General features: G+C 39.9%; 2 protein-coding genes across 2 annotated transcripts; one reads left to right on the top strand and one right to left on the bottom strand.

The window, feature by feature from the left end:
- Positions 1-27891: 27891 nt before the first annotated feature.
- Positions 27892-40132, top strand: LOC141015519 (zinc finger protein 518A). The gene is made up of 3 exons (XM_073489630.1): positions 27892-28038; positions 33483-33561; positions 35925-40132. Exon 3 carries the CDS (start codon positions 35945-35947, stop codon positions 40040-40042), a length of 4098 nt encoding a protein of 1365 aa, XP_073345731.1. The 5' UTR covers positions 27892-28038; positions 33483-33561; positions 35925-35944; the 3' UTR covers positions 40043-40132.
- Positions 40133-64451: 24319 nt separating this feature from the next.
- adgra1a (adhesion G protein-coupled receptor A1a) lies at positions 64452-71684 on the bottom strand. The gene is made up of 5 exons (XM_073490387.1): positions 71551-71684; positions 68472-68595; positions 67956-68107; positions 66039-66134; positions 64452-65949 (listed from the first exon to the last, which is right to left on the bottom strand). Exons 1-5 carry the CDS (start codon positions 71598-71600, stop codon positions 64452-64454), a joined length of 1920 nt encoding a protein of 639 aa, XP_073346488.1. The 5' UTR covers positions 71601-71684.
- Between the last annotated feature and the right edge of the window lie 405 nt (positions 71685-72089).

Below are 72089 nucleotides of genomic sequence, written 5' to 3'. Positions count from 1 at the left end.
CAGGAAATACTGGACAAACTAGTGAAACAGCTAACAAATCCACCCATCATGGCATATCCGGACTTGGAAAAACCCTTCATACTGCATGTGGATGCCTCAGAGGAAGGCCTGGGTGCGGTTTTGTATCAACGACTAGATGGTGCCCTTAGAGTTATAGCATATGGGTCCAGGACACTAACAGCGGCAGAGAGGAACTACAAGCTGCACTCTGGTAAACTGGAGTTCCTGTCACTGAAATGGGCTATAACAGAGCGATTCCGCGACTACCTGTGTTATGCACCTCATTTTACTGTTTACAGTGACAATAATCCCTTAACATATGTCACCAAGACAGCAAAACTCAACGCCACCGGACATCGCTGGGTGGCAGAATTGGCGGATTATAGATTCACTCTCAAGTACAGACCTGGATCAGCAAATAGGGATGCAGATTTCCTTTCACGGAGACAAAAGCCCATTGAAGAAATAATACAGGAATGCACAGAGGAGTGCCAGCAGGAAGTGTGGGAATCCATCAGCGAAACTTTACAGATAGCAAAAAAAGGAGAGATTAACTGGATCTCGGCTGTTACCTGTAACACAGACGCACTGCCTGAAGAGAGCAATATCTCTGAACCAATCCAACCTCTTGCAGCAGAAAACATCAGATCTGCCCAAAACGCAGACCCAGCTGTGAGCAGAGTCTTGGTCCTGAAAAGAACTCATGCCCACCTACGGCATAAGCACAAGCTAGGAGAAACTGAAGCCGTCAGACAGCTACTTAGAGAGTGGCCCCGTTTACAAATAGATGGGGATGGGATCCTCAGAAGAGAGACAGTGTCCAGAAATCAACTGGTTGTTCCTGAGTTAATGAAGCCCCTCATCTACAAACACCTGCATGAGGAGATGGGACACTTGGGGGCAGATCGGATGGTTGTCCTTGCTAGAGAACGCTTTTTCTGGCCTAAGATGAGACAAGAAATAGAGCACTATGTGACTAGAGTGTGTTGTTGTGTGAAAAGGAAAAAACCTAACAGAGTAACTAGAACACCCATTCAGAGTATTGAGACCTCTGCACCATTTGAGATGATCTCAATTGACTATGTACACTTAGAGAAAAGCAGGGGAGGGGAAGAATATAAACTTGTGATAGTGGACCACTTCACCAAATATGCTCAGGCATACGCAACCAAAGACAAATCTGGGAAGACTGCAGCCAGAAAACTCTTTGATGACTTCATCATGCGCTTTGGATGTCCGTCAAAGATACACCATGACCAAGGGAGAGAGTTTGAAAATAACCTCTTTCACAAGCTCCAGAGCTACTGTGGGATCCACCATTCACGCACTTCCCCATATCATCCTCAAGCTAATCCTGCAGAACGTTTTAATAGGACTCTGCTGGGTATGCTGCGCACACTTGAAGAGACTCAGAAGTCACACTGGAAAGAGCATCTCAACAAGGTGGTCCATGCATACAACTCGACTGCACACGAATCAACAGGTTTTTCCCCTTTTTTTCTTCTCTTCGGTCGTGAGCCAACCCTGCCAGTTGACTTAATGTTTCCAAAAAAAGAGCAAAGGGGAAGCCAATCACATACCATCTATGCAGAGAAGTGGAGAGAAGCTATGCAGGAGGCCTACTCAATCGCAATGAAAAACATGAAGAATGCGGCAAAGAGAGGACAGGTGAACTACAACAAGCGCACTTGGAGCTCCACACTTGAGCCCGGTGACAATGTCCTGGTAAGGAACCTGACGCCCAGAGGAGGGCCCGGAAAGCTGCGTAGTTACTGGGAGGATATGATTTATGTCGTCAGAGGAAGAAGAGGCCCTGACAGTCCAGTATATGTGGTTGAACCATCACAGGGAGAAGGGAGAAAACGTGTGCTACACCGTAACCTACTCCTACCGTGCCCATATCTGGTTGAAAGGTCAAAGGTCACAACTCCCAATCTGAAAGAGAGAGACAACAGGACTAAAGCAAAGAGAACGGTTAGAACAAGTCAAGAACCTAAATGTGATACTGACCCGACAGACACAGACAGTTCAAGTGAAGATGAGTATCATGTGTGGACAAGAGCAAAACAAGCAGGTCCTCCCCTCAATGCAGACGCAGAGGAATTTCATCCCAGGACTGAGGCACAGGTAGAGGAACTTGAGGAAGCACTCATGCCTGACCCTGAGGAGGAACAAGCTGGAGATCCGGCTGCTGAGTCAGAATTTGGTGATGATCACAGGGACGCTGCAACAGGAAGGGAGAGACCTTCAAGACTCCGACAGCCCAGGCGTGTCTACACATACGACCATCTAGGTCAGCCGACCTACCAACTGCTAAAGACCTGCAGTATCAGTGAGGGAAGGTCCCCAGCCATCAGCCATGACTCTTCCACCAGATCATCATTCATGTATCCTTTTCATGTTAATGGATAGTGTAACAGAGAGAAGAAAAAAAAATGACTGAAAAGGTTAAGTTTAAAGAAGGCTAGTTGATATTATGGCCTATGTTTGATATAATTCATAGACTCCAAAACCATCCACTCATAGTCTTTAAATTTACAGACCAAATTGCACTTTATATGTATATATATATATATATATATATATATATATATATATATATACATATATATATATATATATATATATATATATATATATATAATTAGGGTTGTACCGATCCGATCACGTGACTCGGAAATCGGGGCCGATCACGCCACTGAAGACTCGATCGGGACTCGGACGTTACGACCCGATCAGAGATCGGTTTTATATATATTTATTTAGTCATTATTTGTATTAGATTGTTGATATATGGGCTATTGGTGATTCAAAATAAAAAAAATAAAATGAGTATTTACTACCACCGTTTACGACATGCGCATGCGCAGAAGACCAGCACGCCAGTTTGTTTTGAAGCGGAGTGGCGAGTTGTGGCGCACCATGTCCGCTCCATGATCTTTTTAATTTTTTAAATGTATTATAAGAGTATCGGATCGGGACTCGGTATCGGCAGATACTCAAAAATCAAAGGACTCGGACTCGTATCGGGGGCAAAAAACCCTGATCGGAGCATCCCTATATATAATATATATATATATACATATATATATATATATATATATATTTCTACCTGTACATAATTGAACAACATATATCCACACTGTAAATAATACAATATAAATATACTTAAATATATATTTATATATTTATAATAGTCCGGACTTCTGAACACCTTTTAACTTACTGTTCTTTGTTGTTCTTGTTCCTTCTAGTTGAATGTTGTTATGTTTGTTTATGTTCATGTTTATGTCTATGTACATTGTGTGCGAAGAAAAAACCAAGTCAAATTCCTTGTTTGTGTTTCACATACTTGGCCAATAAAGCTGATTCTGATTCTGATTCTGATGTTGATATAGTAGGGTTAACACAAATACAAGAAACAGATTAGCTGAGCATTTATTTTAAAATAAATACGCACAGAGGTAGGCTACTGACCGAGCATAGTGAATGTTTGAGTGATAAGAGAATGCACATAGTATCAAGTAAAAGTGTGTGTATCCGTGACAGACAGACTGGATGCATGGCATGGAAAAAATGTTGAAACATGATGTGGGTGTATGAGGTAATTTCCTTGTCACTTCTTGAAGATTGGGGGGCCCACCAATACTTCTATGGACTATTCACCCTTCAATACTAATGGACTGTGGACACTTAGTCATGTATTATTGCCATGGAATGAAGATGGATAACAAGGACACTTAAGAGAAAATCATAACCTAATCTTGTAAAATGTAATCTGTGTGTAACCCACCTGTTAACTGACATTATGCAAAATGTTCAATTTTGTACAGTATGTTGGTAGTTATTTTCACAAACAGAAAATGTTGAGGCAACATTTTATTTTAGTGGGGGAGGGTGTTGCGACCTAGAAATATGTGTACTTGGAAAAAAAGAATAGATCAGACCTTTTATTGAATAACATAATATTATTTCTAATTTGTACATTATTTAGCAATTATCTTGGGTCAACACAGTTGTTTATTTATAGTAGTGCTTATACAAAAGCATGTATTTCTGTTTTGAGCAACATAATACGTCATCAGCGTGCGTGCGTCTATGACGTCATTGTTTTACGGCCGAGACTGTATCGTTGTTGTTGTGCATGTGTGAGCACCGGTGAGAGTCTAAAAAGAACAAACATTAAAAAAAACGCAGCGCCGGGGAGAATAAAGTTGCCAAACTGAAGACGGAGTCCTGTCTGTTTTAAGGGTGCAACACACCTATTAAGAAGAAAAGGGCAAAACATAATGCCCTCCCCTGGCTAACTGAACATACCAAGGGATTTAAAAAGGCAATGAAGAAGAGCTGAGCCAAAATGGAAGAAAGACAAACTAAATATGTCTCTTGATATCTTATAAAACTTAATGCTGGCCTATCAGCGTGCAGTTCAAGAAGCAAGGTATTCCTACTTCTCAAATTTGATTGCTAGTAGCTGCCACAACCAGGGTTCTATTTCAAACAATAAACTTTGTGGTTAACCCTGTTCCTAGCCAGCATATAGAAGCATCCACTGACATATGTGAGCAGTTTCTCCACCATTTCTTAAATAAAATAAATGACATCAGGCTCCATATCACACCTGTGAAATCTCCTTATCTGTACTAAACCCTCTGCCAGTATTTCTTGTTTTAAGCGAATTTCAATGATAGAAGTAGAGGAGTTTATTTCCCTCTTAAATTCCTCCACCTGTCAATTAGACATTATACCCACTAGATTTCTGAAAGAGGTATTTCAGACTGTTGGTCCACAAATTATCTCGATTATCAATTGCTCATTGTCTACTGGCTCAGTCCCATCAAGTTTTTAAGATGCAATAGTTTGTCCTCTCCTCAAGAAACCTATGCTTGACTGTCTTGCTTTAAACAATTTTGGACCAATCTCAAACTTGCCTTTTTTATCTACAATTTTAGAAAAACTGTTGCCTCTCAAGTAATATCACACATGAATAATTCATATTTTTGAGCAAAATCAATCTGGATTCCGTACTCAGCATAGCACAGAAACAGCTCTTATTAAGACTACCAACGATTAAATTGTCACCGCTAATTCTGGGTCTTGTTCAATTTTAATTTTGCTCAACCTGAGTTCCACATTTGATACGGTCAACCACAATATCCTAATAATTCGCCTTGAAAATTGTGTTGATAATGAGGACACTGCTCTTGCCTGGTTTCGCTCCTACCTCTCTGACAGATCTTTCTCTGTTGTAATGGGAGAATTCTCCTCATCCCCAGCCCCCCTCTCATGTGGTGTTCCCCAGGGGTAAATTCTTGGCTACTACAGCCAGTGGCCATGGAAATTATTACAGCAGCAAAGGAGAAAGTCCGGCGACATAGTATGAAGAGCGACAAAATCCACACAGGGTGGAGAACCGGGTGGATGAATGATACATATGTTACCGGCGCCAGAGCTAGGGGTCTCTGGTCCGGCAGCATGAGCCACTCAGGCGGCGGGCACTGAGCGGCTGAGCTACTTTGTAACTGTGGATCTGTGGATCCAAACACACGACACGAGAGTTGTTAGCTCATGCTACTGCTGCGCAGCATGTTTTATTCTCTGCACATGCGCTTGAATGTTCACATTCATATACACAACATGGCAAATACCATACCAATTACTTTCAGAATAGTATTAACAAACAATAACTAGTAGCCAGCAACTTTTATGGTCGGAACTACTCACACACACACATATACACTCATTCTTGTTTAACTAACTTTTTGCTGACGGGAATGCCCGCTAATAAACCACGACGATAAAGTACATATTTCAACATCTTACACTGCTTAGCTCCCCTTCCTGGCTTCGCTTATATGTTGTTACATAGTTTAACTGAACAGAACTGTACAAATAGTACATTTTACATACCTGTGGATCCAAACACACGACATGAGAGTTATTAGCTCATGCTACTGCTGCGCAGCGTGTTTTATTCTCTGCACATGCACAGAGCAAAGCAGAGAATAGACTGTTTGCTTGGACCCACTGGTGTTAGAGCACCCTCTACTGGTGCAAAGTGGCAATGCTTTCTGCAAACTGTTTATAAAGGTTCAAATATTAAAATGAAAAAAGAGGGAGTGTCTGTTAACATAATAACTATATGTGGCTATTTCAGACCCACTACACATACATACGTACATCATGTACATAAAGTGCCTACAGTATGTACAAAAGTTAAGTTATATAAGTTACATACTTATTTTAATTGAGGAAAGTTAGTTGACATATTTAATCTTGTCTAGATACGTTTTGTGTCAATTGTTGTGAAACCATTGAAGCTAAGTAGCTATCAGTGAGTTTTTGCCAAGTCAGGTGTGTTGAATAGACTTGATTGCAGGGCAGAGCTAAGTCTGCATGAAGGGGCAGCCAGCACTCTCTTGTTCAGATACATTTTGTCCAGGTGAAGGAAGCTGAACTGCTGCTGGTGAGTAAGGAGAAATTGTAGATTCAGTGTTTAGGCATTCTGTGAGGAAAGTTAGTTGAAATATTTAATCTTGTCTAGATACTTTTTGTGTCAATTGTTTTGAAACCATTAAAGCTAAGTAGCTATCAGTGAGTTTCTGCCAAGTCAGGTGTGTTGAATAGGCTTGATTGCAGGGCGAAGCTAAGTCTGCGTGAGGTAAATCTAGCACATATGGGCTAGTCACTGCAGCGTCAGGACAGCCGAACAAAGACTTAGGGAGTCTCTCTGCGGGAGTCTATCGAGGAAGTCCAAGTAACTCACTGTCCACCACCCATCGCAGCCATGAGTCCTACCCAATCCCAGTCAGGACATCAAACTGGAGAAGATTTCACCGGAGACCCATTGCTCGAGGCTGTAACCCAATCGCTGTTACCCAACATTCTCCACCGTTACTGAACTTGAAGTATTAGGGGGGCTATGGAACTGCCAGTCTGCAGTCAAGAAGGCAGACACCATTTCAGCCTATGCCTCCCTGCAGACTCTCCACTTCCTGGCCCTTACGGAGACCTGGATCACTCCAGAAAACACTGGCACTCCAGCTGCCCTCTCAACTGCCGACTCATTCTCACACTCCCCGAGACAAACAGGTCACGGAGGAGGAACTGGACTCCTCATCTCACCCACGTGGTCCTACCAGGTCCTTACCCTCGACCACCTACCCAGATCTGCATTTGAATTCCACGCTGTCTCTGTCACCCTTCCTTTCAAGCTCAACATTGTGGTGTTCTATCGCTGTCCCAGCCCTCTCTGCAACTTCTATGATGAGATGGACGCCCTCCTAAGCTGCTCCCCTGACGATGGCACACCGCTCACCGTCTTGGGTGACTTCAACATCCCCCCAGAGAAGCTGCGCTCATCTGAATTCATCAGCTTCTTCTCCACATTTGACCTCACACTCTCCCCCTCTCCACCCACCCACCGGGCCAGGAACCAACTTGACCTTGTCTTCACATGGTCCTGTAGTACCTCGGCACTCTCTGTTACCCCGCTCACCGTGTCCGACCATCCACAGAACAATTCTCTCTACTGTCCACCGAGGAAGCCTCCTCCACTCTGTTATCCTCCCTCTCCTCCTCTTTAAACGCTCTCTGTCCCCATACTTCCCGACCGGCACGATCACTGAGACAGCCCTCCTCACAGTGACTGAGTCGCTCTGTGCCACCAGAGCCTCGTCCCACTCGTCAGTCCTCATCCTCCTCGACTTAACCTCTGTGTTTGACACAGTCAACCACCAAATCCTCCTCTCCACTCTGGCTGAACTTGGCATCGCTGACTCTGCTCTAACCTGGTTTGCATCATACCTGACAAATCACACCTTTCAGGTCATGTGGAATGGCTCCTTGTCCAAACCCTGCTCCCTGGAAACTGGTGTCCCTCAAGGCTCAGTACCAGGACCGCTTCTGTTTTCACTATACACTAGATCACTAGGCTCTGCAATCACATCACATGGATTCTCTTACCACTGTTATGCTGACGACACCCAACTGTTCCTCTCCTTTCCCCCATCCTCCAACACCCACGTTGCCACGCGCATCTCGGAATGTCTGGCAGACATCTCCGCTTGGACAACTGCGCATCATCTCAAGCTCAACCTTAGTAAAACTGAACTCCTCTTCATCCTGGGGAAAGACTGCCCTCACATGGACCTGTCAGTCACTGTCGAGGATGTCACGGTATCGCCTTCATCGACTGCGAGGAACCTGGGTGTAATCCTCGACGACGGACTATCCTGCACCCCCAACATCACCACGGTGGCCCGATCCTGCAGATTTGCCCTCTACAACATCTGCAGGATCCGGTCTTTCCTCACAAAGGACGCGACGCAACTTCTGGTCCAATTGCTGGTCATCTCCTGCCTGGACTACTGCAACTCGCTCTTGGCTGGACTCCCAGCCTCTGTGACTAAACCGTTGCAACGTATCCAGAACGCTGCAGCACGCCTCGTTTGCCCCAGTGGTGGAACGAACTCCCGACCAATGTCAGGACAGCAGAGTCACTCGCCATCTTCCGCAAAAGACTCAAGACTCACTTGTTCAGACTTCACCTCGACCCCGCATAGCATGACTCCCCCCCCCCCCAAAAAAAAAAAATTATATGCACTTGTAGGAACCTCTGTCCATCGCCTCTGCTTTATATTGAGGCCTGTTTTTCTTGTTAACCCTTTTCATCTGGATGAAGAAGATTTACAGGAAGGAGGCGTCTTCCAGGCTGACCATCTTATCTCCTGGCAGAGAGGATAGTGTTCTCCTGGACCATAAAGACTTCAAATGAGGACAGTTGTAATTAATTTACAACCCAAAGCCTTTGGATGAACTTACTCTCCCATTTCTGAACTCTCTCTCCCCTTTTGAACAGATAAAACTCTTCCCACAGGTCATGTTGAGTCCTGTGACAGTTCACCAGGAGGGACGAACGAATGTCATCAGAATGTGTTAATACAATGTCTTTACATTTGCAGATTAAGTAACACGCCTGATCACTTTCTACCTATTTCTCTCTCTGTCTCTATGACTTCTGATCCACAAACATTCACAGAGTGGACATCGGACACCTTCTGACGTGTTTTTCTATGCTGTTACTCTGTCTTCTTTAATTTATGACACATCTGGATGCTATCTGGTCACATTCCATTCAAATGGCCTCTGTATTCTTCCAGATTTCAGACCATTTCTAATTAACCATTAAGTCAGTATCTCACAATCTTATTTCTAACATATTAAGAAACAGTAAGAGAAGCTCATAAAACTGATCTTTCTCCCGTTTCTCTACGATTAAGATTGACTGAGATCAAATTTTAATGTTTAATCTGTACTGTGTTCGGTGGAACCACAGCACCTCCTGATGGTGAGTCCTGATGCAGTTGGACGAGAAATATTCTGTTTAATATGTTCATGGTTATAACCAGTAAATGACTCTGATATGTCTTTGTTTTAACAAGTATTAAGCTGAATATGTATAATTAATGTTTAATCACGTCATAATCATTTTCATGATAGACAACGTATATCTATTAAGCCATGGTGAGAATCTGTGAGAAGGTGAAGCACTGTTTTGTAACGTTTAAATCTTGGAGACAAAAGCCGGTAAGCCCCGCCTAGACACGCCTCGATTTGCAAATAATAAAACGGAGAGATCACGTCTCTCAGTTCAGTTTTTGTTGTTTTTCAGTTTTACAGTTTTTGTTTTTAGTTCAGTTTTAATTTTGTGTAAGTTTTCTTTTGTAACTTATTTTGAAGCTCTTTACTTTACTTTGAAACACGCTCCAAGACAGCGATCTCATCAGAAGTGCTCATGCGTTGATTTTTCTCATTTTATATTTTTCGCAGTATTGATTAGCTTCTTTTATTAAGTTTGTACCAGAACGAAGTTCTGTTTTAATTTGTTTTATACCGTTAAGTATCGTAACCTGCTTTTGAAGAAGTGAACTTAATTTAGATTACCTTGCATTAACTAACAACGGAAGATCCGCCTGATCAACGTATCATCCTCAGTTATTTTATTCAAGAAGTTAAATCTAGTTTACAAAGTCAGAGCCTGAGAACCACTCGAAGAAACGAAGAAGAACATCTTTATCACAATCATCATCACGACTACAGCAACTTGCTGTGTCCGAGACCGTGCAAGCTGTTTCCAACGAAAGACAGACTCTGTGACAAGCCCCCAGCGCTCGCTAGCGGTATCATCCCGCTGGGCATTGAGCCAAGATCTGCACCGGATCGATACGGGACCAGCGGCCCTCTTCCTAAGACAACGGACCGAGGTGCCCAACCGACTGATACAGGACGAGCTGACCCCCGGCCATTGGACCGGGACTGCCAGCTAGAGCTGCAAATCACCCGAGGGAATCCGCCGCCGCGGACCCTGCAACTCTGCTAAGAAAGTAGGCTCTCCATCACTCACAACAGCTGGATTCACACATGATACATGAGATGGTCTATGGCTCTGATTCATATCTTTTAGCTTAAGAGAAATTCGGTTAGGGTCTCGCTAGTATTAAAATTACTACCGTAATATTTAAATGCTTCAACCTAACTCATGATCTCACCATCAGCCTATTCCACTAATAACCCATTACTTAGTTATTTCACTTTTCCTGTTACCTGTTGTTATTCATTTAAATTGCCATTTCATTTATTTAACCTGAATTATTTAGTCAATAAACATATTTAACCGTATGTCGTTGTCTGTGCAGGTTTGTTTTAATGTGGAGAACCGATGGATATGTGTAGAATTCACTGCTTCATATATATGAGATTGAATAAATTGATCTGAAATTGATTAGAATTGATACAAGTTAAACTTGTCCAGTCGAATTTGATTAATTACCTCCGGATTATTCAAATAGACAAAATAACGGAGGTGGTGCCCCATTAACGAGTGTTTATTATTAGTGTATCTCCTACACACTTGTATGTTCTTACCCTTAGCACTTACATCATAGCACTTTTGTACTTAAGGTATCCTCGATAAATAGCAGCTACTTTGCTGAGGATGAGGGCTTGAATTGTTTCTATCTTTTCTTTTCTACTTTATCGACGGTGATATGTTGTGGTTTCTTTCTTGTGACAAATGTACTTATTGTAAGTCGCTTTAGACAAAAGCGTCTGCTAAATGCCCTAAATGTAAATGTAATCCAGAGCACAATATTTTCTGTCACACATAAAAGGAGCATTTTATAATTCCCAGCCACCTGCCCTAAATGAATAGGGGGCATTATTTCACCCCTTCTCAATGATTAGTTCAAACTATATATTTCATTTGTATCTAAGCAAATTCATTGTTGCAAGTTGTTAAAATTGTAAAGGCCAAAATAATTACTAAAATGTATGTATTTATTTACCCATATGTTCACCATTCCTCAGTTGCATTGCTGCGTTCTTCTGTTACAAAACAAGTGCTAAATAAAACTTTTGGAGCAATATATTGATACTAAATACTGAGAAGAGCTCATTCTGTTGGTGTAACAAACACATGTCTGTTTAAGCAGGCATACTGAACAACCATTGTGACCCACATTTGAGTAAAGCTGGCACAAAAGCCTTTCCAGCAGGTTGGAATGTTTCATTTTAGTTACTGTGAACACAAAAAGCCTTTCATGTTTGGCCATTTATTACAAATGAACAAGAAACCAGTGATAGATACAAATGCTGTGGTGCCAAAACAAAATACCAGGCAATAGTGGACACTAAAATGCCTCTCCTTTTTAGAGGAAGGAATTTGCCTTGGTGTCTGGTGCATACAAAATGAGAAAAAATTACTGCAACAGTCAAGACAATAAATATAGAACACAAAAATGACAAAATATATATGGGAATATTATAATACTATAGCAAGTATGTACTGTATGTTTTAGACTCACAGAGCTGTACAGTTTTGTGCAAACCTCTTCATAATGGGATGTGCAAAAGTTCACAGTATACAGATGCTGATGTAATGTATAGAGACAGAGACGTTGTGGGGACTTGTTGATGAGACCAGCTGCAGATGAGAATAAAGGGCAGGGTGGTAATTCATCCAGTTTCAGGACCCAAGTTTTTCACCCCCTACCATGGAGGAGGCTGCGCTTTCCGGACTGCAGTTTCAGGACGACAGTTTCAGAACCCTAGTTTAGTACTTTTGGTTTAGGTTTATTCCACCCAAATACTACTTTGTGACTCATTGTGTATAGTGTAAAGCAGGGGTCTCAAACTCGCGGCCTGCGGGCCAGATGCGGCCCCCCAAACCATTTCATACGGCCCGCCACTTGATATCAATTTATAGTGAAATCTGGCCCACTGCATTCAAGGCCCGGCTCGCTGACCAGACACGGGAAAAAATATCTGAGCTCTGAGTTGAGCCTTGAATGCAGCATAATCTGCGTGAAACCAAGTGGTGTGCTAACATTGTCAAAGTTGTTTAGTCAAGATGTCTCTTTCAAAGGCCAAAAGAAAAGTTGCTGACGAGCACAGACAGTTTCAGGAGAAGCAGGAAAATGATTATTTCTTTGTGGAGTTCAAGGGGAATGCCACCTGCCTCATCTGCAAAGAGAAAATTGCCGTGCTGAAGGAATATAACGTCAAGCGACATTTTTCAACTAAACATGCAGAGCAGTATGCAGAGTACCAGGGAGATGAGAGGACAGAAAGAGCTGCACAGCTAAAGAAAGCACTATCAATGCAACAAAATCTTTCCAGAGAGGAATAAAGGAGGCCAATGCGGCAGTTGAAGCGAGTTATGTGGTGAGTGAGATGATAGCCAAAGCGGGAAAGCCATTCACTGAAGGTCAGTTTCTAAAAGACTGCATGCTGCAAGCTGCAAATATTGTCTGTCCAGAAAAAAAGAGTCAATTCAGCAACATCAGTCTGTCAGCCAACACAGTGGCAGAGCGGATCACTGAGCTGTCAAACGACATTTATGAAGTTATGTGACAAAGGCAAAAGTTTCAGCGCATATTCTGTGGCTCTGGACGAGAGCACTGACATTAATGATATGGCTCAGCTTGCCATTTATGTCCGCGGTATTAATGACCAGTTCGAAGTAACAGAAGAGTTACTCAGTGTGAACCCGATGCAAGGCCGTACCACAGCCAAGGATGTATTTCAGCAGCTGTGTGACACAATTGAGCAGGCTGGTCTCTCCTGGAAGTTGCTGGTAGGAATAACAACATACGGCGCACCATCAATGATAGGGAGGAGAAATGGACTGGTAGCGCTTGTTCAAAACAAATTGGAGGAGGAAGGTGCAGATTCTGCAATTGCTCTGCACTGCATTATCCATCAGCAGGCACTGTGCAGCAAGTGCTTGAAGTCGTAGTGAAATGCATCAATTTCATCAGATCCAGGGGCTTACAGCACCGCCAGTTCCGTACCTTTTTGGAGGAAATTGACACAGCATATTGGGATGTTCTGTACTTCACAGAGGTACGGTGGCTCAGCAAGGGAAATGTCCTTAAGAGGTTTTTTGAGCTGAGAGCAGAAGTGAAGGCCTTCATGGAGGAGGGCAGGATGGATCTTCCTGAGCTTGATGATCCCAAGTGGCTGATGGACCTAGCTTTTCTAGTTGATATCACCCAGGAGCTGAACACACTCAACCTGAAGTTGCAGGGCCCAGGCCAGCTTGTCACTGCAGCTTTTGAAAATGTCAAAGCTTTCATGACAAAACTGATGCTATGGAAAGCCCATCTCTCTGAGAAAAAAACTCTTCCATTTCCCAGCATGCAGGTCTCTTGTGGAGGAGGGCACAGCATTCAGTGGTGAGAAATATGTTGCTGCCATTGAGAAGCTACAGCAGGAGTTTGACCAGCGGTTTGCAGATTTCAAAACGCACAGTGCCACTTTCCAAATGTTTGCAGACCCCTTCTCCTTTGATGTGCAGAATGCCCCCAGTGTGCTACAAATGGAGCTCATTGACCTGCAGTGCAATTCTGAGCACAAAGCCAAGTTCAGAGAGGCAAATGGAAAAGCAGACATGCTTGGACAATTTCTGAGAGAATTACACCCATCCTTCCCAGAGCTTTCCAGGATATTCAAGAGGACCATGTGCCTTTTTGGAAGCACATATCTCTATGAAAAACTCTCCCCCACTATGAAGTTCAATAAATCAAAGAACAGGTCCAGACAGACTGATGTCCGTCTTCAAGCCATGCTGAGGGTTTCAACTGCCACCTCCCTCAGAGCAAATGTGGCCCAGCTGTCTGAGAAGAAACGCTCTTAGGTGTCTGGCAGCAAGCATAAGGCAGGAAAAGCCAAGAATGACTGTAAAATAGTTCATGTTGAGAAGTACAGTTGTACGGTTGTTCGAACAGTTGTTTTTTGTTTTTTTGTGGAATACTTGAAGAGGCCCCCTTGTGACAAGACTGGACGCTCAGCGGCCCTCAGGTAATCTGAGTTTGAGACCCCTGGTGTAAAGGTTGATTCCACCTTAAAAAATACTTTGACTCATTTTTTATAGTTTAAAGGTTGATTCCACCCAAATAATACTTTGATTCATTATTTATAGTTTTGAAGATTGATTTCACCCAAATAATACTTCCTTCCAAGTACTTATTCCATCCAAATTATACTTTGCCTTGCAGTTCATCTTGATTGCCAAGACTTGCAATTTTTATAATTAGAAGAATTAGCTAATTATACTCACTCACTCTAAACTATGATTTGGTGTGATATAAAGGATGTAATACCGGTGTATCTATTGCGAGTTCTGTTGATCTTGTCCGGCGCGGCTTCCGTAATGCAAGCGGGTGCAAGGGAGACTCGCGTGCACACGGGAGCATGCCTCCAGGCAAATATAGTATAGTGACTGTTTAGGCTGTAAAAATGTACTAAATGACGTCGTTTCGAGTAAACTCTGGATGTCGCCACTTCAGGACACTTGGATTGCAGCAGAAAGTTTTTGTGTAGTTTTATGGACCTTTTCGTCTTGGGCGCCATTTACGCCTGTTATATGGATTATTGCTGCAGGAGGGTACCCCCACAGGTCTCCAGCTGCACTTTGAGGAATAAGAAACTACACCGGACTTCTCATCAGCATGAGGGTGAGTCGATAATGACTGAATTTCGTTTTAGAGTGAACTATTTCTTTAATATGGTCATGTTGGTGTGAATGGATTTTAAATAAACAACAATAAACTCTTCACTTCAGTCGGTAATGCAGATTGTAACGCGTTACGTGTTACGTAAAACAAATATATTACTGTAACGCATTGCCAACACTGTGGCACAAGTACGTCTTATGAAAACTACAAGCAGGTAACCCAGTTGTGGTTGAAATGCAAGCATGGTTTACGAAGTTCAATAAGTGAGTTCTTTAGCCACTTTAGACTGATGGACTGGTCAGACCAAACGTGAGGGGAATCGTGTGTCTAGATTACATACAAAGTCAAAGATAAGATGTGATTAGATGCAAATTCGCTCCGGGTAGCGCAAATGACGTGACGCGAATGAAACATCAGTTGATACAGCAGGATCTTCCAGCTCTGCATGCCTGGTTGTTTCCTTGTGTTGATAGAAGCCGGAGCTGCTCCTTGGTCATACAGTACCCGCACACTGTTTGATATTGTGTACCGTTAGATCCACGTAAAAAAAATGTGTAATGTTCTCAAAAATGTATAGTGAATAGGGCTGCTCCATTATGGAAAAAATCATAATCATGATTATTTTTGGTCAATATTGAAATCACGATTATTTAAACGATTATTTTTGAGTTTGGAAACATGATGCATTTATTCAGCATTTCTCTCAAAAAAATACATGAAATGTTCAAATCGAAAAATACAAAATGTTCAAATTGAAAATAATGTACAAATATGTATCCAACTGTTCTGCAATTTCTATAAAACATTTAATGAATAAAATAAATATACTTAGAAAATCAAATAAGACAAACGATAGGGTGCATATCTTTAGCTAAAAAGTATCCAATGGCAGCTGTTATTTTCTTGTGCCTGTCCGAATTTAACAGATAAGGAGTTGCATTATACAGTGTGTCTGAGATCGATGTCTAACGCGCAGTATTGGCGAACCGAACCAGTGTGAACGGATAAGCCGGCGGCGCGAAGCGGGGGTGTGTCGATCTGATGGTGTTCACTGTCTGATAACTGAACAGGTCCTTCACTCAACAAAATAGTGAAATGTCCCACAAAGCAACGTTACAGGACCAAACAACAGTAACGTAGTAACTGGTCGTGTCTTCGGCAACTTATAAGAGGAAAAAAATACCACAGTTATACGTGAAGTGTCTGTCCGACTGACTCTTCGTCACATTTCTGCCCGAAAAACAGCGTCTGTCCCCGGCAAAAAACGTAAACTCATCAAGTGTTTGTCGCGGTGATTCAGCCCTCCCGACCGAGACTTAGTGAACTTCCCCCCAGAAAACAGCATCCCTCCCCGTGAGTGACAGAGTCAGATAGCATCCTGTTGACTGATGGCGATTATGTAATAATGTAATTTAGAGAAAAACGTAACTTGAGTGACTGCCACTCAGCAGGGCCACGTTGAATTCTTTGGGGGAGGGACTAGGCTTACTGTACAACGAAAAATGCCAAATAAATCATTTCAATTCGATTATATTAGTTTGGAGATCGTTTGACCCAAAAATCGAAATCACGATCAAAATTCGATTAAATGCACAGCCCTAATAGTGAAGTTTCCAAGCTTCAAATCTTGCCTCATCTCATAACAGTTCAATTTGGTGAACTGGTTGACATTTTCCAGTAGAATGTGCAAAACTCAGTCGGTCTAAGTAATACTGCTCTATTATGAGCTTCACGTGTGGTGTTTGTGTATATGTTTACATTATAGCCTACTTAGATCAGTTTTAGCAATACCACAGTAACAAGACAAAAATGTGTCCATCAGGAAACTCCTGCAGCTAGATATACTTGGTAAAAATGACATGAAGAAGATCAACTTCGGCTGCTTAGATAACTTTTGGATGCTTCTGCAGAGGTGCCTCTTGCGCATGCTGTTGCGGAGCTCCACCATGTCTCCAGCCAGATCCCTCTCACTAATAGGGATGCTTAGCTCCATAGCTAACTGAGCTACTTGCTAACGGCAGCTAGTTGCTTCAGCCGAAGATAACTACAGCAAAGAGTAAAGTGAGCAGCAGGAAGTGGTTTTGCTTCCCGCTACTGTTGTGGAGCTACATGACACTACAAACAAAAGTCATATTTACATTTAGTGTTACTCACCAAAATGCATTGTCTGTATCCTTGAGGTTGAAGGCCTTATTAATCATTTGCAAGGCGCTTTTTTAAAAGTAATGTTAAGTTTCCAGTAGTCTTCTTCTTTCCTGTTGTTTTTGGCACATGGCTGCATATTTTGGCAACCACCACCTGTAGATAGTGAAATAGTGTGAAATCGACTTCCGGGTGCACCTCCAACATGGCAGCAGCGTAAAGAGTGTGCTCCCCGACTTTAAATTTGGGACGCCCTGGATAAGCACCAGTAGGTAGATATAGTATGTGACAAATATCGAACAGAAAGGGCAAAGAGAATGACGAGAGGAAGAGTGGGCAAAAAGGCGACGGAGACGACGAACAGTATATGTTAGCATCCGAGCTAGCGGGAGAGGACCGCGAGCTAACAGCAGCTGCACGGTCGAGGGAGACGAGCCCAAGCAGTGGAAAAGAAGTGGAACAGTCCGCTCAAGAAATGGCAAATTTGGAGACAATACTGCGAGAACTACGTGATTTCCGCCGTGAAAACACAGACACTCTCAAGGAAATTAAGGACGAGCTCAGGGAAACAAATAACAGGATCGACAACGCTGAGACGCGGATAGTGGAGGCCGAGGAGCGTCTGCAGCACATTGAGGACGCCACGTTTGAACTGCTGGAGCTACAGAAACAGTTCGAAAACAGGTTGGTGGATCAAGAGGGACGGTTGAGGAGGGAAAACATCAGGATTCATGGGGTGAAGGAGGGAGCGGAGGACAGCGCCAGCTCTATGATTGATTTCACTGAAACGCTTCTACGGGAAAAGCTGGAGCTGCCACCATCTTTACACCTTCGGATTGAGAGAGCTCACCGGGCTCTAGCATCACGTCCCCCCCCGGATTCCCCGCCGAGATCCATAGTGGTGAAGTTCATGAGCTTCAGAAACAAAGAAGAGATCATAAAGATCGCGTGGCAGAAAAGAGGTTTTGAGTACGAGGGGAGAAAGGTGTTTCTCGACCATGATTACGCTCCGGACGTACTGAAAAAACGCAAAGAATATACAGAGGCAAAAAAAGTTTTGAGAGAGAAGAAAATACGCTTCCAAACACCATTTCCAGCGAAGCTAAGGGTGTTCTACGAGGGAGAGATCCGCGTTTACAACACGGCTGAAGAGGCGACTACGGACATGGCGAGGAGAGGGCTTCAGGTGACGGTGGTGAAACCTATGGAGAGCGGCCTGGAGAGGATCAAGCGCCTCACCTGGCAGGGCAGCCGAGCAGAGAAGAGCAAAACACCCAGGGAGATAGATCCGGGATTTAAACAGAAACTGAAAGCCTTTAGGAGGAACTAAGACACGATGTGATGGTCAAGTGATCTGAAAATCAGGACTGAGCAGCTTTTTCCACACCTGGACTGTTTAATTAGAAGCATTAAGGTGAGAAACGGGCCCCCTCTTCCTGTTTTGATTTATTTAGCTTGGGTTATTCTGACAGACTATATCTACCTCTCTATACATATTATTATTTAAAAAAAAAAAGAAAAGTCGGGGCTACTTTTGAGTTGCATTTATTTACTTTTTTATTTACTTTTATTTGGAACTTGCTGGTCACAGTATGGACAAAGCTGACTGCAACACAGAGGGCCCCCTTCTATTGGAAGGAAGAGGTTATCCCTCAGAGCGAACTTTCCATCAGGACTCACTCAGGGTCAAAACGCAGACCCCACACATGGAAGTGGTTTTTGGCATCACCAGTTCTTTGGTGAAGGTTTTTGGTTGTGGTTTTGTGTCGTTCAAGGCAGTTTACCATTGTTGTAGCATAAGGGGTATGAATGGAGTGAAAGAAGGGAAATAGTGATTATGGCGACCCAGAAGAAATTACTCAAAATAGCTTCATATAATGTGAATGGGATACTTAACCCAATTAAAAGGTCCAAGATACTAGGTAAAATGAGAAGGGAAGGGGTTGGAGTTGCTCTATTGCAAGCGACACACCTGTCAGAGAAAGAACATGAAAAACTAAAAAGAAATGGGTTTAACCAAGTATTTTTTTCATCTTATAGCATAGGTCATAGAAGAGGAGTGGCCATTATGGTATCAGGAAAAATTACTTTTGAAAAACTTTCAGAAATATCAGATAAACAAGGAAGATATGTACTGATTAAGGGGAGACTAGAGGGTGAATTGGTCACTATTCTGAATGTGTATGCCCCCCCAGGCTCAGACTGGGTATTTTACAGGCAACTGTTTGATAAGGTGGTTTCAGAGGGGGAGGGCATTATGATTTGGGGAGGGGACCTAAATATCAGACTAAACCCAAAACTTGACTGCTCAGCCAGTGGTACACAGAAACCAGGGATTAATAAGAAGTTTGTAAATTTAATGACAGAATTGGGTGTTATTGACGTTTGGAGAGAATTAAATCCTAAGGGGAAAGACTATACATTTTTCTCAGCACCACATCAAATATACTCCAGGATAGATTATTTTTTCATGTTCAGCAAGGACAGTTATAGGATTGAAAAGTGTGAAATAGGAATCAGAGACATATCAGACCATTGTCCAGTATATATGACTCTGGCTATGTCAAAAGAGATAAAATCAACACTTTGGAGGCTAAATATAAATGTATTAAAAGGACAAATGAAGGAAGAGTTTACCAAAGAAATCCAGATGTATGTAAGGGAGAATGATAATGGTGAGGTGTCTCCCTCAGTACTGTGGGACGCGTGTAAAGCTGTGATTAGAGGAAAACTAATTGCTAAATCATCGTATTTGAAAAGACAAAAACAGGAAAAACTCAATAAATTAGAATCAGAGCTTAAAAAACTGGAAAAAGAACATAAAAAAAATGTGGACGAGAGAATAAATCAAGATATCAAAAGGATTAAAACAGAGATAAATGACATCTCGTCACAAGAGATTCAAAAAAAACTTATGTACATGAAGCAGAGATACTACGAAGCAGGAAGTAAATCTACAAAACTGCTGGCCTATAGATTAAAAAAGCAAATGGCAAATAATAACATTTATAAAATTAGGGATTCAGCTACAAATTTACCAAAATATAAGACAGAAGAGATACATAAATGTTTTGAATCATATTATAAAAATCTATATTCCCAACCAAAAATAAATAATAAACATCAGATAGCCACATGGCTAGATTCTTTAAATTTACAAAAGGTGACAGAGGCCCAGAACTCAGCTCTGACAAAGGAAATCACAGCAGAAGAAATAAACTCAGCTATTTCAAAGCTGAAGACAAACAAGGCCCCGGGTACAGATGGATACACCTCAGAGTTTTATAAAGTGCTCAGGGAACCATTGATCCCCTTGATAAATAATGCTTTTAATTGGGTGCTAAAAGAAGGAGAAATCCCAAACTCTTGGAGGGAAGCTTACATTTCGGTTATCCCGAAGGAAGGGAAGGACAAAATGGAGTGCTCTAATTATAGACCAGTTAGTGTCCTTAACCAGGACTATAGACTATTCACCGCTATTTTAGCTAGACGTTTAGAATTAATTTTACCAGACATAATTCACCAGGACCAGACGGGCTTTATAAAACAGAGACAGACACAAGACAACATCCGACGTACATTACATATTATACAAAGCATTATTAAAAAACGAATAGAAGCAATAATATTAGGATTAGATGCAGAAAAAGCATTTGATTCTGTCAGGTGGGATTTCTTATATATGGCGCTGGAGCGATTTGGTTTTCATGAAACATTTGTCAAGACTATACAATCTCTGTATAACAAACCGACAGCCAGGATCAGAATTAATGGGAATCTTTCAAACTCTTTCATGTTAGAACGTGGATGTCGCCAAGGCTGTTCAATTAGCCCACTCCTATTTGCTATCTATTTGGAGCCCCTGAGTCAATGGATAAAACAAAACGAAAATATAAAAGGTATCAACATTAAGGGAGATGAACAGAAAATAGCATTATTCGCGGATGATGTATTAATATACTTATCACATCCCAATAGGTCTCTTCCAGCACTCATGTCAACACTTGAGGAATTTGGTCTGTTTTCAGGCTATAAATTGAACGTGAGGAAAACCCAAATTCTCACATTTAATTATGTCCCAGATAGACAAATTAGAGAGAATTTTAGGTTTAATTGGGACTCAAAATTTATGAAGTACTTGGGAGTGAACCTGCCACAAGATTTGTCTCAATTGAAATCTTTAAACTATGATGCATTAATATCAAGAATCAAATCTGATATGGAAAGGTGGAATTTAATTCCCTTCACTAGTTTAATCTCAAGAGTGGAAGTTGTTAAAATGAATGTACTTCCAAGGTTACTATATGTATTCCAAACCCTACCAGTAGAAGTAACAGACAAAGATTTTATAGAATGGGACAAATTCATCTCAAGATACATTTGGCGGGGGACAAGACCCCGAATAAGATTTAAAACTCTCCAACTGCCTAGAGATAAAGGGGGACTAGCCCTACCATGTCTTAAAAGCTACTATCAGGCTGCACAGTTAAAAACCTTGTGGTATTTATCCAATCCTGCCTACAGTGCGAGATGGAAGGACATTGAATGTCTCACATCAAATGCACATGTTCCAATACAAGCAATAATACATGATAAAAAACTGAGGGAACATCTTCAAGAGGAGTTGAATCCTTGGCTGGGGTTATCCTTAAATATATGGTTTGAGATTATATCAAAGAACAATCTGATTGAGCAGAGCAAGGTACTGCGATGGATCGCACATGATTCAGACTTCACACCAAACACAATAGATAGTAGATTCAGTAGATGGGAAGTGGGACCAAAAATATTTTGGGAGCTTTTTAAAAAGAAGATCATTAAAAGCTTTCAGGATCTAAAAAATCAATATGGATTGGACAATCAGGATTTATACAGATATTTACAAATGCGGCATTATATGGAGCAAAATATAAGAAAGTTCAATGAACTTGAGTCTGGTATTATTAAATTATTCATTTCGGCTTATGATTCAGACCAGGGCAAGAAACTAATCGCAAAATTATATAAAGAAATCGAAAGATTAAAGGGCAATAATACAACATATATAAAGGAAAAGTGGGGAAAAGAGGCAGGGAGGATGTTATCAGAGGAGGAATGGGGGTTGGTAAATGAAGGACAGTGGAAAACAACATGCTCCCTTTCATGGAGAGAATATGGCTGGAAGAACATTGTCAGATATTTTATTACACCAGCACAACAGAAGTCTAGAGATACACGATGCTGGAGACTTTGTGGGGAGAATAAAGCCAGTCATTTTCATATCTTTTGGGGATGCCCCTGTATTCTCCCTTATTGGCAGGAGTTACATAAGAGTATGGAAAAAATTTTGAAAGTGAAAATTCCATTTACATTTGAAGTTTTATATTTGGGAAAAGAAAACCAAGAGATTACAAGGTCAGGAGAAAAATACATATTTCGAATAATGCTGGTGGCAGCTAAAAAAGCCATCACCAGAAAATGGCTTAAAACTGATGTACCAAGAATGGAGGATTGGGTTGAGGTAATGCTCAATATTTATAGAATGGAGAAGCTGACTTTCTCAACTAGACTAAAAACAGAGATGTTTAAAAATTATTGGGAAAACTGGGTTAATTTTGTGTCTCCATTGAGAACAGACTTTGTGCAGTAAGGACAATTGTGTATGGTAGATTACGGATCCCCTTGGTTCAGGCTACAAATTTGTTCATTGTTCATATGTTTATTATGTTTACCCTCCAACAGGAGAAAAGGGACGATGTAAGAGAGATGTGAAAATAAGGACAGGAGTGAAAAAGTGTTTCTTTTATTTCTTCAGATTTACTCTACGGTAACTTTCTTTTGAGAATGTATGTTTATATATGTCTCTGCTCCCTGGCGGAGAAGATGTTGTATACTGTTTGAAAATTGTATATGTGAAATGTTAAATATTGATATGTGGAATCAATAAAAAAATGTTAATTAAAAAAAAAAAAAAGAAATAGTGTGAAATCATTGGCAGGATATCCACTCAAATTCAGCTCCGCAACATTACAAAAGGTCTAAAACCCCACAGGGAACCTATTAAAAGGAATTTTAATGCCAGACTTTTACTTAAAATTGAGGTTTTTAATGTTTTATTGGTACTTTTAATTAAACTGGCAATAGACTTTTTTTATTTTTAACTTATTGTTATGAAGTAAAGGTCGATTGAACAATGTAATGGCTATAAAATATTGACACAACTGCCATTTAGATTGGTCACCTATAAACATCACTTTCAACAAGCAATTTCAATTGCCACTGGGTACGAAATCTCCCAGTATAATGAAGCTGATGGGTGATCCTGTCAGGCTGGCAACCTGGCATCATTTTTATCTGCTTTCACAACTCCATTATAGACTAAATATATAAATAAACTCACATATATTTCCTGCATTGTTGGTAGTTGCTCTGACAAAAAACCAGAACGCAATCTAGTTGTCTTTGAGACAGTGGCACCAAAAATAATACCCCTTCAAATGCTAGGGGAAGGAGGGAGTGGTCTGTTTCCACTGTAAGTAAAGAAACTGAATACTTCCATCACAACTGTTCATACCAATGAAACAAAATGGATTACATGAGTTATCCAATTCCATTGGCTGAGAAAGAACAGGCTGAACACACCTGAAAGAACTAGCGTGTGTCTTAATGTGTGAGACAGGTTATTGATATTAGATTAGATTTATACAATAGAGTTCAGGTCTGAGGTGTATTTGTAGAGTAATTAATGACCACCGGGTATAATCTAAATCTCAATTACAGCTAGAACTATAGTGACTGTTGAGTCAATGGTTCAGTGTGTATGCAGGTATGGCATTGGGGTTAAGTCTTGGGGTCAGGTTATACTTGGAAAGAACTATTCCATACAACTTGTTGCCCAACTATGTAGGAAGGCAAATGTGTTTATAGACATATAGTCTGTCCTGAAAGGCGTTCACTGTGTTGCACACATTTCTTCACAAATGGAGAAAAATAAAAAGAGAGCGATCGAAAAATGTTGAAACCTTACTTTATCACCTCCACATAACTGACCAATCTCTGTGTGAAGTTAATGTGAATGTTGAATTGTCAGGTTAAAAAAGTTGTCAGCCACAGTGCCCCATCAGGAAGGGATCGGGTGAGGGGGTTTCTGAAGCTGTTCCACCATCCAACAAGTGCTTCTGGTGGAGTATGAGTCCCACATCTACCCTGTTTATTTTATTTTCATTCTAAGATAATGAAAACACAATTAGAGTTAGTAATTATACACTGATGAAAACATAATTATGAATTATAATATTATATTAATTATATTCTATTTTATGCCAATAGATCCAGCTAAATCCCCACAAATTCAACATACTGAACTTTTTAAATGTAACAGAGACAAAAAAGAAAAAGGGAGTAAGCAGAGCCATAGCTGGAACCTTGATGATGTTGGTGGTGGTGAGGAGGAGAGCTGATATCTAAAAAGTCAGCAAAGACATGTCAGGTTAGGTGTTAAAATTCATCCAGCAGACACAAAGCAAGATTAGCATATCATTTGGAGCTTTGATGTAACTTCCAGCTTTGGTTTGATCTACAGCCAGAGATTTCTCCTGAGAAAAATATCTGGCTCTTTTGCTGCTAAATGCTCCACAATGTTCACCACCTAGTCTCAAACTGTGTTTGTCTGCTGTTCGGTGCTGAAAAGGAAACAAACGTACAGTAGCTTTTCAGAGCAGTAGAATCTGTAGGCCAAACAACCAAAACAATGAGCTTAAAGAGGCTAAATCGTTCTGAGAACCTGAGAAGGACTGCAAAGACGGCCGATAAGTCACTGTAGGTTTGTCACTACAGTGATCCCTGCCCCATTATTAATTTGATCCATTAGCGACTTGGTTCATCCAAATTCCAAAAAAGCATATTTTTGTATTTACTTACTTTGTATATACTTTTCCAAGTTTTGAGATATCTATATGCACAAAATGAATATTTCACGGACTGCTTACAGTATTTCTGAACTCAGTATACTTAACTTTCATGTTGAGAAACCAAATTTATTGAAAAATGTCAGTTCACAAAATTGAGTTAAAGCTGCTGTAAATGTTATTATTGTTTTAGCTAATTTCCTGTCCAATTTGCAGTTAGCTATCCCCTCCCTCCTCTCTATGTCACCACATGAAAGCAGAGCTATAATCACCCGACATAGCAGCAAACAGGAGGATCCTGCTATATGTGCATTCACGAGCAGACAGGACTGTCTTTTTATGGAGCTCTCTGTCCTGATTGGATAAAGTGGCCTGGGACAGCAGAACATTTATTTTCCTAGACCAAACGACCCACATGAATGCCGGTTGGGTCAACAACTCACATGTGACCTTAATGACTCTGTAAGGGTTCACACCCACACATGGTTTAAACCATGTAACTCACCTCCAGTTAGTTAGAACTGAAGAAGCCTTTTGGATAAGAGGTGAAACATCTTCAAGAAATTGAAAGTCCAGTTGCCCATGATAGAGCACTTAGTACAACCAATATGTTTGCAACCATTGATAGTGAGAAGTTAAAAATTAATAGCTGCTCTGGAGCTTTCTATTAATAATTGACTGATATGGTTTTTCTGGGCCAATAAAATACTGATTGCTAGTATGCTAATCAAGAAGACAGATAGCTGATATTTTGAGCTGATACAAATTTGTAGTAAAAAAAAAAAATCTTAAGTGTGGTACTTGAGTAATTGTAAGATAAATTCCATCACTCTTTATTCTAAATTTTGACACAAGTACAATTTTGAGGTACTTTAGGTAAATATGTCCATTTTCTGCTACTTCATACATCCACTCCACTACATTTATTTGGAGACTCAGATTTGTCAGTGTTGATAGGCTTTTACTTGTTAGGTGTAACCGATCATATTGTGTTGTGGGTGGGACCTTGAGTGAGACCAGTGACTACAGAGTAAGGATGCTGCATCATAGCCAAAGTATTGAATTTTTTTATTAATGTATTTGATCTGCAATCGGACAGAGAAAACATGATTCCGATAAACGCGAAATTGCTGAATGTTGGCCCTGATAATCGGCCAGCCCAACAATCGGTCTATCCCTACTTTATATTATATAATGTGGCCTTCATCAGCACATATACGTAGTTTCATCGAAATGTCAGTAGATGTCAAGATTTCTATTTTTTCCCGAATGCTTAGCTTATAAACGTACGATATGTAATTTCTGCCGCTAGGGGTTTTCTATCAAAACAAAACATGTTTGATGAGCGTTGTGTGGAGGGCGGAGCAAGAGCAGCTGCTCAGAGCCAGCTAGAGAGTCTGGATTAGAGCCAGACCTTCTGGAGAATAAACACCTGGAGTCACTTCAAATTATGCTCTGATCCCAAAATCATTTACCTGACTTGAGGAGAGTTTAGAGATTACCTAAAAATCTTTGGGATTAAATAATGGATTTATCTTTACTCCTGTTTTTTAACCTGCCTGCAGCAGCGAACCACTGATGAGCAGCTGATGTGACTCAGGAACAAATGTTCACAGATGATTTTTAAAGTTTTATTCACCTTGAATGTAGTTTTGTTTGCCAACTTCACTATCCTGGAAGCAGCGGCAGCGACACAATGAAACACATCATTACCTTGCGTAAACTTGTGGATTTCTCTGAGTTTGAACATTGTTGGAAACACACAACATAACAGATTTGGGAAACTGTAAGTACACAACTTAAAAACATATATAACAAAAGGTCTAGTAGTTTTTATACATTTTAATGCAGAATTAAAACACATTATATCTTTAAGCCAACATGGCAGAAAGACATTAAAGTTCTTAAAAAACAACAACAACAGTCTAGTCTATAATTTCATGACAATGTCCATCTGCTAATGAAGATTATGTGATGTGATCAACAGACCAGAACAGTGTTTTCCAACATTAATTTTTTTGTTTAGCCAATTCTAAATATTAGCCATTCTAAATGTGCATATATGGTTGAAGAGATTATCCCAGTCAATGTTATTGTCAACTAGTTTCTCCATTCAAATAGATATAATGGCTATGTTGACATAATGCTCAACCAAAACATAAAAATGTCACAGGCATACAGACATTTAACTGACCTCTCAATCTAATTACCCACTGAAGGCTATTAATATACTTTGTGTGAAACATTGGCAGTGCAAACTGCTGAATGTTACAATGTTGGAAGATGAGGTAACATTGTATGAGCTTCACATCCTCCATTACTGTTAACATGTGCTTGTGTGTGTGTGTGTGTGTGTGTGAGAGAGAGAGAGAGAGAGAGAGAGAGAGAGAGAGAGAGACTGTGTGCCAGTCTATATGAGAGAGAGATAGAGAGAAAAAGACAAAGAAAGCCAAGTTTACAGAAGGATATCTAGAGGCGAACAAGAAACAATTATTTTCGGGACCAGCAAAAGGCATATCAACCTACATGTAAAGCATTCAAGAGGAAATGGCGTATATCCGCCATTGCTGCTCATTGCTTCTTCTTCCACCTAGTAGCCTACACACACACACACACACACACACACACACACACACGGGCAACGAATGACGTAAGCTTCATGCTGCGAAAAACAGTCAGGTTCTTAAGGACGTCTCGTAAAATAGAATATATGTCCACTTAAGTGAAAGTTGTTTTAAATGTGCTTTTTACGAAAAATGTCCTTCATGGCACTACTTTGGTATTTGACGAGCAATACATATTCATCCGCTTCTACATGAGTGTCAAGAGCACAGCAGTACCCGGATGGACTGTCATGGCCGCCGTCGCTGTGGTTCCATAGAGAGGAGAGGAGGAAGGGAAATGTTTCTGCTGTGTGTGTTTTCTACCTAAACATCCTTTTTTATGATGTCGGACGTTGACGTGACGCCGCCTGAACTTCCATCGAGTTCATAGTAAGAAATAACTGATTTTCTGTAACTTTGAATATCTTCGCGTGGGTGGGGGCTTTATTTTGGTGTAAAATAACTGGTTATTAAACTCAACAGACACTAACATTGTCGCGAAGTGGCTCATATATTTTCCATGTATCGAGATATACATTGCCACAGTGCAATAAAATATCACAGCGTGTAGTCTGGAGTCCTTTGTTGCTGTCTGTCTACAGCCTTTAATTCTCCCACTAATGCAGCGTTCCCTCGCGTTTCCTAAACTTAAGCGACTATGGAGCAAGTCACTCGAAAAAGTAAAAATAAATTAAATTAAGATGTAGGAGTTGTAATTTTAAGGCTGAGATTCACATTTTTGCAACATGTTGTACTTGTCCCGGTGTTGTGGTACTGAGCCTGAGTGTAATTGCAGTGTGTATGAAACGATGCAACTTTTCCTCTCATCTCCAAGCTTAATTTGTATCCCATTTAGATGGTGTGGGCCTGGGCCAGCCTACCTGTCTACATTGCAGGTGTTCACTAACGTCCTACTCAGCTTTATTACACTATTAGTTTGTTTCATGCAGTTTTATTTGTAATAATAAAAGCCAAGTAGGCTCTCTTGTATAGTTGAATTTGATTTGAGTAGTGTAATTTTCTCCGTGTTTTCAAGTGTGTTATGGATATTAATGATTGAAATCAGCCTTAATGTTTGTCAAAATAATGTAAGCAGAAATTAAGTTTTTTGTTGGACTGAAGCCGCTAGTGCTCCAGATAAGTCATAAAATCATGGCAGCCATTTTTCCCCCAACATGGCTTCCTGATCCACAGTGTTGACAGCTGACAGAGAGGTATGGAGTTGTAGGTTGCTACAGGTCTGCCCTTGATCTTACATACTTGAAAATGTAATGTTGGAGTGAGGTATTGTAATACCTGCAATTAACCCTTTGTTGTTAAAGAGCAGACCCTGTTGCATTTTGCATTCAATTATGCCTATTTGCCTGCATGGTTGTCAGGTAGGCTCCCTATGGAACACAGGAAATGTCAGGGAAATCACCTCCCTGTGTTGATTGTTGGTGATCTCAATACATCCTCGTTTATGTGACATTCTCTGTTCAATGGAATTCATGCTCTTTTATTTAGTAACAGACACTCTGTGGGGTTCAAAAACCCGAAAACAATACTATATACTACTTAATTGACTATTTCACAAATACGTGTGTGTGTGTGTGTGTGTGTTTGTGTGTGTGTATATATATATATATATATATATATATATATATATATATATATATATATATATATATATATATTTCAATTTAATTATATTTGCTGAATAATAAATTAAATCATTTGTTCCCTAAAATGCCAGATAGTAATAATAGAAAATGTTCTAATTTCCTCAAGTCAAGGTGATATCTTCATACTACTTGTTTTGTCTGAGTGACAGTCAAAAACACACAGATATTAAAGGGGATCGCACTGGTTTTCCACAAGTGTTTTTCCAGGTGGGGAGTACTATGGTATATGTGGAAACAGTTGTATAAAACATTTGTTGCTCCAGAAGGAGCTTTGTAAAGTCCAAAAAATGTACTTGAGTAATGTCACTAAGCTGCTACTAGCATAACACACCTGAATCTGACTGAAGTTTTGGTGATTGGTTGCATTGTGGGTAATGTATGCACCAAGTTTTTGCAAGGAAGTAGAAAGAATGGAATAGAAAAGATATCATCTTTGGTTCTTCTGCATAAATTATGACTGTTTTTCTTTTTTAATTGCATAGTGTGAGTCCGACAGTGTTAGCGAACTGAAGTTCCCATAATTGAGTTGTCATGTTAGATAAAGTACAGCAGCCAACCCTCACACTTACGAAGCTTCAGCATGGGAATGCTTTGTAGAAAATAAGGACTTAAATTAGAAATTAATTAGCAAATTGGTTTCTGATTGATTGTATAATAGACTAATTATTTCAGCTCCACATTTTCCACTACATTAATTCTGTCATTTAAAGAATTATAATGCTAAAGGCACTGGTTTCGGTTTTCATATTTCTATAGCAGTATAGCCTCTCTCACTTGTAAAAGTGATCACCTATAGGGGGGTTTCCTGTATATGCTCTGAAGTTACTAATTTGTAAAGCAAATGGCAGGCTTTAAATCTGAATGGTGCAAAGGAGCCTGAACTGATCTGGCTATAGGTGAAAATCCAATCAATAATTTAACATTATTATATTTTAGTTAACTTGTGTGTGTATCTTTGTGTACACAATACAAGCACACGCAGAATGAAGGCAGAAAAAAATACTTCACTTTTTAAGTGACAAGGACAACAAAGGTGGTTTCTTTAATGGTTTAATTAATCATGTAGGCATGAGAAAAATTTTTAGATATTCAATTTTCACTGATATGAAAAAGATAAAAGCAGTTGATTTCTCACACTGGAGATGCTGTATTCAGCAGATGTGTTATTTCTAATTGGAATTGACATACTTTTAATCCAGGGTTAGCAAGATTTTTTAGAGATTATTCCCCTTTTGTATTTTAAAGATTATTATAGTCTCTATTGCCGTTCCACCAGCAGATTATGCTCAGGTGATTCTGTTTTTACCTTATATTGTGGAAGTTATGTTTATTTATTTATTTTTTATGAGACGGATGCATTTCCTTACCCATAAATCAAAGCCAATTAAAGAATTTTAAATCCTGTATTGTTTACATTCATGTCTTCTGGGGCTTTTCCACTGGCACTTTTGGCTGCACCGAGTCAAACTGATCCGTGCAGTTTTACATTTTGATTACCAGTTTGTGCTGAGATGAGCTTAGCCATGCCCTCTCTGGAGTGGGACTTAATGCTGCATTCCAGTTACATGGGAGACCACTCGCCCGAGTTGCGAAGTGGGAAATCTCGCAGCTGTCTCGCGACATTTCACGAGGCACGCCCCCTTTTGGTCGGAATATCCACTGTCCGACTCGGTGCTCCTGCGAGTACACCGAGTTGAGCGAGGATAGACAAATGACTCGTCAAACAAAGATGGCTGTGCCCGTAATTGATGTATTTTCTTTGTATTTGTACCAAGTTGGTCGTTTTAATGTCGATTTTAAATGCTCTTACACATTTGATTACATTGCTGCTTTAATCCGGTCACCAATTTATGCATTGCACGGTCTTGCTGTGCGTGCAATACAATGTAAAGTTTTGTTTTCGAGCTGGTTTGCTAAAGAGGCTAATGTAGCTAACAATAACAATAACAATGACTAGGCTGCTACTACCCTGATGGCGTCCATTTTCTTCCGACTCGTCGTGTAGTGAGACAAACGGGAACGCTATTTGTGCTACAAGCCAGGAAATGACGTCATGTTCTCGCGTAAGAGCAACTCGGGCGAGTGGTCTCCCATGTAATTGGAATGCAGCATAAGTTCACCCGCCCCGCCTCCAAGCAGTCTGCGGTGGCAACTTGTGACTGTGGCCAACCCATGATGACCCCCCTTTGCCCCCTCAAACTCAATTCATGTCTGTGCAGCAGACCTGAAAAAAAGTATCTCTAAAAAAGTTACAGATGCCGAGAGGGCGGAAAGTTTTGCTGCGGCTCGAATTCCCCTCCGGAGGTAGCAGAGGCAAGACAGCATCTGTGTGAATGGAAAAGCCGTAGGTGCAGATCAGGGGTGTGTCGATCTGATGGTGATCAATCCAACAACTAAACAGATCCTTCACTCATCAAATAAAAGAGAAATGTCCCACACTTCAACCCAAAAAGCAACGTTACAGGACCAAACAACAGTAATGTGGTAACTGGTAGTGTTTTTGGCAACTTATATGAGGAAAAAAATACCGCAGTTATACGTGGAGAAGTGTCTGTCATCCTGTCTGTCCTACCGACTCTTTGTCACATTTCTGCCCGAAAAACAGCGTCTGTCCCCGGCAGCAGAGCCAGGCGGCTACTGCAGTTGAATGGCTTTCCACCACAAAACAGCATCCCTCCCCGCGAGTGAGAGAACCAGACAGGGTCCGCTGTTTACTGATTGTGATTATGTAATTTAGAGCACAAAACTTAACTTTGTCACTTTCCATGATGCATGGTGGGTCAGGATCTCAATGACAACACATTATAACTGCATCCATATGATTATAGACAGTCGGCAGGTACATGTTTAGATTAACAGGTGGACACCAGAGGAAACGCGTAAAAAAAACACACGGATGTCAACATCATGATGTGTACCGACCAGAGAAAAGGCGAGTCGTCGCTGTGGCGACAATGCAGAGTCTGTGTGAAAAGGGCCTGTATCGTCTGCTCTCTGTAATTTTGTAGTTTCTTACTGAATCTCTGGGGTTTGAAGTTACGTTTCCCTCCAGTGTCCCTGTTCGTACTCTCGGATATCTGTTGTATTTTACTGTTTTATCGTGTCTGCTTTCAGCTGTTTCAGTTACTGCTGGTGAAAACCCAATATTTCCTGAGTTTGCTGCCTCATAACAAAACTTTTCGGTAACTAAAGGGGACTTTTATTGCAAAGAACTTGTAGAAAATGAAACGTGTTTATCACAGAATTAGTGGAGCTTTGTTAGTGGCTATTCCTCAATAGTGGTGAGGAGGATTTACAGCCATTCCTTTGACCACTTCAACAGAGAAGCACGTCATTAGTCAGAAACACACCATCAAGCATGAAGCCCTGTTGTGATAGAGATGCAAATCCCTAATGCACTGGACTGACTTGCAGAGTCAAACCAAGTCCAGTCAAGCCAGCACATGTTTATGGAAAAGCTCCATTCTTCTTGCCTTTGTTGGCACATTGTGACATTTTCTGGTGCATTACAGCCACTTGTAGAAATATCGTGACACAATTAGCAGGATTTTATATCGCATAGATGTGCACAAGACAAATATAAGAGGGATCTTCCAAAAAAGACAGCTGCATAATGCTACTGAGGTCAAAAACTCCACAAGGTATTTTATGTCCTGATTGTTAGAGCTGCTTTAGCTGGTATCCCACCCTTGCAGTAAAGTTTATGTCAAAGTTTGAGTTTAGAGTCAAAAGGACATTTTGTTTGCACATGTTTTCTGTAGTAAAATCTGATGACTGCTATTGCTACTGGAGATATATAAATGTGAAATGGGTCACAAAATAGTATTTGATGTCCATCTAGTAAAATGTATGTAAAAGAATTTGTAACTCAGCAGCACAGCTTGAACTGCAATTCATGTGAGATTATGCTCAGCAGAGCCAGTGTTGTCTGGCTTCTATAAATAGGAAAGTTTATTGTTTTCATGAAATTGAATGATAATATAAGACCACTAATAATAACATGTCAGTATTGATAATTTGGGATTCAATCACCAAACGAGCTGTGGAACAAGGGGACGCACATTGTCCAAAACTGCATTTTTCCAAACATTATTTTCCTTATTTAAATCACACACACAGTATTTAAACAAAGTTAAATTGTGTTGAGAATTATATGCCTCTGTCTTACAGGCACCGTGGCCACACTACAAGCCGTTTGTCCTCGGACACGACATGCACCGACGTTTGAGTTTTTCCTAAAGGAGCACAGGTAATGATGTATTATAAATTTCACCACAAATTATTAACCTCAGCAATGAAGCTTGAACTTGACTAATTGGGTTGTGTTTTGGGTCTTATTTTACTGCCTTCAACACCATTTTCAAACAATTTTTCTACCCTATTTCTTTTTCAACAACTATCAAAAGATTATTGTTATTAGGGGTCCAAGCAGTGAAGCTGCTGGAACCCTAATGTATTTATTCGGATTGTTTTTATGCTTTTAATTCTTCTTCCCCTCCTTACAATCAAACTTTGGCCAAGTACACACACCAGCGACAGAGATCCCCTTTAACCACCGGACGTATAGGTGTAGCTAATAAAGTGACATCCCTGTACATACCTACACAGTCCTGAGCAGAGTTCAAATCAAATACAGTGATTACGCCTGTGTTGGTCCACCTAGGTGTCTGTGTTGGTCCTACTTGATACTCCATCACATACAGTTTTGCAACATTGTTTGGGGTGCCATTGCTTAGTACAGTGCAAAATAGGGTTTGGCCAATAGACGATGTCACTGACCACTGAGTCCTCAACCATCGCAACTATGTGATTTAAAATTCCTTCGCTGGCATCGGGAACCAGAGTTTACTTAGCTGGAAGAGACAGGTGGAGGTTCCCGTCAGAGTGACAGTGGGAAGCGACCTACTTTGCGACCTAGTTCTGCCTTATAGCAACTCTGAGAGTACACACTACCTCAAATACACATGGTAAACACAGCCCAGTCTGTTACATTTCGATTGTGAATACACACCCTTTAGAATGACTATATCATCATTCATTGGGGAATTCACAGAACAGCCAACTATTCTAATATCAAAACTGCGAGTCAACACCATGCATCATTGTAGACTAATCATTCACCTGTGGATGTAGCATGGTGCAGTATTAATCAGTGACAAACAATGACAGCAGCGGCAGGGATCACAAGAAGTGCTGACTAGAGATGTTCCAATACCAATTTTGTCCTCCCCAATTCCGATACCTGGGCTTTGGGTATCGCCCGATAACGAGTACAGATCCGATACCATTGTGTTTTAAATAAAAAAAACAACAAGTTTTTTTCTTTTTTTAACAGCAGTATATACTACTAACCCTGTATGGATGTGATATGATTGCTGTCATTGTTGTATGGCCTGGCTCAGGTAAAACCTGGCAGAGAATGATTGCCATACAACATTCTTTTATTATCTATTTTGACAGTCATTCATAACCGAAAAAGAACAAATAAAGAAATCTAGGAATAAATGACAATTCCGTTAAAAAACTGTTAAAGTGCAGCCACTTTTATTCATAAAACATTATTTATTTCATAAAACACGGTATTGACAATCTTGAGAGAATGTAAGAGATTAATTTACATGCAAGGAGGGAGGAGAGAGTTGGAGTTGGATTTATTTCTTCTAACCAGTCTGAGCATTCAGTGACCTGGCAGTATACTTTCCAAGCAATGTGTGTCACTTTGTCTACACTGACAACACTGGTATGCAGACTAGAGTGATTCTGTTTTGACTAAAGGTCTCAGTGTTTTCATTTTTTGGTGAGATACAGATAACAGCATTTCCTCTAAGTTACAGGGTCATTTTGGGGGAACAGGGGTTGGTGGGTCGAAAATACACATTTAGAAATACTGTATATTTTTAGTTACCTTATTTAATTCTCTGGAGCTGCCCACTCTCAATTAATTACAGCCGAAGTTACCCGTTTGTTCAATCAAACCATAATTAAGGTCCCTGCTCAACAGATACTGCCATGGGTGGTGTAGCATTAACGATTTACTGAGTGGATATTGTACTAGAGCCCTAGCATCTTAAACAAGATTTCATGATGAGTCGACCCCCAATATGTGTCCTGCTTTTTACATTTTTTAATTTATTCCCATTTAAAAAAGCAGAGGGCTCAACTGGAAGTTATCAGCTTGGCCAGTGAAAGTCTCTAGTGTGCAGGCTCTACAGGCTGCACAATGCAGAAGCTATGCAGAAGATCAAGGTAATTTTCATACCCAGGAAGTTGAACTTTGTGGCTTCGTGTGCCACTGAGCAGCTTTCACAGGAACGAACAAGGCTTCGCCTCTGACACTGTATCCAGATTTCCCTTATTAGATCCACTGTCAAATATGAATCAAGAATCTGTAAACTGCATAGCCTATTTCTTGCCTCAAATGTTTTCAGGAACATATTTTAGTCTACTGATTGCACCGGATAGTATGCGTGACTTCTCTGTCTTTAGATAGCAAATAGTGTTTGTTGCTATATTCTGCTAATATCTAATATTTTTTACTCGTAAATGCATTTAGAATAGTAGGATCCTTTCACCTGTATTAATGATAAACATATTTGATTTCTTATCTTACAGATATCTGCAGGTTTACAACTATGGAAGAAGACCTCACATTACCTCATGATTCTGTCACAAACTGCAACATTTCAGTAAAAGGGGATGAAAAAGAAAAGGTAAAAGACTTTGTATATAAGCATTTAAGAGAAGTGACAGATGGCTCACTCTTCAATAATGCAGAAGAATCTTCCATTAAGGAACATGGGAGTTCAACCAAGAAAGAGAAACTCTCTTTCAATAAAGCCCATTGTAAAATTCAACAGGGGGCTGTTTTCTCTGGAAAGATTCTGAGTTTTGGATGCTCAGTGTGTAAAGACAATTCCACATATAGCCCCAATGATCTCCTCAAACATTTTCGAGCAGTCCATAAAGGAACCCTTCCTACATACCCTTGTGACCTGTGTGGTTTTGTCACAAATGAGTTTCCTGCTCTTCAACGCCATCGGATTGAGCACAGGAATACTCTAGTTACATGTGAGCTCTGCAACGATGATGTTCAGTACTCCCTGCTTTTGCTTACCAGACATTACATCATGTGTCACAGTCTAAATGGACAGTTTAATTGTGACTGGTGTGAATTTACAACTGTGGATGCAGGTACATTTGTACAGCACATCCATCATCATAATGAGAGTCATTGGAAGTGTTCAAAATGCAAACATATCAGCTTGAACGAAGAGGATCACCAGAAGCATATGAAAGCTCATTTGGGTACATTTCCTTTTACATGTCAGATCTGTGGATATGGTGCAGCAAGACATGAGTACCTTAAAAAACACATGGCAGCTGTTCACAAAGAGGAGGCTGAGAGAAGGAATGTACGGAAGGCCATAGAAGACAGCGGCACTCCAGCAAATTCATCTGCATCTGCAACATTAAAACTTTTGCTAAAAAAGAGTTCCGAAGCACAGGAAGCTCAGAGGATATCAAAATTGAACTGTCTTTCTGGGAGTTTACCAAACCAAAATGGCAGGCTAATCAAACCAGAGATATCCTTTGAGGAGGCCCATCATGTTGTGGATGGGACTGTAGCAAAAAAAGACAAAAATTGGAGCAAAGGCTCTCACAACACAGAGCAGCTGATGCCAGTAATGTTACAGGAGTGTGACAACTCTCCAAGTTCTGATGGTGCAAGTCAGACCAATCCTAATGGACTGACTGTTCTGATGGTTAAGAACAAAATCTCCCTTCCCCCCAACTGTACTACCAAAGTGATGGGATTCAAGATGGTTGATGGCAAAAAACATTTAGTTCTCAAAGTAATACCAACAGCAAAGCAAGACTCACCTGCTCAGAACCATTACTCTGTTGAAGATCTGGGCTCCTCAGCTGTTTCACCAAGAAGTGAATCTTGCATACAGATGGATGAAGACGATATTATGGCAGTAAAAGTAAAGACTGAGGAGGAAGAAACCTCTGTCTGTAACCTTGATTCCAGCCTTCCAGCCAACCTTGATGTTGGGGAAGAAACTAATCCATTAGATAATAGGACTTCAACTTGTGCAGATACGTTATGTCCAATGGCAAATGAGTTTGATCATGTGGGTGACCAAAGTCACCCAAGTCAAACGACCTGGTCAGAGAGAGGCAAGTTTGATAGTAACTCAGTCGCTGCAACATTAAATTCTGATGCAACCAGCCTAAGTGGTCCTAAAATCATTAATACTTCAACAGTGTGTGCTGGTAAGGTGACTGGTTTATCTTCACCTCCAAAAGTAGCTCAGGAAACATTGCTTTCCATACAAATCTCAAAAAAGACTGTCAAAAATTGTGGGGCTCCAGATGACTTATCCATGTTTGATAGAGCAGCAGAAAAACTCATTGATGAACACAAACTGAACTGCTCTTCCAACACCCTAGACAATGATGACCAATCTTCTCAGAGTACACTAGAAAAGGACAGCCCTGATAGGGTTAGAACTGAGCTTAAACATGAAAATGGCCACCAAAATTTTCAAAAGCCTTTGACAAATCCAGTACCATCATCAGAGTCATCCCCATCCACTTCTGGCTCAAAAATCTGCACACAAAATTCACCAAACCAAGAAGTATTTACTTTTCACAATTATTCCAAGGAAACATTCAGCACTTCACCTAACATGGCACAAAACTTTGATCACATGTATGAACAGTCAACATACAAAGGAAGTATTGGCGAATCATCACAGTTTAGCTTGACATTAGCAGAGTCTCCAGAACCATTCACAGAAAGTAACAATGGAGAAGTGTTTACTCAAGAAAAGAATCGAGAGGGCATAACAAAAGCGTCAGATATGTCAGATGATACTGAGGTTAATGAGTGCATAACTGATGATCTTGCCACTGAGGATGAACATCCAGAGTCAGTGCTCAAAGACTTTAATATTATCAAAATTGAGGAAGAGAGTATTCCAATATCCAAAAAGCAGCCAGAAGCGAAGAGTAGTTCAACTTCATTGGGGAGTTTTGTCGAGGAACATTCAGATGCAATCATTACCCAACAACTTAATAAGGAAAGGGTTGGATCTTCAAGTGCAAACAATGATTCTTTAAAACAGACAAAAACCACTCTGCGAATTCTTCAACTGCCAGAGGGTAAGCAGCCTGTGCTCCTGCGGACCACTGAGAATCGATTTGCCATGCCACTGCAGGTCAAGGCCACTCCAGGTTTCAAACTGATAACCAACACTTCGAGTCCTCAGATCAATGTTTCTTACATGAAGCCAGGGTTAGAAAGATCAAGCAACCCTAGCAGTGTACCCCTTGCTCCAAAAAGCAGGACAGGTGTCTCAACACCAAAGACGGGAGCTGCTGAAAAAGGGACAACACTCCTCTCTGCTGTTCAACCCGGGGTTAGCACCAGCTCAAATCACTACGTTATCAACAGCCCAGGTTTTAAGGGTCCTGTGCTCCTTTCAAGCACACCACATAATACACCTACGGACAAAACAGCAAAGACCCAGCCAACTTGTTACTTAGTACAGAGGTCTGTTCCTTTTGTACAGACCCCCAGTACTCCTGGTCTCAGACTGGCAAGTACACAGCTACCACTGAACTCACGGCCAGTTCTGGCCATGCCTGTGAGCAATGCAGACAAACCCAGCACCCTGCAGACTGGCCGGCAGGCATTCTTGCTACGATACATTTCTCCACCCAAATCAGGCCTACTATTGAACAACCAAGATGCAAAGGCTGGGACTCAGTGTAGCCAAACCAATGAAACTACTGGAAACAAGGTCATATTTAAAATAGTCACTCCTTCCGGTAGCCTTCTTACAAGTGGAGCTCCCACCTCAAGCAGTCAACCTTTGTTTTTGGCCACCAGACCTCAGACCCAGTGTTTTCTGGTGTCAAACAAAACTAATGCAAATGCCTCCAATGGAGTAAAGAAATTGATCACCATACAAAATACCACACAGAAAGATGTCAAGGAATCCTGCTTGTCACCCTCTCAGATGAATGTAAAGGTACGACCATGTGAAGCGGAGAAACCTAGGTTAGGATTAGCCCCAAGGCCAATTCGGCCTCCAAGCCAAAGGAAGAGGCGCAGAAAACCATTATTTGACGAGCTTCCGGCAACAGTAAATAAAGCTCGAAGACTCACAAATAAAGTACTGACAGAGAAAGAGACTACTGTGTTATGGAAGCCTGTAGCCAAAGAAGTTGAAAGGACATTGAGACTTGCCCCATTCAGTTCTCTACAGCAGGTCAAATGCCCTCGTAGATACCAACCTGTTGTGGTGCTCAATCATCCAGATGCTGACATTCCTGAAGTGGTCAATATCATGAAGGTAGTTAACAGGTACAAAGGTGCTGTTACCAAGGTCTCTCTGTCTGAGAAAACAGTCCAAGCACTCTCTGAGCTTGGTGCTCCAGGGAAGACTTCCTTGACCAAAGGTGCGTCGTCTCATGGTGATGATCCAAGACCTCGGCCAGTTCGGAGTTCTGTCCGAGAGCGATTCCTTCTGAAACTGAAGTTGAGAAAAAAAAGCAAAAAAAAGTACGAAGTAGTGGAAACTACATCAGATTGTAGACAAGAGCCTGTAGTGTTTGACTGCTGGTTTTGTGGTCGACTCTTCAGGAACCAAGAAGATTGGATTGGTCACGGCCAGAGGCACCTCATGGAGGCAACTAGAGACTGGAATAAACTGTTCTAAAGTTTTCCATCACCTATAAATGGGTTGATTTCTGTCCTTTTGAGGTGGAACAAATGGTTGAAGTTGTATATTTTTTAATGATGTTTCGCTATACATTTGTTCAATTTCTGTTCCTGTAAATACATATTCTAAAGTGAATCATAGTTTATCTTTTGAAAGGTGCATAAATTATGTGCTGAAAGTATGATTTATATCATGCACACACAGGTCACATTGAACTGTGAAAATGGTACACTGAAATTAGGAGTTGTTTTGAGGAGTAGCTTAAAGAAAGGGGACAAAGTCAGCAACAGTTGTATGCAGAGTTGGTTTCAATTACTCAGGTGATTTCATATGAATCTGGTTTGTCATTTTTTGTTAATACATTTCAAAACAGCATAGGCCTAGTTTAAGGGACTTTTGTATATTTTATTATCCTGCACATGAGGACAGGAAACTATTTATATAGCTAAACTTAAAACTTGTAAACAAATTTGAATTGTTTTGCGCTTCCGTGATGAAAATATGTTCTGGTCCAAATTATTCCTTTTTGTATGATGTTTTAATTGAACGGGATATCACTTTACACTATTCTATTGTCCGGATTAGTTTACAGTTTCCTTGTGAGGATTTTGTCAACCTGTAGCATGCATTTGTCATTACTAGAGCGGAAATTTTTCACGTCAATCTCTTTAGTCTGCCAAGACGGTTTTATAAAAATACTTTTGCAGAAATCCTGTATCAGTTAAACAAGGATGCTGTCATGACTGTTTGTCATTACTTGAGGAATAAAGATCAGCCCATTTTACACCCTATGCAGTTTCAATCCAACATTTTATTTTGTTGTTGCTTGTGTTCATGTTGTGAATCATCATTTGATTCAAAATTTACTGATATATCCTAAAGGTCCCATTAATTTGCATTCAGATTGTAATAATTTTTGGGTTACAATGTTTGGTCATCAAAAAAAATGATGCAGGATGTCAAGAAAGAATTATCTATGAAAATCACAATTTTGTCACAAGGCTCAACAAGAAGATTTAGTAGTCACTTTCAAACCTTTTTTAATGCTAGAGTGGGGAAATAGCTACATTCTTTTAAATGCTGATAATTGGAATTGTGAAGGTTATGACTAATTATACCCTGTATGTCATTAATAAGTCATATCAACAATAGTTGAATTACGACTGGAAACAACAATTATTTGCTCAAATCAACTTCTCGATTAATACAAAATAACTAATAATTGTCAGATTATAATTAAAAATCCTGTCGCTACACTCCAACACTCTGACACTTTAGTTTATTATTATTACATAGTTCAGAGAAAAGCAGCAAATAATCACAATTCAGAAGCTGGAATGAGAAACAGTTTGCCATTTTTGCTTGAAAAATTCTAATGATTCAATTATCTTTTGACTATCAACTAATAAATTGTTCAACTAATCCTTTCAGCTCTAGGTTAAACATATTACTGTAACTTCTCAAATAGAAGCAAGTATTAAAATAATGGCCAAGTCGCAAACAACAAATTTCCAATTTTCTTTGCTAAGCTACCATCAGGGAAACACTTATGCAGATTTTTCACATTAAATGATTATCCCTTTTAAGCCACTGGTAGGCTTTTAATATGAAACATTTTTGCAAGAAGTGGAACTTTTTATTGACAGCAGTTTAACAGCAAAGTGGAAGCAATTGATAAAAATGAATGAATGAAAAGAGTATAATGTTTGGGATGATCATCGGTGTGATGAGTGTCACATGACAGTGCTGTAGAAATGCACATGGTGGTTGACTGGTCCAAATCTAGTCAGCTTATCAAACAAGGCAGGCAATAATGTCAAGCCCTGTGTTACTATATCATGCCAACACATTCTCACTCCCAACTCATCAAATACAGCGGCTTGGTCAATGGCCTTAAGCTTCAAGCTATGCCACTTTATCTACCCTTCTTGCATCAGTTTTGCATGTGAAGGGCTCTGCGTCAGGTTAGACTTTCAAAAATAAAGCTTGCTGACAAACAGTTGTAATATTATGACTTTTGGATTGTTATTAACACTGTCAAACAGTTGAAGTTTGGTTAGATTAAGACAGAAAAATACTCGGTTAGGTTTAGAAAAAGATAATGCTTTAAAATAAATACGTTCAGTCTTGCAACTTACTTCACCTTACTTATGTAAGTACGACATTTCAGTGTATGACCCATTCAACCACCCCCTGACTCTGACTTTTTATTGTACCTCTTTATAGTACTGCGCTAAAAGTGATGCTAGAGAAGTACCTACAGCATCAAACTTAGAAGCCTTGGGCCACTGACCAGGTTGGTGTGTTTGACGTGTTCAGAGAGAAAAATGGGCTGACAACACTCTACAAAACAACTACATTTAGCCACTTGGACCACTTCCACAGCACTTGGAAATGGAAACAATGTTTTTGCCACTTAAACCTGTGTTACTGCTGCTAGTACGGATTAAAATAAGGACAAGGTAGTTGTTATGATGGCAAGGGGGTTGGCTGGATCACAGATCCCAAATGTTTTAGTGGAAGTAAAAAATGCGACAGTGGGAAATCTTTAAACTGTATAGGAATAGATTAAGGTGTATATAAAAATGCACATGATTTTTTTCTACATAATTTAATACAGAACAAAGTGAACCAAGAGACCAAATAAAAACACAGAAAGGCATTTTCATACCTTTTTTAACATGTTGGTTAAATAAAGTTTCCTGTTACTCTGAAGTACTTTCAGAAGTGATTTTATAGTTACTGTGGTGTTTTGTTTTTCATACTCTGTGAACTTTTCAAATGTAGTAGGAGCCCTGAACCCTTAACACAACCCATGCGCTTGGATCCTGTATTAACTTTCACCTTTTTGTTGCATCAATGTGGTACTAATGTTGTAAACCTGCTCACTGTCATCGAGTTCAGTATGCTGTACATACATTTGTTTTAATGTTACATTTAACATACTCTTTTTTTGGAATGAATGTTTCATTCCCTTCAATATGCAAAAGTAACAATGCAAACCATACCAATGTTTTAAAATTTTTCTTTTTTTATTCAAAATGGGTTTAAACCGCCATCCTCGAATCACTGAAGTTCAGACCTCAGCACAGTCCGCTTTTCACCAGCATTTGCTCAATGTTCATTTTAGTCAACTGCTCTGATCAATAACGGGGCATTTTTTTCCTACGTTAGGTTAATTACCTGAAGTCATTTCCTGTAAGATGTAACATGAGTAGTAGCTACAGGCCACCCTTTTATATGTGACTTAGCAATGAATCCAAACACATTTACTTTGTTCATGGGGTGTTTTCACAAGTTGTTCTTGAATGAATTGTTCAGTATTTTGGGAAATAAGCAGATTGATATGATTTTCGGATTTTTGGATATGAGTCGAGCATGTTTAGCCTAATTTAGCATAAAGACTTGAAGTAGAGGGAAACGACTGGCCTAGCTTTCCAGTAGTCAAAATACACCTACCACCACCTCTAAATCTCACTTATTTACATGCTGTATCTGGTTTATTTAATCTGTACACAAACAGGGATGTAATTAACACTTGGAACTATTTCTTGAAGAACAGGTTTTCTTTCTGCACAGTTCTGTGCAGTGTCCCTGGCTATAGCGGGGGTTGTCAGGTAAACTGAGTTAGCAAAGGGTTTTGGTATAGCTCTCTGTACTGGCAAGTGTATACTAAACCTTTCCATCTCACACAAAGACAGAACACCTGGGGCCGAATTTATAAAACAAACTTCAGATCAGTTTTGATGTTCAGTATGACTCAAGCAGAAAACCACATATAAGCAGTTATTTATTTTTACATAGAAATTATCTGATCACTAAGCAAGTCTTACTTGATGTAAGTGATTTACCGATGTACAGCGCAGGGGAGACACACTCTCAAGCTGCATGCTTGGTTTGTTTGTCAACCTGCTATTTAGTCCACTGAATAATTTGTGTCTTTCAAAAGTTGGATTTTGTCTTTTGTTCCACGGCTATTCCTAACTAAACACTCATTTGTGCTGCCATTATATAAAGGGGAAATCACAAGGCAGATGCCTTCTGTTTTAGTTGATTTGAGATTTATAGATCATAGGAGCATAACAAATGGGATTCTTAGAACCTGCTCAAGAAAAGTTTTTATGCTGAGCATCATTTATGAATCGAACATAAGCCTGAAATGATCTAAGATCAAGTGTAAATCTAAGAAACTTTTTATAAAAGAGGCCCTGGACGCTGCCGGACTGTTGTCAAGAAATAAGTTTAGCAGCCAACTCCCCCTAAACCACATATTATCATTTCTACACTTCTGTTGGGTACAATAAAAAAGAAGGGAGACACAACATGGGACATATTTGCTTTTATATGTATTTGGCTGGAGACAAAGTTTCCCCCTGCTTCCAATCTTCATACTAAGCTAGGCTTACCACAACCGGACTGCAGCTCTTTACATAAAAAGTTGAACGTATTTCCCAAATTGTATACAGTAAGTACAGAGCTGTAGTACATGATTAGCCTAGCTTGGTATTAGACTGCAAGCAATAAAAGTTACAGTTGCAGCTACTTAACAAACATGAGATTGATATCCATCTTTTCATCCCAGAGAAAAAATATCTTTTCTTGGTCATAGTGTCCTTTTTCCAAGTGAACCATCTTGATCCATCCATCCCAACCAAATGTAAAGCTGTTTAAGATCTACCATTCTCCAATTAATGGTTACTCCACAAAAAGTCTTCTTGCTGTAGTTTCTGTTTTATGGGGGAAAAAAATAATAATGAATTGACATTCATTCTGCAAAGTGTCCTAACTTTGTTTTAATGATTTTATTGATCTTCTCGCCTAGATAATTCATTTGGTCAGTAGTTCTTCAGACTCTGCTCTATTGAACACATTTCTTTCAATTTCAAATCAAGGGCTACAATTTAAAATAATGCATACATGTATAGTACTTTAAGTTAAAATAATAGGGTATAAAGTATCTAAAGATTCTTGATTTTTATTCTTTGAATTTTTACTTTTGTCATTGCAATCCTAATTTATCAATTTTTCTGATAGTTTTTTTTTGCAACTGAAACTTAACTCATGTCTGTGTCATAATATCTAACAACATATTGAGTTTTGGGATCTGATTTATCAAATCATGAGCATAATACAATAATACCACATGAACATTTTGCATTTACTACTTTTTCATCCCACTTTCTCTCAGCCAAATGGCTTCAAGCACCAAATGAACTCCAGGTCTTATTTCAGTTTTTTTCAGATGGGTTTTTGTTTGTTTCTGACTGATCACATGATTTAATTTACATGATGAAAATGCACAGTGTGAAAATAGCTCAGTTTTTGTTTCCTCTTTCTTTTCTGCTTCCCCTCACTGATCTCAGGCCAAAGAACTATTTGGTTTTGTCATAAAATGTGAAAAAGTATTGTTGAAGGGGTTTCTAACTGTACAAATGAGATATTTACCATAATAATTACAAACCACTCATTATATGGGGATACACTACTCAAGCAGCTTTGTCAGTGGTATGAGCCTAAAATCAAAAGTGAACAATCATTGACAATTTTTACAGTTCAGCCTCCTGCTTCGCCCCCTCAGCTGTTAGAATAATGGTCCTCCACCACAAACTAGAGTTTATGTTTCAGCCCTCAAATGCTCATCATGTACAGTAAACAGTTTGTGTCCAGCAGGCTGTTCGAATCTTTACTGAATCTTTCCTCATGCTAAGTGCCTGAAATGTCCTTTGGCAGGTTGACAATGTGTACTGTATTCTTTTGTTCAACGTAGTTGTGCACTCTCCTCTAATAAATGTACATACCTTATGAAAACAGTATGGTGGTGGTGGTGTTTTCTTTTATGTAAATGATGATGGTGCACTTATTGGTGTCATTAACATGGTTTGTTAATATTTATATGTTTGATTTAGCACAGAGGTGAAATAATGAAGTGACCTGCCCCTCCATTTTTGTTTTATGCTGATGATGCAGAAAGGATCCACATGAGGGCAGCACAAGACAAAATGTGGATTTCCTGACTGAATTGTGTTCAGTTCAATACATTTCTTTATACACTAGCTTCAGTTTTATGTGGGCCTAAATCATAAACTAAAGGTATTATTGATGGCATACTGTAGATAATTCTCAAGTAAGCCACTACAACTGGCCTCCTTGGAGTGTTTAAAACCAGTTTCCTACAAATATTTAAGGGATGATTTATAAGACCACACAGATTGCGATCATGTGCTTAACCTTTTTTTTTTTTTTTTTTTTTTTAATTAACTATAATGTAGCCTTGGTTATAGGATGCTTTATGAAATTACAGATTACAAATACTCATCACTTTATTAGACACACTTAGCTAAAATGAATGCAGTCTTAAACAACACTGCAAAGAAAATCCTCACTAATGCACACAAGACACAAAAATACAAAAACAGAACATAAGACCTGATAAAACAGTGTATAAAGAAAAAAAACAGTATAGGACCTGATAAAAAAGTGTGTAGTAAAAATGGGTAAAATAAGTGATAGAAGAGGGATAGAAAGTAGACTGTTTTCCTGTAAAACGGCCTTTCCGTTAAAAGTGTGTTTTGAGAAGTGATTTAAAAGAGGATACTGAGTTTGCCTAAGTTCCTTAGGTAGGAAGTTCCACAGCTGTGGGGCTCTAACAGAAAACACCTGGTTTCCTTTTGTAACTAGACGGGCTGTAGGAGCAATTAAGAGGGTCCTACCTGCGGAGCGCAGGCCCAGGTAGCCAGTGCGTTGCAACAATGGGAGTGATATGATCATGTCTCTCAAAATGAGTTAAAAGTCTGGCAGCTGAGTTCTGAACAGGCTGGAGACGGGCGATGGCCTTTTGGCTGAGCTGCATATACAGGCAGTTACAGTAATCCTGGCGTGACAAGATGAACACATGGATGACTTTTTCAAGGTCTGCTCGAGATAGAAAGTTTTTAACTTTTGCAATGTTTCTAAGTTGGAGAAATCTTGGTGATATGTACGTCAAAACAAAGCTCAGAGTCAAAGACCACACCCAAATTGTGGGCGGAATGCTTGACGTTGGAGGACAGGTTCCCAAGATTCCTTTTCAAGTCACATACATAGAATATACATAGAAAACGGTACAGGGCCAAGAATTGACCCCTGGGGAACACCAAATGAGAGGGGGGCTGGGGATGAGGAGAATTCTCCCATTACAACGGAGAAAGGTCTGTCAGAGAGGTAGGAGCGAAACCAGGCAAGAGCAGTGTACCAACACAATTTTCAAGGGGATATTGTGGTTGACTGTATCAAATGCGGAACTGAGGTCGAGCAAAATTAAAATTGAACAAGACCCAGAATCCGTGGTGAGCGGTATATCGTTGGTAATCTTAATAAGAGCTGTTTCTGTGCTGTGCTGAGTACAATTTAGATTTTAGATAAAAAAGGCAAGTTTGAGATTGGTCCAAAATTGTTTAAAACAAGACGGACAAGCGTAGGTTTCTTTAGGAGAGGACAATTTATTGCATCTTAAAAACTAGTGGGTATAATGTCTAATTGACAGGTGGAGGAATTTAAGATGGAAATAAACTCCTCTACTTCTATCATTGAAATTCGCTTAAAACAAGAAATACTGGCAGAGGGTTTAGTATAGATAAGGAGATTTCCGGTCACAGGTGTGATATGGAGACGATGATGTCATTTATTTTATTTAAGAAGTGGTGGAGAAACTGCTTACATATGTCAGTGGATGCTTCCATATGCTGGCTAGGAACAGGGTTAACCACAAAGTTTATTGATTGAAATAGAACCCTGGGACTTCCGGTTTGGCACGAAAGAGGATGGCAGCATAGGAGAACGTGCTCCCGACGTTTGAGATAAAAACAGCCCACAGCGACTCGAATTTGTAAAGACTATTACCAAAGTAAAGATAAAGTAAGGGGCTTAAGATGCCAAGAACCAAAATCAAAAAGAAAACTACAGAGAGTGAGCTAGAAGAGAGAGACGGAGACGACCAGACATCGCCTGCTAGCAGCGCCATAGAGGACAATGACATGCTAACAGACGAAGGAGAACAAGCTAGCAACGCAAGTCTGGACCTAGGTCAGCTGATACTCAGAGAACTGAGGGAATTTAGAAAGGACAATGATGCGCAACTGAAGGGAATCCGAGAGGAAATAAATAAGACAAACACAAGAGTGGAAGAAGCTGAGGAAAGGATCAAAGACACCGAAACTCGAATACAAACTAATGAGGAAGCAGTAACTGAGATGCTTAAACTGCAAACTGAAATGGATGCCAAGCTGACGGACCTGGAGGGACGATCCAGAAGAGAAAATATTAGAATACACGGAGTCAAAGAGGGATCGGAAGACGACGCACCGTCAATGGTTGTTTTTGTGGAGCGTTTACTAAGGCATGAACTGGAGTTGCCCGAATCAGCTGAGTTACGAGTTGAGAGAGCGCACCGCGCTTTGGTGCCAAAGCCTCCACCAAATGCGGCGCCACGATCCATCGTTGCCAAAATGGCCAGCTTCAGAACAAAAGAAGAAATATTAAAACTAGCCTGGCAGAAACGTGGGTTTGAATATCAGGGAAACAAAGTAAACCTGGATCATGATTATGCACCTGAAGTTTTGAAGCAACGGAAGGAATATGCAGAGGTGAAATCTGTGTTAAAGGAGAAGAAAATCCGGTTCCAAACCCCGTTCCCAGCAAAGATGAGAGTATTTTATCCGGAGGGAACTGTGTTATACGGCTCGGTGGAGGAGGCGACCAGCGACATGTCAAAGAGGGGATTCCCGGTAACGGTCATCAAACGCCCGGAGACTTTCCTGGAACAGATCCGACATCTCTCGTGGCGCACAGCCAGAAAGACCAGGGGCCAGGTGAATAAAGATCGGACCCGAGACTACAAGGAGAGACTTCAAGCATTCAGACGACAGGAACAGGAGTGATTACAGGACGCGAAAAACTGACATATTATGAGGACCGACGGTGAGATGTTTTTTATTTTTTATTTTTTTTTAAGATGTCTCCGAAGAGACAGTTATGGTGAGACGCATAAGGGATTTCTTTATCTTAAATATAGGAACTATATGTGGCAACAGAGACAATTAAAATCGTCGGGTGTTCTATCTGTGCTGTGAAAAGAATGGACAGCGGTCAGACAGCACATGAAGGCCCTTTCTCACCTACAGGTGAGAGAGGCCCCCCCTCAAAGCCCCCCTTTCATCGGGGCTTGCTAAGGGTCATATTGATGACCCCACAGTTGGAAGTCAACATATTTTCTTTATATTCTGTATCTGTTCAAAGACAACTTAAGGTTTTTTCTACAGCTGTCGTTCTATACAGCTCTAATGTTCATATAATGGTTGTTTATTTATGTTCAGGGAGTGTATGGATTGCACCAGGTTATGCTATCTCAAAAGCATCCAAACAAATAGATTATGGCAAGTGGCAAGATAAAAATTACTTCATATAATGTAAACGGCTTGTTAAATCCAATAAAACGTAATAAGATAATAACTAAAATGAGAAAAGAACAAGCACAAATAGTATATCTACAAGAAACCCACCTGGACTTTAAGGAACATGAGAAATTAAAAAGAATGGGTTTTACAAGCGTGTTTTCCTCTTCTTATAAATTTGGACGAAGGAGAGGAGTCGCTATCCTTCTATCAAGCAAAGTACACTTTGAAAAAATATCTGAGATAAGTGATAGGGAGGGACGATTTATATTAGTAAGAGGAAACATCGAGGGGGAACCGATAACACTGCTAAATATATACGCGCCACCTGGAAGTGATATCCATTTCTTCAAGAAAGTTGTTAATATGATGGTATCAGAGACAGTAGGCCTTCTAATCTGTGGGGGAGATTTAAACATACATCTACAACCAAAACTGGATACTTCCAATGGGAAATCACAGAATACGAAGTCAATGGTTAAGAAAATTAATACATTATTTGAGGAGGTCGGTTTAATTGATATATGGAGAGACTTGCATCCCAATCAAAGGGATTATACCCATTACTCCTCACCCCATTCATTATACACAAGAATAGATTATTTTCTAATATTTGGAAGAGACAAAGATAAAATAAACACATGTGAAATTGGGACAATAGATTTAAGTGATCATGCACCTATAAACCTGTCCGTAGATCTAAACCTACAACCAAAAATTAACAACTGGAAACTAAATTCAAGCCTGCTCAATGATCCTCACTTTAAAGAACAGATGAAAAGAGAGATCCATTTCTATTTAGACATGAATGACAAGGGGGATGTATCCCCTCCCATTCTGTGGGATGCCCTAAAGGCTGTCCTGAGAGGTAAAATTATAGCCATATCCTCCTATAAAAAAAAGATGAGAAATGAGAAATTGGGAGAATTACAAAATAAATTAAAAGAATTAGAGAAAAAACATAAAGAGAAAACAACACAGGCTCTATTGGAGGAAATTACGAAAACAAGAAACGAAATTAATAATTTGACAACGCATGAAATAAAAAAAAATCTGATGTTTCTTAAACAAAGATACTACGAAGGCGGATCCAAATCAATGAAAGTTTTGGCCTGGAAACTTAAAAAGAAAATAGCACAGAACACAATTCATAAAATCAAAGACCCAGTGACTAAAACAACAAAAAATAAATTAAACGAAATTTTGGGAGCGTTTGAAACATTTTATAAGACTCTCTACACTAAAAAGGCAGGAGGCAGCATAGCTGAAATAGATACATTCTTGGATTCTCTGGAATTACCAGTGTTAGATGAAGAACAGAATAAAATAATGATTGAGGACATAACAGAAAAAGAACTAAAAATAGCAATAAGTAAACTCAAATCAAATAAATCACCAGGATCAGACGGCTATACAGCCGAATGGTATAAGGAGCTGAAAGAAGAGTTAATACCGGTGATGCTTCCTACTTTGAATTGGGCTCTAAAGAAAGCACAAACACCACCCAGTTGGAAGGAAGCAATAATATCTGCTATTCCAAAAGAAAATAAAGATAAATTAGAGTGTGGATCATATAGACCTATATCGGTTCTCAACATAGATTACAGGCTATTTACATCTATTATGGCTAGACGACTAGAAATATTCTTACCTAATCTGATACATAATGACCAAACAGGTTTTATTCGAGAACGCCAAACGCAAGATAATATACGACGAACATTACAAATCATTGATCATATCCAAAAGAATAAAATAGCAGCTATGGTAATCAGTATTGATGCGGAAAAGGCCTTCGACTCAGTGAATTGGAGTTTCCTTTATCGAGTTTTACATAAATTTGGCCTACACGAAACTATAATTAAAACAATACAAGCATTATATAATAAACCCAGTGCTAGAATTAAAGTAAACGGCAGCTTATCAAATAGTATTATCTTGGAAAGGGGCACAAGGCAAGGATGTGCATGTTCACCACTTTTATTTGCATTATATTTAGAACCATTAACCCAATATATAAGACAAAACAAAGAAATAATAGGTATTAACATTCAGGGTAAAGAGCACAAATTGGCCTGCTACGCGGATGATATTTTGATTTTTCTGGGTCAACCAACAAATTCCCTACCCAAACTAATGCAGTCATTAGAATACTTTGGCCGACTATCAGGATACAAAATTAACATAAGTAAAACACAACTGCTTAAATACAACTACAGGCCACCAGGTGAAATTAGGAGTAAGTATAATTTAGCGTGGGAAACAGAATATTTTAAGTATTTGGGGGTAGTAATACCGAAGGACCTCACAGAACTATTGCAATATAATTATTCACCGATACAAAAAAAAATTAAAGAGGATATAGGAAGATGGAATCTAATCCCATACTTAAGTTTCAGTTCAAGAATAGACTCAATTAAAATGAACATTCTACCCAAATTACTGTACTTATTTCAAACCTTACCAATAGAAATAAGCCAAAAACAATTTAATGAATGGGACAAAATGTTGTCCAGATACATATGGCAAGGTAAGAGACCTCGAATCCGATTTAAAACCCTCCAATTGACAAAAGCAAAAGGAGGATGGGGCCTTCCTTACCTTAGAGATTACTACTGGGCAGCACAACTGAGACCTATGATATGCTGGTGTAATCCTTCCTACGATGCTCAGTGGAAAAATATTGAAGAGGGTCTGACTTCCATTCCCATACAAGCACTTATAGCCGATAGCAGCCTTCAAGAATTTATAAAAAATACAGAAAACCCATGGTTCAAGTTGACACTTAAAATATGGAAAACAGTAATAACAGAATACAAATTAGAAGAGGATATTGTGGTCCTTAAATGGTGTGCATATGACACACAATTTGTTCCAAATAAATTAGATATGAGATTCAAGGAATGGACAAATAAAGGATTAACAGCTTTATGTAAGATAATAAAGGAAAATACACTACTTAGTTTTGAACAAATTAAAGAGAAATATGCTCTAGAGGCACAGGACTTTTACCGCTACCTGCAGCTGAGACATTTTATCAGTAACAAGTTGATATTTATATCAGAATCGAGCAAACAGCTGTTAGATGTATTTAAAAGGGCATATGGTGCGAACAAAAATAGAGGTATTATTTCAGGTTTATATAAAGGGCTTATAAACAAGAAAGCACATTCAACCCTGTACATTAAAACAAAATGGGAAATGGAAGGAGGAATAGATTTGTCAGAGGATGAATGGGGAATAATCTGGGAATATCAATGGAAGTGTAGCAGCTCACAGAGTTGGAAGGAGTTTGGCTGGAAGAGCCTGATTAGATATTTTATTACACCTTACCAAAAATCTCATTATAAAGGTAATTTCCCAGCCTGCTGGCGAAATTGTGGAAGTATGAATGCAAATCATTATCATGTTTTTTGGGAATGTCATGTTATTAAAAATTATTGGAAGGAAATACATAAGGAAATACAAGACATTTTTGGGATTCACCTGCCCTTGCAAAGCAAAGTTATTTTTTTTGGACTCATGCCTGAAGGATGGACAAAGAGAGACAAACATTTATTTAGTATTTTGCTGGTGGCAGGCAAAAAGGCACTTACGAGAAAATGGCTTTCACATGAGAGTCCAACATTGACCATGTGGATGGACATTACGATGGATATATGCAGAATGGAGAAATTAACTGCAGATCTGAATTACAAGAAGGACTTGTTTACTTCACGCTGGAAGAAATGGATAGACTATATCACACCACGCAGACCGGACTTTGACTTGCTTAACCTGAGATAAATAGGCTGTATATGTAATAGTAACCATACCTAACTCCCTAAATGTTCATGTTTTAGTTTTGTTTTTTGTGTTCTTTTATTACTAGAAAAAAGACATTTATGCTGATTTTGTGACGAATATTTTAAATGGAAATACATGTCATATTTGTGGCAGAATGTCAATAAAAACTAAATTAAAAAAAAAAAAAAAGAAATAGAACCCTGGGGTTATAGAAGCTAATAGCAATCAAATTTGAGAAGTAGGAATACCTTGCTTCTTGAACTGCACGCTGATAGGCCAGCATTAAGTTTTTTAAGATATCAAGAGACACATTTAGTTTGTCTTTCTTCCATTTTGGCTCAGCTCTTCTACATTGCCTTTTTAAATCCCTTGGTATGTTCAGTTAGCCAGAGGAGGGCATTATGTTTTGCCCTTTTCTTCTTAATAGGTGCAATGTCATTGAGGATAGTTTGATATGTTAAATTAAAATGATCTCATAAGTTCTTGACAGATGGACTGTTTTGATAAAGGGTATTATGGGCAGAGGAAACTATAACTTTTTGCAGAACCTGCTAGCTGACTTTGAATTGAAAGATCGAGAGCAAATGCAAGTAGATGGCCAGGAGTTAGTTATGAAAGTTATGAAAAATCACAGCCTTGTGATCAGAGACATTCAAATCTAGCAACTCAATGTTATTTAGAGAGACACCATAAGACAACACAAGGTCAAGCGTATGTTCCTTATCATGAGTTGGATCTTTAACAGACTGTTCAAGATGAAAGACTCAAAGAGGTTAATAAAGTCAGCAGTAAAACCAGACATGAAGGGGCAACAAACGTCTATATTAAAATCACCATGGATAAGGTCTGTCATATCTGGTCATAATAAATAAAAGAAGGTCAAAAAATTCTTGAATGAAACCAGTATTGGCTTTAGGTGGCCTATAGATAAAAACACATACTGGGCGTTGAGGGGTGTAATTGATGTTGAATTGATAATGTTTCTGACCTTGTTGGAGTGATTGGAATCCAAACTAAGTTTGCTCTTACTGTAGGATTAGCAGAGCAGCTGATTCGGCATGCTGAGGTGGCATGGTTTAATGTGACTCTAATAGGTGTAGTGCTTGTGGAAGAGTGTTCAGCAGGACCCAGGGAGAGATGCTCAACATGAAGGACAGGAATGGTTTCTTACATGCTAATAATCATAGTATATTTCATGTACTTTTTTTTGGTGTTTCACCACTAACTACAATGTATTTATTACCTCTGGAAAAATGTAAGGAGAATGAATGCCATTCTAGTTATTTTTATTATTATTTTAATGTTTTCCAGTTGTGAGCAGCTCAAAAGTTTCCTTTGTGCATTACACTGTGGGGGAATAGTGTGCATCAACAGCACATATTGCCGCTGTATACTGTATTGGTTGGTTATTCTTTATCTTTTTTTTTTTTTTTTTAACATTTAAAGTGTCAAGAGACTATGTACTAAAAACCTGTGTAAGATTACTAAGCAGTATTATGAAAGTGTGTGTTTGGGTCATTGACCATCAGGCAACTCACAGTTTGGAACAATATCTTTGTATAATAAGCTGCAACAATTAGTCAAATTGTCTCATAAACTCCTGTGCCAACTGCATCATCGCAGATCAATTAAAAAAAAACTCTTAGCTGAGACAAATAATGTATCTTTAGGGACAGTTCACCCAAAAATGAAAATTTTGTCATTATCCATGCTGATGGAAAGTTGGGTGAAGTTTCGTAGTCCACAAAACATTTCTACAACAGTTGCATTGTATAGATAAGTCACCTTAACACAAAATAATGTTCATGTTCACACGTATTAGAGTAAAATATCTCAACAAACGCATTTGACAAAAAATTGCCCATTGATGAGATAATTCAAGTAAATATAAAAGATTCAATATGCCCATGTATATTTCAAATATTTTGTTGTACTTTAAATATCTGACTTAAGAACAAGTGAAACTATTTTGTGTGTAAGCAGGAAAATACCGTACCGGACGTATGTGTAGAGAAACTGCAGAAACATGTCAAGAGGGAAGGCAGTGCAGCAGAAAAGATTGGACGTTTGTACAGAAAATTTGCAATAATTAGAAATGAATAGTGTAATATAAACTAAATGAAGAGAGCTGGAATCTTTAACTATGTGTATATAGCATGTCATGTAGGCAGACGCAGGCACTAGGCCAACGCGGCAGGAAGACAGCCAGGTCTGCAGGCTTCTGTAGGGCTTCAAAATAGGTCATGTTCACATCAGGGATGTCTGCATAATTTTTATGACTTCTCTGCTGCTGAAGTGGTTCAGGCCAGTGGCCCGTGGCTGTGGAGGAGAGCAGTGTATGGGGGATGGGATGGATGGATGGAGGAGACCTCAACATGTAGCATTATCATCATCAGAGATGCTGAGACACAAACACAGGAGCTGACTGAGGAGTTTTCATCCCAGCTTTGTTACCAGTCACGTTGATGGAACTAAAGTTAAAAAAAAACCTTGGATTGCAAATACGAAACATTAAGTCTGTTTTAAATGTTAAGTCATATCATGTGTCACCGGGTGAATATAAATTTGACTGAGTCAGTGTGAATACTCTGGCTGTAGTGCAGAACAAGCTTGTGGATCCACGACTGTACTTGTGTAACCGTAATTACTGCACACCTTATATTTTAGGTTATTTTTATATATTATTATAATTTATATATGTTCATTATGTATATTATTTGTATTACTTAAGTTACTGATAAATACATTAGTATTATATTTATATATTATTATTATATTATTGTTACATTATTTCATTGTCATTTGCAGCACTTTGATTTGGGTGTTTTCATGTACAGTGTTTGGGTTGATTGGTTCCTTCATGCTTTTGTTTTGGTGGGCACAGGTATGTGGGTGACGGTGTTGCTTCGCCTTGTTGAGGAAGGTAGAAGTTGTTATGTTGTGAACCCCGACATTGAGGTCAGAGATGAGTTGTGCTGTTCTGCCGTTTTGGTGATCATTAAAAGAAGACTGAACACGAGAAGTGTAGCCCGCTATTTATCCACAGCCAGAAGGGACCGGAGTACGCTACCAGGCAAGAAAAGAGGGTTACACTTGTATTATGATGCTGTAGGTTCATGTAAACATAATTGTCGTAACAGTGGCAGTGGAGAAAGACAAATGCTTTGTTGTTGTGTCTAGAGGAATCATTAACACTAAACCTTGCAGCTATAGTAGTTATCAACAGGCAACTACACAGTGAGAGTCATAAGTGTCCGACACCACAGAAAGGATGCAACCTTCACCCTGAGCCTTGGTGAGTCTTTTTCTTACAGTGTCACTTAAGCTGGGTGGAAGGAGCTGGCACTGGTGTCCACTGGTGAGTCCCAACTGACGGCTCACAGCTCAGCAATGACTTCACTTAATTTAGATTAAAGGATCAGTTCACTAAAAAAAATAAGTTCAGTCATTATCTACTCACCCCCCTGCTGTTGGAAAGTCAGGTGAAGTTTTGTAGTCCACTAAACATTTCTGGAGCTTCACAGCAAAACAGTGTTGCAGCATTCTCCTAAACAACTGAAGTAGATGATGTATGTGCTCAGGAAAAAAGGCTCCATACAGCTCGTCTGACATAATCCAAAACTCTGGAAGCCCCAAGATCCCACATGGATTTGTCTGTTGTCTCCAAAGAATAACCTAAATATTTTGGAACTAATACCATATTCCAAAATCAACAAACCAAGTGTGCATACCAATTGTATGAACATAGCATGAGTTATACCTACCTTGGTATAACCATTACAGCATCAGTGAATGCACTAAAAGAAAAAGCTCGAAAGAGCCCTACATGCAATTAAGAGAAAATTTTATAATTTCCAAATTCCAGTCAAAATCTGGCTTAAAATATTTGATAGTGTCATCCAGCCCATTGCGCTGTACGGTAGTGAAGTATGGGGTCCACTCAGTCATCAGAGCTATACCCGTTGGGACAAACATCCAACAGAATCTTTAGGCTACATGCAGAATTCTGCAGACACATTTTACACGTACACAGAAACACACCAACAAATGCATGTAGAGCAGAATTAGACAGATACCCACTGATAATTAACATTCAAAAGAGAACGCTCAACTTTTTTAATCACCTGAAATCCAGCCCCCGAGACACCCTCCACTCCAAAGCCCTCCAAACTCAAGAGCTGAGCCCAGAAAAGAGTCCCCTATGTCAGTTGGTACTGAGGCTAACTGCCCCCTCTCAGACACAGTCTGACCAGCCTCACAACAACACTGCTCTCCAAACACCAATCAGAGTAAAGCAAATTATAACACAATGTAAAGAAACCTACCTGGAACATTGGAAAGAAGAAACTAAAAGCCAAAGTAGATTAGAATGTTATCTAGCCCTAAAAGAGATTATGAATTAGCAGAATATCTCTCTACTGTCAGAGATAGAGAGCAGAGACAGATCCTCACCAAGTACAGGCTCAGTGACCACAAACTGACAATCCAAACAGGAAGACACAAACAATCATGGCAACCAAAAGAAAACAGAACATGTGGTCACTGCTCGACAGTTCAATTCAAGTTCAATTCGGTAATCTCAGAGTTCAAAGAGCTGAATGACCTCTCAACATTAAAAATACTCCTCCTGGGAGAGGGAGAAAGGGCATACCTTGCTGCCCAATATGTGTCAACATGCCACAACCTGAGGGACAGTGAATGACCAACACACACACACACACACACAGGCACACGCACACACACACTGTATGTACTGTATATATAATTAATGTAATCAATCTTGGTGTTGTGTTTGTGTTGTTATTTGTTGTGTTCTGTCTGAGTGTTGGACAGATTGGCAACATTGTTGTTAAACTGTCATGCCAATAAAGCCCCTTTGAAGTGAATTTGAATTTGAATTGAATTGAATTGTAAATATGAACAATAATAGAATGAATCAAAACTGAATATACTCGACCAGACCCTCAACAACAAAATAAACTCAACAATTTTGTTTTTGCTCCCATTTTTCACAAGTTAATGTAAAAAATGAAAGACTTTTTATGCACACAGAAGGCTCAGGTTTTGACCACAAATTTGGGGTATCTGTCAGTCAGTGTCTGCTGTAGGCATTATTTGCCTCATGCAGTGCAACACATCCTCTTCACATAGAGTCGATCAGGCTGTCTGTGACGGCCCACGCCTCCTAGTTTCCTGTGTTGCTCTGTAGGAGTCATGGTGGGTCATCAGACAAATGGCTTGCACCTGAGGAAGGGAGGAGCCAAGCACATAAAAGAGCAACTCACCCAGATTGTGCTCTCGTGCTGGGCAGCCTCTACCTCATACCACGGCTTACACTCACACATACACTAACCTTCAGACATGCCTACACTACTGACTGCATTCCCATCTTCACTCTTTTGCTTAAATATATTATAAGTTAAAGCTGGAGTTTGTAGAATATGTGAAAAATGCATGAGACTGGGATGGAAACAACTGTGCTCCCCCCTCCCCTCCCTGTTTCGACTCCGTAGCTCCACACCGTTATCGTGGACGCGCGCGACTGTAGCGCTTGGAATATTCACGTCGGAACTTTTCTGTCATACACTTGCCATGGTGGAATTACAGGTAAGAAAGTACTTTACCTTTCTCTCGTGAACAAATTGAACGTATGAACAAACAAACATTACTTTTGCATTGTTTAGAAGAGCGATAGAGACCGACAACAATTATTTCTTGCTAACGTCTCAGCATGACATAGCCTACATGTCTGGCACTAATAAAGCCACGATATTTGTCATACTGACGTGATACTTATACAGCATAATCTAATGACAACAGCAACACTTATATATCACGGGAAAGAGGTGTGAATGCTAAGAATAATAAAACAACGTATAACGCTAAAGTAAACAATTACCCCCACATGCACGGACTATCGGAGACAACCACTTTATTCAGACACTTCTTTCTTTTCACCGTAACCTGAAAATAAATAATAACTGTCACATCCATATTTACACGGCACACGTCCTCAGTATGTCATGTATATATAACGGTATTGACAATAAATTTGACGTTGACTTTGACTTGCTTGTAGCTGTCGTGAGCTTTTGGCTACGGTTAGCATAAAGCTAATCAACTCACAACATTACTCGTCAATTGTGACCACAAACCGCCTGCTTTATTAGATTCATGGTCATTTCAACTACACAGCCAATTACAACCACACATTTAGATTATCAGCTACGTAAAACTTAAATTGGAGGCTCACCTGTCCAGGAGAAGAACAGCAAACTCAGAATCCAACTTCAGCCCGATGCTATCGCTAAGCTCTCTCCACCTCGGATGTGCTTGTCCAATGTTTACACGCGATTTATTCCGTCTATTGTCACTCTCCCTCTTAGACTCTCGTTTCTCTACATCGGTCATCCTTTTTTTGGCTTGCTTAGCCGTGCAACCAATAGGAACGCCCAAAACAGCTTGCTCTGTAAAATGAACTGTGATTGGCTGAACAGTGCCGTCACGGCACTGATTTTTTAAAGCCTGAATACAGAGCCAAGAGGAGACACAGAAGTCCAGTGTTCTGTCATAACACTGTGAATTACAATATGCTGAAAGGTTATTATTGATTTTTAACCAAATGATGCCAGAAATAACTTACACACTCCAGCTTTAAATAAATCACTTTGATTTTGAACTTTTGTGTGTGTGAACTCCCTATTTTGTTACAAGCCTGAGCCAAGTTTGTAACATGCGGCCCGCTCTTCAGTGGCTGTGTGAAGTTACTGGAGATTTGCAGGAAGTGGAACAAGCTGTCATACACATCAATCCAGAGCATCAATGGTCAATGGCTGACATGTCTGGTGAGTGTGAGGCTGTGCAAGAACTGGGATGTTTCAGCTTCCAGTAATTGTGTACAGATCCTTGCAACATGGAGCCATGCATTATCATGCTGCAACATGAGGGGATGGTGGTGGATGAATGGCACAATGGGCCTCAGGATCTCATCATGGTATATCTGTGAATTCATATTGCCATCAATGAGATGCACCTGTGTTTGTTTTCTGGAGCTTATACCTGGCAACACCTTAACCCCATCATCGCCATGGGATGCTCTGTTCACAACACTGATATTAGCAAACAACTCACCATGAAAAGACCATACATACTGTCTGCCAGCTGCACGGTGCAGTGTAAACCAAGGTTTCATCCATGAAGAGAACACTTCTACAGAGCACCAGATGCACTCGAAGGTGAGCATTTGCCCACTCAAGTGGATTTCAATGACAAACTGCAGTCAGGTCACGACCCTGGTGAGGATGACAAGCCCACAGATGAGTTTCCCTGAGATGCTTTCTGACAGTTTGTGCAGACATTCTTTGATTGTGCAAACCAACTGTTGCATCAGCTGTCCAGGTGACTGGTTGGAGAAAATCATGCAGGTGAAGAAGCCAGATGTGGAGGTCCGGGACTGACATGTTTACACGTGGTGTGTGGTTGTGAAGCCAGTTGCCAAAGTCAATTCACAGACAACAGCTCTGGTGGACATTCCTGCAGCATGCCAACTGCACGCTCCCTCAAAACTGTGACATTGTGTTGTGTGATAAAACTGCACATTTTAGAGTGGCCTTTTACTGTGACCAGTCCAAAGCACACCTGTGCTCCAATCATGCTGTTAAATCAGCATCTTGATATGACACACCTGTCACGTGGATGGATTAACTTGGCAAAGGAGAAGTGCTCACCAACGTGTTTTGTTGTTGTTGTTGTTGTTGTTGTTTGTGATACAAATTTGTGCTCAAAATCAGATAAATAATTCTTGTGTGTGCATGAAGAGAGTCTTTTCATTAAAATTGTGAGAAATGTGGGAAATCATAAGTTTTGCATTATTTGTTTAATATGACAATTCATTATTATACAGTAGGTATTTTCTAAATGCCTGATCTTTTTTAAATGTAGTTTCAAAAGCTTTCTTTCATTTGTTTTTTGGTCCAATTTAAAAAACAAAATATAAATGTATTGACAGTAAAAATACTGGATCAGTGTATTATTTACCCACTGTAGAATGTAACTCATTCCCCTGAAGCTCAAACTGCCAAATTCCCCCCAAAATTTTTTAAAAATAACAAAAATACAGAGAACATGGCCTAAGGATCCTCAATGGTAGCCACAACCCTGTTCAGAAAGAGAGCGATGACTCATGCAGTGTGTCACAGTAAATCTTTATTTCTAGTGCAGACAACACATAGTGCTCAGTGCTATTGGTACTCCCTTTGTCTTACAAGGTGTCACTTTGTTTCTTTACATTGTTGAGAAAATCCACAATAGAAGTGAGAAATCAAAAATGTCACATTAAAATGGTTCCATGTTTGGACAGCATCCTTCAGTGTCATTTCAACACTAACAGGTGATCCCTGCCCTCGGTCTGGGAAGACGCTTAACGCTGTCGCAACACTGGGACAACGACACATCACATGTACATAGTCATCAACGTCAGGCTGAGGGTTTGTGTCTTTTGATGATCACATTTACATCAAACTGGGATATGTTGACATATAAGTAAACATCTGTGTTTAACCTACAATATATAACAGTAATATGACTCATCCCTCTTTAAAGTAACAGTAGTTCCAGTATGAAGGCCTGATTACAACCTTAAAGAAGAATAAAATGTAAGGATGTGTTTAACGGAGTGAAATTCAAAAGACTTATGCGCTTTCACTTATTCCAAATGTGCCCCTAAATAATATGAACCAGAGAGGTGTTTCATAAAGATGGCTCAGAAAAGCAGGACTTACTGTGATAAGCCTGGTTCGAGTAATTCTAATGAACCAGGATCAAGCTTGAAGAAACTTAACTCTCACTCCCCCTGGCCAGAACTGCATCTCTGCAGAATTATACAACCCTGATTTTTTTTAAAAAGAATGCTAATTTGCTAATCCTTCTTGACATAAACTCAACTGAAAAAGGTAAAAAGACAAACTATTTCATGTTGGGACAGGGGCAACAAAAGACTGGAAAAGTTGTGGAATGCTCCAAAAACACCTGTTTGGAACATTCCACAGGTAAACAGGTTCAGTGGAAACAGGTGATAGTATCATGACTTGATATGAAAGGGGCATCCTCGAAAGGTTTAGCCATTCACAAGCAAAGATGAAGCGAGGTTCAACACTTTGTCAAACACATGATTGTATAAAGGATATTACTACGTGGGCTCAGGAGAACTTCATAAAACTGTTGTCAGTAAACACAGTTTGTTTCCAAGTGATTACATTCTGTTTTAAATATGTCTGACACAGCATCCCAACTTGTGTTGTCAGTGACGGGCTGAAGGTGCTTCTCCTTTCTTTTTCTGTTTGTCTTGTCATGCACTGATTCGCTTAGCTGAACAGCCAGTCAAAGTGATTTCTATCGTAAAAGGGCACTGCTGCCGATTCACATTGGCCAGTGGTCTGACATGGGCTAATGTCAGGGTCCTAAAGCTCACCAATTAACATACTAATTTGGTTTTAGTTGAAGTCACATGCTGGAACTTTATGCTAAGCTAGGCTAATTGCCCACTGGCTCTAGCTCCATACTTAACACACAGACATGGAGTTGATATATATCTTCACTTCTCACTCTGGAGGCAAAGAAGTGTATGTCATTAGAGGGCTCTGTTTCAATGTGACTGATGGACTGTAACATTGGTACAGAGACTTACTTAAACCTGCTTAATGAAACAAAACTGAGCCTGATTTATACTAAGGTAAGCCTGGCCTAATTGGTCAAATTGCATTATGAAACACCTCATTGGAGAAAATATATGGAAGTTTCTGGAACGACTTGAAAGGGTTGCTGATGATCTTCTAAAACCTGAGTTCAAGTTTGTATGATGCTACAAACTGTATGATCTCTCAAAACTCATTGAGAAGAAGTTGTGTGTAGTTTCCCATCACAGTGAAAGCTGGCACATAATTTTGGCACTATACAAAGTTTGTGCTTTGAAGCACATTGCACTTTTTTGGGAATATCTCACCAAGTGAGGGTCACTATAGTACATACTAGTGCAATATTTGTCTGACAAGAGTCTATTTGACTCTATTTGGCAGCATACATAAAGTGTCTCCATAGAAAATCTTCAGAGGCTTCATAAATTATTCTTTATCAATATATTCATAAAATTCTGCAAGGGTGGATCCATAAGAATAAATACATATAGCACAAACACACCACATTGTATGTACCTACTCATGCACAGTTGCACACATAAAAAACACACATGCTCACACTTTCAAGTGTTTTCACATGTGTAGCCACTCATATTTAAATTATATTGTGTCGAGCAATGCCATTAGAAATGTAATAACATTAACAAATATAGATCTTTTTTCTTTTTTTCAGTTATTCAATCCATGTATTTAAAGATGCAATCAGTGATATTTTACTGCCCCTTTGCATAATACTTTATATCAACAATGGTTTGCAGATGTTGATGATCAGTGTTGCTCATTCCTCCTCACTAACTGCTGTGAGTTCAGGTTTCTTAACAGACCCCTTACACAATGCACCCACCAGAGTAGTTTCTCCAAAACCTCAGTGAACACAAGAGCCTCAGATTCTTCCACTTGTTGGTTAATAAGCCTGTGGGTGTTTGAGATCCATTAGTATATTCATTTTTACTTTTTATGAATGATAAATGGATTACTATAGAAATAAGATGTATAGATAAATAAGAAGTATAGTTTGTGAGTGGGAAACACTGAGTTAACTAACGTTATGCGAATGTACACTGGATCCCGCTCAGTCGTGGCTCAGGTCAGCTGACCCAAACACAGGGAGAACATTCAAATTCCACACAAGAAGGTTCCCAGTCGGTACTGATGGGGTTCAAACTCAGGACCCTCTTGCTATAACCATGCTAACTGCTGAGCCACTGTGCCCGTCAAGAGCCATGCAATACTGATTGCAACTTTAAACTGCATGGGGTAGAATATTAGTTCAGCATTAATTGAACCTTTCTTGCATTTTAATATCCCTTATAAAAATGTATTAGTAACACTTAAAGATAATTTTGTTATAAAGGGCTCTGAAACATCAGGATACGAGGCCTCACTGAAAATTCAACCTGTGATTTAAGGGCAAAGCTGAAGGCATTGAGACCCGAACACTTACGGAGTAATTCAATTACAGGGCTGCTGGGAGGTCTGGCAAGTACAGGTATAAGAAAACTATACAGTGGTTTCATTCTTCCAAGGGCCAGTTCGTATGTTTCCTGTAGCGTCTGAACCAAACAGGCCGTCTTCCTGGAGGCTCCTGTTTCGACCGATGGTACCTCGTCGGTTGACAGTAGCGTGCTGCCGAGGCAGAGTATTTCTTGGAAAACCTTGATGCTCCACCTCTACACTGAGATGATCCTTTTCTTTTTCTGTCATCTTTGACATGCAGCTGTATGTTTCAGGGTCTTGCTGATATTGCAAGGTGAAGGGATCAAGTTTGTCACAGCAGCTTGTAGTGGAAGAGTGATCAGCTGAGCTGTACATGTGCCACTGGCAGGTGTGGACCCCATGAGAAGGCAGAAGGAGGCTGTTACAGGAAGTAATGCTGTCATGCATGTTGTGCGCGTGGCCGTGGCAGGAAGTCATTGAGTCTTGTACACTGTGACAGGAGGTCTGACGTTGCAAACTGTGGCAGGAAGCCAGCTGCTTATCCAGGTGAGGGCTTGGGCAGGGAAGCTGGATGTCTGGGTGATGGCTGCTGGAAACCAGAGGTGAGCCTTCAAGGTGGTGTGCAGCATGAGGGCTGTCCAAGTGGGAACTATGCACACTCCCATCCATACTAGTGGAAGTCATGTGAGAACGGTAGTCCTGAAGGCATGGGCGTGGGCGGTTGAAGGAGCGTGACTTCGTTCTGTTATTAAGGCAGCTCTGTAGAGGCAGAGTTGGACGAGGGAGCTCATCAGAAAGCGACTGTGGACGAGGTGAGGGCACTCGCTCAGGGAGAGGTGAGATAGGGGTTGAGGTAACGGGACCCATCATGGTCACACAGCATGGACCTGTGTGATTGGGTGCAGGGCTCTGGGGAGGTGGTGTCATTTTGTGGTAAGAACTTTGGACAAGGTGAGGAGAGAGTAGTGGCTGCTTGCCTGAGCACGGGGAGCTCAAGTGGCAGTGTGGCTGATGGAGCTCCTGCCTCTGGCTCTGTCCATCCCCATTCCCGTCCTCTGTCTTAGACTTGGACGGGCAACAAGCCCACCAGCGGTGCCATACATCATCACGTTTGGCACAGTGCTGGATGAGAAGAAAGAGTCCTAGAGTGACACAAAAAGCCCCATACAGGCAACTGAATATCATATCCAGGAAATGTCCCAGTGATACCGCCAACGCTCCTAAAGCCCAGGTAGCCAAGAACAGAAAGAGGGTGAAGGCTGTGGCCCGTAGCTGGGATTTAAATGAATGCTCATTGGCCAGAACTGAAACGCCAGTTGCAAATGGTGGACAGTCCACAGCAGGCCCAGATGCTCCCCCAGTGTCGGCATGGCAGTGATGGTTTGACTCACTGGATGATAGCTGCTGCTGCTCCTCACTCAGAACTTGCAGCTCGTATTTCCTCTCTGGGTGGCGTTTTAGCTGGATGTAGGTGCACAAAAAGTACACAGACATGACTAAGACCAAAAGACCCATGGGGGCATAGAAACCTCCGAGACTCGGTTCCCATGCCATCCAGCAACTAAAAAAGACACACACAGACAAATACATTTATTTTGTTCATTAAATGATGAGTGAAAACATGATTGTTCTGAAATAATGAGTACTTACTACAAAGCGTCATCCCTGCTGCCATAGTTATCCATGCCAAATGCTGCTGTAACTCCAACGATTATGAGAGGGATTCCATCACTCACAAGATAAAATCTGCAAAAACAAGTGAAAATTAAGTCTTAATGTTTTTGTAAAGAAAACTACATGATTTGCCATTAAACTACATGATTTGCCATTAAATCAGTACTTCTGGCAATTCTCAGATTTCTCAGCTTGCACTACCGTCAGGTCAAAATTTTGGATTTTTGGAAACGATGATGCAGACACCCACGTTTGCCTCCTAATTGACTCTTGTCAGTGTATATAGCATCACCGGTAAATGTGAGTATGGCATGTGTTATGATTTCGAAGTATTTCAGTTTGTACATTGAGGGAAAGGATGGCATATTGTCTATGTTCAGAAAGACAAAAAACGACACTGGTAATACGACAGTGATGAAAAAGAGAGACAAAACAGCTGTTGACAATGTTTTGATGAAAACAGCATTACTCTGTGAAGAGCTTTCACATTGCACTGCCTCATCATTTTCATCTTGTTTTCAGAAAAAAATCCCTGTCGTCTCGGTAACAGCCCTAGTATCTGTAACACGTATAACATGATCTAAAAGTAAAAGTAAGTCTGTAACTACATAAAGAACAAGTACATGTGAAAATTGTTTATAATATTTTCTGTAATTAAGCAACCAGCCACAGAGTATCTGCTTCCTGTTTACACCGGCACGTTCATGCCCAATGTATGTGAATGATCATGTAGTATGTGTTTTCAGGTATGTTAGTATGGATGGCGATTATTTTTGAAATGGTGCTAAAACATTTGTTTCAAAACCCTGTTTTCAAAAATACCCGTAAACATGTGGACTAGGTCTCAGCTTTATTTTGTGCATAGTACTAGTGTTGCCAGTTGTCCCATATAATATGGAATGGTCCTATATTGAAAATATAAAATGCTCTGTCCCTTAGTGAATTAATCTGGGGTGTGATTTTGTCACTTTACTCTAATGCATAGTTTGGGATTTCGGGGCTTTTGGAGACTTAGATTACGCCTGAGGAGCTGTATCGAGCAAATTTTTTCCAGTTATGTTTTTTAAGTCCCCATTTACTTCAATTGTTTAGGAGAATGCTGCAATGCTGTTTTGCTGTGAAGGTCTTGAAATGTTTAATTGATTATGAAACCTCACTTGACTTTCCATTGGCAGGGGGTTGAGTAGATAATGACAGAATTTTCATTTTTGGGTGAAGTGTTCCGTTAAGATGAGATCATATTTCTGTCATCCTATTATATTCAACTTGAACTACAGAAAAATTGTGAGCTTTCTAAATCATTGGGCTGTTAAGAAGTTGGTTCTATTAGCAGCTAGGGGGTGATTCATTGGGACAAGAGGCACCAACTCCGATCCATAAGTGATTTAATTCTCAAATTGTGAAATTAATTTATGTCACTGAGTAACTCAATTGTAAAACGTGTTCAATTTCAAATTCAGGATTTCTCATTTGACTTCGGTTCACAGCTCCTCACACTGTTACAGTGCACTGAGATTTGTCAGTGCATGCTGACAGGGTAAGCAAGTAGGGGCAGCATCAAGTAGCCAAGTATTGTTGTTAAGGGTCTGCAGGGGCACTCAAGGATGAACTGAATAAGGACCAGTTGGCTCAATGCTCTGTTTGCTTTCTCAAAGTCAGCTGAGAATTTCTTAAAAGAAAGGGCCATGGGCAAGTGCATCACTGCTATAATCCATAATCCGATGCAACACAGTTTCAAAACATTCAAGCTGTCTTGATCAAACTCTCATGATGGTTTTGAGCAGAAAACTGCTTGTTGACAGAGTGAGTGAGTCACTGAAGCAGTCATGACTAATTCACACATTGTAAATAAGTGATTTATACAGAACATTTGTCAGCTAGCTTACAGCTTACCTAAGGATGGTTGGTTTGGTGTGAGTCTGGGCAGACCCATTTCTGTCCTGGTTCCGAAGGGGGTCTTTGGACACATCTTTACAGATGTTTCTAGCTGTAAACGTCAGCCACAGCATGGTAGACATAGAAGCATAGTGGAGTACGATGCCAACCTAAAACAGAAAAAGATGTAGACAAAGATTACAATTAAGCAATGTGTTCATTGTCCAAATCAGCACGTGTCATAGTGTTTTGTACAATTATTTTTGTATCTTGCTGGTAACTGAGTAGTCACAATGTTATGTTAAGAGAGTGAAAACAGAGATTCCCTAAGCTGCTTTTCTTTATTCATTATTCATTATTCATCTTTATTTATTCACTTTTTGCACTAGTGCATTGAGGTACACTAATATCACAATTACAATTAATGCATAATTCACTTTGGCTTAAAGCTGTCTGCAACTGCTTGACCAACAACTGATTTGAAAGTGCTGTGAAATACTACTATGCTGAGAAAGTAGGAAAACAAAGACTTACAATCTGACACACAAAAGGTAAGTTGATCTGATTGATGCCTCCGGCAAAAACTCCAAACGTCAGCCCCGTGTGAAAGAGGAAGTTGAGGAGTGTGTGCCAGCCATTCCTGCTGATGCGGATTACGCTGCAAACAATGAATAGAGAACAATTTACAGTGTTTCCTAGCCCCTCAATAGGAACCACCACCCAACCAGTAAAATGTCCAAAATATTTTATTTATGTTATTTACCTAATTTATGTGTACTTGTTATATTTCAGCCCAGTCTTTATTGTGTTTTGCTGTCATTTATGGTAGAGCAAGTTTCTGTCTTCTCCTTTGCTTTGGTTAAAGAGGGCAGGGCTTAACCTAAGCTAAAGGTGAAGTGAAGATAGCCGTACTTGACAACAACTCATTGTGTTACCGTTAGTACAATAAAAGTTTCCACAACAAGAGTAATCTATCCCTCAAAAACTAAAGATGGACAGACATTGACCCCAAACATTTGAAATTTAGGCAAAAATATCTGCGTTTTTTAAATGCACCCAACCTGAATCTGGATACTGTAATATTGTAATGAATTGGCTAGCATCTGCAACCACCGCCACAGCACATCTTTACCCTAAAGTCAACCTTGGGGAAACAGTCACAAAGATGGAAGTCTTTAAACCTACTATGTATCCACTGCTATACACTGAGTGGGTTGTAGAAATGAAGGAGACCTGTTTTTCTTTTTAATTTTTTTCTTTCCTTCAGTGTTATATCGATCAGGCATAACATTATGATGACCTGCCTAATATTGTGAAAGTTCCCCTTGTGTAGACAAAACAGCTCTGACCTGTCAAGACATGGACTTAAGACCTCTAAGGGTGTCCTGTGGTGTCTGGCACCAGGGCGTTTTATAGTGGATCCTCTGGGTCCTGTATGTTGGGGGGTGGGGCCTCCATGGATCAGACCTGCTCCAGCACTTCTTACAGATGCTCGATCCAATTGGGATCTGGGGAATTTGGAGGCCCGGTCAACACCTTGGGGCCTTTATTGTGTTCCTCGAGCTGTTCCTGAGCAGTGTTTGCGGTGTGTCAGGGCACATTGTCCTGCTGGGGGGCCACTGCCATCGGGTAGTGTTGTTGTGATGTGTCTGAGGTGTACTTGGTCCACAACAGTGTTTGTCAAGTGGCATTCACATGAATGCCAGCACCCAAAACTTCGCACTATGATGAGATGATCAATGTTATTCACGTCACCTGTCAGTGGTTTTAATGACGTGCTGATGTTCTTGTGAATGTAAAAGATTTTAAGCATTTAAGCATTAAAGAATTGATTGAGCACAGCTGTTCTGTTGTTATTAACGGTACTGGCTCAGGTGTGTGTGAGCTGACCAACCACACTGGGTATTCAGGAGGGGGACCTTAAAGAGACAAAAGCTAAAACAGAGCGTTTCAGACAGAGGGGGAAAACAGTGCTGCAGCACTGGACAGTATGAGAAAACTGATATGTTTTTGAGCATTGAAGCATGTAAACCTATTCTAATAGTAACTCAAAATGAAATTATGAGCCTGAAAATGAGCATAATATGTCTCCTTTCTTACCATCCTAGTCACAAACAGAATTATGTGAGCGTGATGATCTTTCTCAATAACACAAGAAACCTCTAAAAACATTTTAAAGGTTTATCTGTAAACAGCATAACCTAAACCTAAACTCACAGAAGAAGGATGTGCTGCAATGTTTCTAAATATACAGTATAAGTACAATGCCTACATGCCATATGTACACTAAAAAAAAATATTGTTTGCTCTAGCTTCCTGTCCCTACTTGTCCTGACAGGAACACTGGGATTCATTCACTTTCCACTCTACAAGGAATTCTAATTTTCAGCTGATACCAAGTATTCCAACTGTAAACAGTACTTTTTCAAAACAATGCAATCAAATTTCAGACTTCACAAGGGGACAAAACATGGATGCTTACTCTCTTCTGCCCTTTTTTCCATCTACTTTGAACTCCTTGCTACAACTGTCTGCAAACCATAAAATCAGTTCATACGCAGATGACATGCTACTTTACTTATAGAACTACAAGAAGCCATGAACCTAAACAGAAATTCTCTAAAATCTCAAAATTATCCATTAACTGGTTCAAATAACCACTTGCCAAAACGAGCTGGAACCCTGCATTCGACCATCACCCATCCCTCCCTCCACAGGATATTGTCATCCCTCCATAAGATACCTTGTATTAATATTTCCCCAAGCTGTCAGAACTGGTACACATTTTTAACCCACTTATCAAAACAATAGAACACAACGCAAACAGATTGATGAATTTCAAAGTCTCAATAACTTGCAGAATTGCATTCCCCAAGATGACAATACCACCTAAAATAAATGACTTCTTTTCGTCCACCCTCCACATGGTTCAGCAACTCACTGGATTCATCAACAACAAAATTTGAGCAGGAAAATAAAAAAATCTCGAATTAAAATAACCAAATTGGAAAAAGACAAAAGGCCAAATAGCCAATCAATTGCAAATTCTAACCAATCGATCCATCCTTAGGAACATTGCTATCCCTGGCTTGACATTGAACAACAACAATGCAAAGAACTACAACAAAGAACTAAAACATATAAAAAATATTACTACAACTATAGCTCTGACAGCTTGGCCAGTATGAACAGGAAGAATGTTTAAGACCTCAGTATGCTTCAAACAAATTGGCATGTTGTCAACACAAGGCTGAAGTGTTCAGAATGGCCTGCTGGATTACACAAAGGGGCAGAAAATCACTCCTTGATGGCATTCATGGTGTTGTACTTAGTTGTTCACATTAAATGTAAAGTCGTGTGAAGATTGAAAAGGCAGAGCCTAAGAGTGAAGTTAAAACACTGCCTAAATTCAAGCCTGCACACACCTGGCCATTGCCCACATAAAGTGTTTTGCTATCCATTATTACCGCAGATTCCACCATTGTAAAGAGGATTTCACATGCTGTTAGACCAGATGCATACTGAGGCCTTTACGACGGCCTATTGCTCTTTCAATGTACTTATATGCAGGTAAGTATTGTACTAAGATTGACTTTAAAAATGTTCTACTCACCTGTGGTGAAAAATATAGGTCATGATGGATACCAGCAGGCAGAGCAGCATGACTGCTGTGCAGGCATACACCACTGGATGCAGGTAATCCCCGGGGTATGGTGGGAAGGACAGCACTCTCTTCAAATCCTGCGGGAAGACAGAAGTTCACAAATAGAACACAATAATTAGATCCATAAAAATGAAAATATAAAGCAAAACGCAGAGATATACGCCCTTGTTCAATGAAAAAAGATTACTTGAACTGCTTTAGTGCTGCCAAAAGTTATACAACACAATCCCGATGGTCCTGCGTTGATCTCAGACAATCATGACTTTTGTGTTGCATTTGTCTGCCATTTTTTTCAGCTTAAAGGGGAACTACCGTTTTTTACAACCTGTACTTTATTTCTAGCATAAAATACGATCATTTACTCACCCAGATAACTTTGGTGTCATTTGGAGTCGTTCGGACGAAATTAGATCCAGTGGAGCGCTGCGTATATCCATATAATGCGAGTGACCGGGGTACCGAAGCGCAGCCTCTATATAACGCATTAT

This window comes from Pagrus major, chromosome 20 (assembly GCF_040436345.1).
Source record: "Pagrus major chromosome 20, Pma_NU_1.0".
NCBI lineage: Eukaryota > Metazoa > Chordata > Actinopteri > Spariformes > Sparidae > Pagrus > Pagrus major.
The sequence above is the reverse complement of the archived record's forward strand: the minus strand, read 5'-3'. Positions and strand labels throughout refer to the sequence as shown.

Bases quoted from the DNA above. Each gene is read 5' to 3' on its own strand.
- LOC141015519 (XM_073489630.1), top strand. From the start codon at position 35,945: ATGGAAGAAGACCTCACATTACCTCATGATTCTGTCACAAACTGCAAC.
- adgra1a (XM_073490387.1), bottom strand. From the start codon at position 71,600: ATGCTGCTCTGCCTGCTGGTATCCATCATGACCTATATTTTTCACCAC. The intron at 66,135-67,955 runs GTAAGCTGTAAG...TTGTTTTTGCAG, and splicing joins ACCAAACCAACCATCCTTAG to ATTTTATCTTGTGAGTGATG. The intron at 65,950-66,038 runs GTAAGTACTCAT...TGTCTTTTTTAG, and splicing joins AGCAGGGATGACGCTTTGTA to TTGCTGGATGGCATGGGAAC.